At 33.1% G+C, this 54,745-nt stretch overlaps 4 protein-coding genes across 5 annotated transcripts; 3 read left to right on the top strand and 1 right to left on the bottom strand.

Moving 5' to 3' along the window:
- Positions 1 to 2,442: 2,442 nt before the first annotated feature.
- On the top strand, positions 2,443 to 2,814 carry LOC144565527 (zinc finger protein 4-like). The gene has a single exon (XM_078315319.1). It carries the CDS (start codon positions 2,443 to 2,445, stop codon positions 2,812 to 2,814), a length of 372 nt encoding a protein of 123 aa, XP_078171445.1.
- An 18,917-nt stretch (positions 2,815 to 21,731) lies between these two features.
- Positions 21,732 to 28,400, top strand: LOC144565340 (putative histidine kinase 4). Of its 2 annotated transcripts, XM_078315069.1 has the most exons (12): positions 21,732 to 21,746; positions 21,938 to 22,271; positions 23,109 to 23,342; positions 23,903 to 24,072; positions 24,446 to 24,664; positions 24,806 to 24,992; positions 25,119 to 25,170; positions 25,309 to 25,538; positions 25,621 to 25,719; positions 25,940 to 26,661; positions 27,265 to 27,759; positions 27,875 to 28,400. In XM_078315069.1, the coding sequence occupies exons 2-12, from the start codon at positions 21,984 to 21,986 to the stop codon at positions 28,134 to 28,136; spliced, it is 2,958 nt and encodes a 985-aa protein (XP_078171195.1). In that variant the 5' UTR covers positions 21,732 to 21,746; positions 21,938 to 21,983; the 3' UTR covers positions 28,137 to 28,400. The 2 variants fall into 2 exon arrangements, with proteins under 2 accessions (XP_078171195.1, XP_078171194.1); XM_078315068.1 differs by lacking the exon at positions 21,732 to 21,746 and having other exon boundaries at positions 21,876 to 22,271.
- Positions 28,401 to 33,574: 5,174 nt separating this feature from the next.
- On the top strand, positions 33,575 to 36,723 carry LOC144565091 (alanine-tRNA ligase, putative (DUF760)). Its single transcript, XM_078314725.1, has 5 exons — positions 33,575 to 33,715; positions 33,812 to 33,965; positions 34,235 to 34,521; positions 35,217 to 35,508; positions 35,992 to 36,723. The coding sequence occupies exons 2-5, from the start codon at positions 33,822 to 33,824 to the stop codon at positions 36,514 to 36,516; spliced, it is 1,248 nt and encodes a 415-aa protein (XP_078170851.1). The 5' UTR covers positions 33,575 to 33,715; positions 33,812 to 33,821; the 3' UTR covers positions 36,517 to 36,723.
- A 3,363-nt stretch (positions 36,724 to 40,086) lies between these two features.
- Positions 40,087 to 47,590, bottom strand: LOC144565642 (transcription repressor KAN1-like). The gene is made up of 6 exons (XM_078315457.1): positions 46,837 to 47,590; positions 46,204 to 46,280; positions 45,647 to 45,692; positions 44,802 to 44,946; positions 40,669 to 40,744; positions 40,087 to 40,515 (listed from the first exon to the last, which is right to left on the bottom strand). The coding sequence occupies exons 1-6, from the start codon at positions 47,336 to 47,338 to the stop codon at positions 40,417 to 40,419; spliced, it is 945 nt and encodes a 314-aa protein (XP_078171583.1). The 5' UTR covers positions 47,339 to 47,590; the 3' UTR covers positions 40,087 to 40,416.
- Positions 47,591 to 54,745: the final 7,155 nt, after the last annotated feature.

The following is a 54,745-nucleotide window of genomic DNA, read 5'->3' as shown; positions in this document are numbered from 1 at the left end:
TTCAATTAATCGTTTGATTGTACCATGTTTGTCCGATAACCGCATACCGTTATTTACAACACTCAAAACATGTATCAATAATTTTATTATATTAATATAAGAAAATATTCTAGATGTATGCCAAGAAGTTAATTGGATGATTGATAAAATTTCATGGCAGAAAATAGAAGAAGACAAAAAAAATAATGAAATTTCAGGGACTTGATTGAAACAGAAAAAGTTGGGTGTCTTTTATGAGCAAAAACTTACATGGTACTTTCCTATTAAAAATGGCAAAAGAAAGCAAGATGTATTAAAAAAGGAGTCAACATTGAAAGGGGCAACAGAAAGTGCAGTGGATGTGTTTCTTTAAAATTTCTATGTTGGAGTAGGGATTGGGTTGGGTGCTCAAAGAAAATGGGCATCTTTGTTAAATAAAGGAGCAACCCAACTTTTCCCCACCAATAATTCCCAAGGGAGCTCATTGGTGTGATATCTTCCTTCCATTCTCTCCCACTACGGGTACTTCAAATTGTACACCTCAATTAAAATTACTAATTCATAAAAAAATGTCTTACTCAAAGTCAACCAAATTCAAAATTTATGAAGGAATTATAAATATATTAGAACGGATTTAAGCAATGTTGAGGAGGAACTTCTTTTTTAGAAGCTCAATTTATTTTTTAACTAATAACAAGGACAGTGTTCTAAAGTTTATTGAGAATAATAACTTTTAAAATAAAAATGGTTAGTTTTACTAGTCACAAGTAAATTTTGCATTTAAGAAAAATAAAAGAGTACATTCAATTATTAGTGCAAATAGTAAAGTGAAAAAGTTTTTTAAAATATGCACTTTCTTCTTGAAAAGACAAAATATCAAAAATTTTATTAATACGATTTAAAAAAAAAACAAAAATAACACTGAAATTAGATAATTCGAAAAATATCTTTTTTTTTAAAACTTGGTAGTAGCTACCAAGGTTCGTGAGGGGGAATCGAACTCTCGACCTTTGGGTATAACAACTCTAGGACATTTTCCTAGCCAATTGTGCTACCTCCCCTTTCTCATAATTCGAAAAATATCAGAGCATTCAATTAATCTGCAACTCTATTTTTGGAGGGGCGGATATTGAATTAAAGGCCCCCCAAAAACCCAAAAAAGCGCTATAATATACTGATATTTAGATTTTTTGGGGCCTCCAATTCAATCTGCGCCCTCAGAAAATAGAGTCGCAGATTGAATTGGAAGGCCCGGTATTTTTCAAATTCCTTATAATTTGTATTTTTTTTTAGACAGTGGTATTAATAAAAAATTCGGAACAAAATACATATACATGAAGTCATGAAGCAAATTAAGGGGTAGCACAAAGAGGTACCCCTAGCATTGCATAACTTATCTCAACTTACAACACTCTGTTCTGTTCTGTTCTGTTCTGTTATGTTATGTTTTGTTCGGTGCCGACTCTGACCTGACTTCTCTCTCCACCAGCAGTACATGCCACTGCTACACACACTCAAATACCATAACATCTCATTCATACACTCACATCACCTCTCCAAACAAAACTTTCATTCTTTCTTTCTACTTCCTTTCTTACGTCAGCCATGGATCCATAGGAAGACCTTTTCAATTGGGTAAGGCGTTTCTTCAACTCTATCGTTTCAATTTTGCTCAATTTTGTATTATAATTATACATCTTCTCTTTTGCTTAATTCTTCAACCGGATGTTGGTTTGCTTTAACTTTTAAAAGAATTCAGTTTATTTTGGAGACTTTATTTGTTAATTCAATTATTCGGTGGTAAGGTTTTCAACTAGTGATGATTGAATCCTCTCTTTCAAAAATTGAATCGGAGCTCAATTGTGCATGAGAAATTTGGAAGGTTATGCATACAGAATCAATCAATCTGCTAACTTGGAATTCTAGACTATGAACAAATTAAAGTAACAGACTCCTTTTGCCTTTTGACCTTTTTCTTTTGTCTGTTTGTTTCTGCAAATTAGTCAGGGATTAGAATACTTTTTCTGACACCACAGTACACATATACTGACACTATAATACCAGATCGGTACTGTTAAGATTTATTTAACGATACAATCGGTAGTACTGGTACTGCACCAGACAGTCAGACACCAGTCAAGTCTTACAGTACTGGTATGCATTCACCACACTGTATATATATATATTATATATTATATATATATTTCTTTTTTCTCATGCAGCAAACGATTAAGCACTTGGGCATATCAATTTTCAGACATGAACAAATCAAATCCAGACCCATCAACAGATAACATTTCAGATGGCAAAAGTCATGTTGCCTCCAACATATTATCACCACCCATGCAAATGTCCCAAACCCTAGATCTCTCCCTCACTCTGTACAAAACCAGCAAGGAACCACCGAGCACAAGTGGTGAAAGCAGTACTGACACAAATGCTCAGAATATGAGCGACGTCGACATGCATCCCGGCCACAAACAATCGAAGGTGTTCTCATGCAACTTCTGCCAGAGAAAGTTCTTCAGCTCGCAAGCGTTAGGGGGACACCAAAATGCACACAAGAGAGAGCGATCGATAGCTAGAAGGAGAATCAGCACATTTCCTTACGCGTACCCAACCAACATAGCATCACTGCCTTTGCATGGATCTATCTTATACTCGCCACTCGGTATTGAGGCGCATTCCTTGGTTACTCAGCCGGTACCAGTACCAGTACCGTTTTATATGGAAGAAGAAGGTTTTAGTTTGCATTGGCCAGGAAGTTATAGAGAGAATTCAAACAACGAAACATCGAAACGGCCGGAGGAGCCTGATCTTACATTGAGGCTTTGAGCCATTGAAATAAACCATTAGTGATTAGTCACCTTAATTTTTTGTGCTTGGTTACTATATTGGATCCACAGCATGACTTTTAATTGGTGAATAATGTTTTCAATTCTAGCAATTGTACAGCAAGGTATGTACAATGAACTTATGGTGATGTACAATTTTATGTGAAAATTAGGTCCCAATTAAATATGGCAATATATATATTGCAAATTTGAATAGATATTAATAGTTGGATATATTTTGGAAAAATATCCAAACTGAAACAAACAAAAAAAAAAAAATCCTAGATTTTCTACTGCCACAAGCATATTTTTTTTTTTTTCATGAATGGAAATAATATAGGAATAATTTTAATTGTCAATGCTCTTGCATTATAGTTTACACTTAACAACAAATATATTAAGTTTATGAAAATTATAATTATATTATATTAATTGTTGAATCTATCCAATATTCCAATTCCACCTTTTCTGTTTCATCCCCTGTTTGTTGTGAAAGGAATGAATCCAGTTTTGGTAAAGTGAATACCGTTTGAGGTTTTAGTTTTTTTTTTACCATTTGAATGTTGGTGTCATGATTAAAGGGAACCAACTTGGTGCTCTGCTAGGCATTATTGTATTTATATTCCCTGACAATATGTCTCATATTAAATGCTTTTATGAGAAATGATTTGCTGCTCCCAAAGTCCAATTTCATCATTAATTCTGGCACTTGAAAGTTGAAAGTTCGTATCCAATTTCCTCAAAAAAAAATCCATGTCATTAATTAACCATTGTTTTTGTAGGATAGGGATAGGGATAGGGATAGGGATATGTATATGTTGTTGATTTAATTTATTAGACATTAACAACCGAATGGATTTGAAAACTAAAATTACAAACTTTAGATTTAATTTTAAAAATATCTGGTCATCAATTAATTGTCTATAAAATGAACTCCTTAGTTTTCAAATCCATTCGATTAAATTTTATAGACATCCTATCGAAATCATAGAAAAATTAAACAAATTAACATGTATACCCTTCGGATTGTCAAATAACTTTTATGATGAGAATAGCATATTTTAGTATAAATTGAATATTAAACGATTTTAAAACAAAATTAATAAATAGTAAAAAAAAAAATCAAAAAATATAAAATTTGATCTCCAAGTATATTTTAATATAAATTAAGTATTAAACTGTTTGGATTTATTGTTTGAACTTTGAAAATATAAAGGCCAAAAAGTTTATTCCATAATCTAGAAACAAACGTTTTGATAACACACCCCCTCTCTCTCTATTGTATATTAAACTTTTCGTTTTTTTTTTTTTTAAAAATAATTGTGGAGCAGGCTGAAAGTTTATTTTCGCCTTTAGGCTTTAATAAACTTTGAATTAGTTCAGTACTTCAGTGCAAAGGTATATTTAACAAGAGGAGGGTTCAAATGCCTCCATGTTTTTGTGCCTCCATCATGCCTCCGTCTTTCTATTATTTTCAAAGTTCAAACAGTCGATCCGAACCGCTCAACCTAACCTCCATACTAAAATATGTTTGGAGACCAAATTTTATATTTTTAGGAATTTTTTTACTATTTTTTTAGATAGGTACAAAAATATTGTTTTTAGATGGTTCAGATTTACTGATTTTGTACCTATCTAAAAAAATAGTAAAAAAAATTTCTAAAAATATAAAATTTGGTCTCCAAACATATTTTAGTATGGAGGTTAGGTTGAGCGGTTCGGATCGATTGTTTGAACTTTGAAAATAATAGAGAGAAATGGAGACATGATGGAGTCACATATTCATTTGAACCGTCCTCATTTAACAAACACAGAGCAGTCAACAGAATCAAGCTATTTATGTTTGAAGTATGAACAAAACAAAGAACCAAATAAATGCGTGCAGTCACATTCATTTAATTTTTGTCGAATACGCGCTGAGTCTAGCTGGCACGGGTTTCTTTACTGCTGATTTTTATGCTTAGTGGTAATTTTTTTCTGTCTCTATAAGGCCCTTGTAACTTTGATATTTTTGTTTATCCTTTTTATTTAATATTTTATTTAGTTATTTTTAAAATTAAATTGATAAATATTTGTCCTTTATTCCTAGTCTCTATCCATCACTTCAATTAAAAGTGACAAAAAATGGCCATAGCTCAAGACTTGATCGTGACTCGCACTTGATTTATTTGTTACTAGATTGAGCTGTTAATGAGCCAGCTTGCTACTAATTCAGTTCAGAATTAACGAGTTTAATCTGAAGTCTAACCTTCTCTCCAGCTCGGTTAGACATCAATTTGTGAATTTGTATAAACTTATGTGCATCTTATACTGTTCGATTCAGCTCGGTCCAAAAAATTTGTAAAATTTATTTTCTTCTTAAAACAAGATCCAATCAAATCCAGCGAGCCAACTTGTCAAATCGCAAGTTAGCTCGGTCCAATTCGCGACGATTTCAAGCTGAAATTTCAATTCGGACTCCTAAAGTCAGTTGGCTCTTAATTCGGATAAGCCAGCTCGTAACGAGTTCAAACTAGACCCAACTCGTGACGAGCCAGCTCGTTACCACCCCCAACTCCAATCAACGCTTTTAATTACAGATCTACCACGCTCATGTTTCTCCTTCAAAAAAATTACAGATCTACCACAAAAGACTAATAACTTGTTTCATAGAACAACCACTACTAAAAAAGTAGTTAAAATTTTTTTTTTTCTAAAAAAGATAATACATTGAAGTTGACGTAATAAACTCTTACCAGCTTTCTTTTTCTTTGATTGATTCAGAGTGCAACCTCTAATGTTGCCATCAATATTTTTCTTCCGAGTTTGGTAGAATTGTGCCAAGTTAGTTCTACTGGATAGTATATATTATAAGTTTTTGCTGTTAAGCGGTCAAGCCCATTTATTCCCAATTTTTTATCTCACGTGGTCATTTTCCTTTTGAGATAAATTGTACACTTTTATTAACTATACTCGAAATTTAAGTTTGTATTAATAAAAATGTTATACAATGATTAGTTCAATAAAAAAAATGCTAATATAATTGATTAAGGTATTGTTTTCCAATGTAATTGATTAAGGCATTTTTTATACATTCTGACAATTGGGCCGAAATGGCCCAAATTGCAAAGAGATGTCACGGTTGACAACTGTTTTAATAAACGGGCTTTATTGGGCCATCCTATATGCCTGTCTCGCTAAAGATTTAAAGGACTATATAATTTATATAATATTCCGTTTGAGCTATTCCTCGGAATACTTTAAAATAGACCAATCAACCTCTTAATATTATTTAGGAATAATGATTTCATTGATACTAACTAACACATAAAAAAACAAAAAAAATAAAAAAAAATCATAAAAAGGCTGTCTGTGGGCTGTCTGTGGATGAAGCAACACTTGACAATTAATTCTACGAACAACAATTACCAAAATTGAGAAACAAACACCTAAGCAGTGAATTGGACACGTGTCAACATGATGTGTACTTGCCAAGTTGCCCCTACACCTTTTGTTAAATTTCTTAAAGTGTTGAGATCTAGATAGAGACGGGGGTATAAATGGCGCTCTTTTTTTTTTTCTCAAGCTTATCTGATACGAATAATTATTTTTTTATATTATTTTATTTATTTTTGGATAAGATAATTTTTAAAAATAAAGTTATACATAGATATATATTTGTATGAATATGATACATAATATAATAAAATTTTATATTTTATTAATTTTTTTTAATACGAATTAATTATATTTATTATTTTATTTTTTTTGAAAAATATTTTATCAAAAATACAAATCGAAATATCAATTACACTTTTCTTATTCATTTATCCAATCCGTATTGTATTTTAAAAGACAAATAAAAATAATGATTTTTTTTTCTTATCATAACGGATACGGATATCTTCAACCAACTCGTATTTTACCCATTGACATCCCTAGAGAGAGAGAGAGAGAGAGAGAGAGAGAGAGAGAAAAGTGGCTCCTGGCACCTCCCTGTTTGATTCTGAGTGGAAGAACAATTATTGATTTTGGTTCTGTTGATAAGTCAACACTTCCCTCCAGTAATAATAAGCAATGGAGATCCCAGTTCTCTTTGCTAATTTCATCAAAACAAAAAAAGCTGCTTGATATTCTCTTTACTTTTTGTAAAATCTAACTCACAAAATTTTTGTAGAAATGTGATTTTACACTAACGTGTTGTAATCCTAACACAAATACTATAACTAAACTTCTGATTTGAAAAGAAAATTATGAGGATCTTCCTTTAGTGAAATTTAAAAAATAAAATCAAAATAAAAAAATTACGAAATAAGTATAGTACGAGAAATTACTTGAAAAATAGTTAAGCTCACTGATGTTATGGTTCATATTTTTATAACTATCAAATCTTAAAAATTATTGCGAGAATGGGTCTTTAATCTAATAATTAAGATAATATATATTGTTTGAAAGTTCGTATATATGTCCAAAATTCGCATAATTTTTTTTGTAAATATTTAAAATCCGAACACTTGAGCTCCACTTTTATTTAAAAGAAAATTAATACCATTATATTAGGTATGCATTCAACAGCTATCAATATCAAATCGAGAGAGTTTGTATCTATTCCTACTTTTTTTTTTTTTTAAAAAGAGAGAAATCAGCAACTAAAACTAGTACGGAAGCCTCCAGTGTTTAGGAAAATGGAGAGGAGACGTGGAACAGAAAAAGGTAAGCAGGGGAATTGGTGTGAGCTTATTTGTTTTGTTTGCTGTATCCTGTATGAACAAACTGTTGGTCTTTTGTATAGAGTATTTCTGTGGCAATATCTTCCCTCAACCGTCAATACCATGCACAAATCTTTCTCACTTTTTTATTTTCCATGTAAATATTTATCTCAATTGTTCCTTTCTTCAAGAGGTATAACTTGCATGCTATAATATAGCACTGATTTTTGTTTAGTACTGTTACTCTGGATTTGTAATTTGAAACAGCGTCTGCATTTCAAACTTTTGGAGAATTTAATATGGAGATCATTTTGAACGCTTTGGATCGGTTATTTGAACTTTAAAATTATAAAATATGAGCGTGAAATAAAATATGTCATTTACTTCATAAAGTACAATAGCCCAACTCTATATATATGTTTTTGGTTTCCAAAATCCATTAAACGGCTTCAAACGACAAATTCAAACCGTTCAAACCAATCTCCTTCCGTTTCCATATAAAATTGCTTAATACACTATTTTATTAAAAACCTTGACCGCTTAACTTGATAATAAAAAAATTAAAAAATATATATATGGAAATGAACCTTTCATTAAGAAGATTAGTTTGAACGGTTTGAATTTGTCATTTGAAGCTATTTCAATAGATTTTGGATATCAGAAGTATATTGTTGAAATATTAGATACAACGCGTTAGCCTTACATTTCAACAATTTTTAAAGTAAATGTTATTTTAATTAATACAAAATATAAAATATCTTAAAAAAAATAGAATTTGATTCTCATTGAATAATTTACACTGGATATTTAAATTTCAACAATCGAAACTTGACATTCGAACTTAATCTAGTACCAACCAACTAGTATTATATATGATTCTGTAGTCTAACTCTTGTAATATATACCGTTGGACATTTGGTTGGACCATGATTTATTACAATTATTAGAAGGTAGCTTTACAATTATTACAATTTAACACACACTAACACTATTTAAGTTTCAATCTCCTTTTTTAAAATTGTTTGGTGATGTTCCTCTTTATTACTCTTTTCTTCTCTCTGACGGTGGTAGGTCGGTGTTTTCCTCATCTTCATTTCCTCTCATGTGGATGTGGAAATATAATGAGCTATAAATATTGACTACCACCATTAGACAGAGAAGAGGAGAAATCCATATTATTCAATAACTAGCAATTGTGTTTTCAATTATCATAATGTGAAGGTTATTTTGTTAATTTTATGATGTGAAAAATAAATTTAAAAATAATAATAATAAATATCATACATGGTTCAATGGAATTAACCGTGTATAAATCCCTATGAATTAGGGTTTTCATTTTTTCGCGCCTATTTTTTCAAAGTCTACACGAGTTTTGTTTTGAATCTGTGTATGGTTAGTACTTAGGGTTTTCATTTTTTTGACGCCGCTTCAAAAAGTGTTTTGTCTTTAATTCTCAGCACGCCCGCGTCTTTAATCAAGTAAATATAACTCCTCGCCTACTCAGTCTCTTCTCTCTTTAAGTTTGAATAAATTTGCAAAAATAAACAAATTAAAGGTCTATAATGTAAAAATGACAGAAAGAATCAGGGTTGGTCTTTGGGCCTAGTTTGAACTGAGTAGCCATTATACTAACCAATATTTTTATAATGTTTAATTTAGTAATGTTATTTTTTTATGTAGGCGAAATGAGTAACTAAAATAGTCATTACTCATCAAATATTTTATACAAGAGATGTCGTGAGCCATGTATTGTTTTTCTTTCAAGAACCAAAAAGAATCCAGTGAGAGCATTTTATAAATGACGAGAATGTAATCAATGAATGGATTGGCAATTTGGTACGACAACACCACCAATTTCAATAACGCAAGTGTCAGTTCTCAGACGCAACATCACCAACAAGTTGCAAGATATAAAAATGAAGAAGTTACTTTGATCCTCAAGCAATAATTACTAGTATTAATTGTACTTTGTGTGATGATGCTTGTGATTTGATTATTAATTATTGTGTTGTTGTTTCATATGAAGTAGCGGATGTGACTTTGTAATGTATAATTTGATTTATTGCTTTCTGTATACTGTGATGTTGAATGATGGATGTGTAATGTTAATTGTTGGTTTAATGACTAGTAAATATAGATGCTAGTTAATTTTTCATACGGCGTTTAGTGACACCATCGTGTAATTGTATATCATTAGCTTTTCACCTATTCATACGCAACGTTTACTGACATGATCGTGTAATCGTATATCATTAGCTTTTCATATTATATATGGTCGCGTTTTGTGTACTAGTGGATGGTGCGGTAATTCTAAAAGATAATATGATATTAGTGATGATGGGAAAGCTTGCAACACTAATGCGGCACATAATTACAAGTGATGTCATTTTATTGACTCTAGTTAATTAGACTAGATTAGCTAGGTCTAGAGACGGTCAAGCTGGAAAACTTGAAACACATGCATGTAGCAGAGCATTCTCCTCTATTTTTATACCTCTATCATTTTTCTATTTTCAAAACTTAAAATATCAAAATAATTTAAAATTTAAAATTTTAATTTAAAAAAAAATCTTTAGATAGGATTTATATATATCATTTCTTTTATACACACATAAAAATTATTATATTTTTGTGTTATTAACATAAAAAGATTGCAAAATATACAGATGTATATAAAATCAAAGTAAAAAGGTAATAATTTATCATGTGTATATAGAAAAAGGTAATATAGATCGCATTTGACTGTTTTATTTTGACATATAAATTTAGTATTTTTTATTAAAAAATTTAAAAATAAAAGTTACAAATAGAGACAGAGAAAATAAAAACATTTGAATCCTACTATTCCTGTAAAACCCTTTACGTTGCTAATCTCCAATATTTATCAATAGGTGTTACCACGAATTCACATCCCCTGAGATATTTCAAAATTCAAACTTTGAGTGTTTTTAAAAAAAAATCTCAAACATTCAAATACATTCTGTATGAATCTCAAAGCACAAATAATACTGGTCCCTTGCGCTATCCCCGGTAGACATCGGTCACACAAAAATTGGAACTCTGTTACGACCCGCTTCACACTTTACATGGTTTGTATCATAGAAAATCCCACAAATAATCAGAGAATAAGTGGCGAGCATTGTAGATTAAAGTTAAATATAACTTATATTTATATTTATATATCTAATTATTTTATCAACTTAATGGTGGATTCAATTATTGATCTCGGTGTAACATCAACTTTTTTTTTTTCTTTTTTCTTTTTATCTCAACTTTGGATGCATAATTGTTAACTTAAAACTGTAAGGTTGACCTATATATATATATAGAGAGAGAGAGAGCAAAATTAGGGTGTGATGTGCTCACCAAGAGAGATTGGTGAGCACACCTCCAAAAGACTATCGGATTGACTTCGAACTACGAATCTAAACCGTTGAAATTCAAGTACTTCATGAGTGATGTATGTGCATGTAAATTTTTTAAAGTTTCGAATTCATTTAGTACATGGTCAAGCGGTCAAACAAATGATGAAAAATTAATACATAAAACAATTAAAAAGTTAACTTATAAAAATTTTATTGTTTTGACCGCTTGACTATGTATTAAATGAATTCGAAACTTTAAAAAATTTACATGCACATACATATATATATATATTGTTTTGCTCACCAATCTCTCTTGGTGAGCACATCACACTCTAGTTTTGCTCATATATATATATATATATATATTGCAAGTAGATCGTCTAAAGTTTTTTGGACCATTCTAAATTATGTAAAATACAAATTTTATGAAATGCCTCTTTGTCTATAATTTTTTATCAACCAATCGCAAAAAATCGATTCAAATGTATAAGCCGATTTGTTTAAGCTTGAAATAGGTTCTGATGTTCCCGCAGAACAGGAGTTTAGATCCTCTTCGGTTGTACGAAAACCATACGATCCAAAACGAACTGTCAGATGCTGCTGGAACCATCAATGAATTTTGTACGATTGGGGAACAGCGTAAGCCGAAAAATCCAGAAAAAATGCGGTCCATGGAGGAGGCAGGGACCTCTGTGCACTCACATGTGATTTACGGATTTATCTGTAGCCAATAGCCACTTGTACAAATGACATGGTGCTGTGGTACGGCTGTACGAAGTGTATGTGAAAAGCTGGTTGTTTCTTTTCGACACAGATGCCTGAGCGTGGTGCACTCCGTCTTTTATGATCCAATTACAGTATCGGATTTATTTATATATTACGATGGAATAAGGTTTTAATGCCTTCAATTGTAAAAAGTGAATAATTTAAATTTAAAGTTATAATAGTAAATATCAATATCAAAACCTATAATATTTTTTATACATGTAAAGCAACTAATATATCATTTAGTGATTAAAAAATGAAGGCACAATACAAAGATGAAACACCATCTGTACTGTCCTTGTACAATAAATTGGTAATATATATTTTACAAGTTAATTACCTTAATATTTTAGCGTGTAGATAAAAAAAACAAATTGATGTCTGAAATCTGAAAAGAGTAATTCAATAAACTTAGATAACCTTTCTAAAGAAGAGGAAAAAAAGTTAAACTTAGATAAGGATATATATAATATAAGAGGAGGGATTAATTAAGTTATTTTATGGCAATACATCTTGATTTTATATGATTTGTAAGTTATTTTTGTGTTTTCAAAATTCAAACAATCCATCCGAACCGTTCAACATGATCTCCATATTAAAATTTGTCTGGAGACCAAATTTTACAGTTTTTGGGAAGCTTTTAGTATTTATTAAGATATGTACAAAACAGTTGTTTTCAGACATTTATAAACCATTGAACAACAATGATTTTTAAAAATTCTAAAATAATAGTAAACAATTTTAAGAAAGTGTAAAATTTGGTCTCCATGCACAGTTTAATATTAAGATCATATTGAACAGTTTAGATTGATTGTTTGAATTTTTAAATTATAAAAATAACTTATAATTATATATAGTGTTAAAATGTATCATTATAAAATAAAGTAATTGAATCCTTGAATGTTATTCTTCTTTTTTTGTTTCCGTTTGATTTGGAATTTTTTTTATAAATCATAATTAGAAAAAAAAAATTTATGAAACCAACATTTCGGTACCTTTTTTTTTCTTTTACAAAAATCATAAGAATCGAAGTGCCATTTCGGTCCCTTTTTTTGACCAGAATGACATTTCGATCCCAGTTGTTTTCACATATTTCGAGAAAAAATACGTTGAAAAATTATAAAAGTACTTGGGACCAAATTGTTATTTCGGTCCCAAAAAATAAAACTCCCGGACCGAAATGGCATTTCGGTTTTGATAGTTTTCGTAAAAAAATAAAGTAATCATATTGGTTTCATAAAAATCTTTTTTTTTTTTTTAATTATGGTTTATAAAAAAAAATCTTTGATTTGACCTCCAGGCTACTGTTAGGTGTGTGTGTGATAGCATCATTATTTTTAATTGCATAAATGTTAGTTTGTGCGTATCATCATGTGTTGGAACAGTTTAGAAGCGACGATAAGCCAAGTTGGTTTAAATTGGAGAATGAAATTTGCAGATTTGTTAGATAAGACGAATAATTAAATTGAAATTAATTGTATATTTAGCCATTTAGGTAAGGATTTTAACAAAGCACTTTTGACTTTATGCAGCACACAATTTTAATTTTATAATATGCTGTGCTGCATGAAATTAAAATCGATATGTTAAAAACTTTACTCTACATTTCATCGATAATAAAATGTATCATATATTTATTCTCACAAGCGCTAAGGCCCTGTTCAGCCGTGTTACTGTTCCCGTGGGAAAAAAAAATTCAGTTCACTTTTTTCTCACGGGAACAATACTTTTCAGTTCAATTCGTCCATTTCCAATTGGAGGCCGAACAGGCCCTAAATATGTAGAGGGGATAGGAACTTGAATCACTCCTTGAACTACACGTCAATATACTAAATTCAGACCGTTCTTTAATTGTGGCACGCATCTCAAAAAATAACTCGTATATTTTAAGTAGGCACCAAATTTGTATCGTTCGATTGAGAGTTAATCTCAACTCATTGAATCCCTTACGATACCGTAGAGGATACAGACTCGGGGGGATAGTCAGGGGCGGACCCACATGGTCCCAGGGAGGGCAGTTGTCCCCCTTGGATTTTGAGTTTTAGTGGAGATAGTGACGTTTCGATCGACTTTGTCCCTCCTGAAATTTTTTTTGCCTCCCACTGGATGTTTAATTTTTAATTCAAGTTAAATTTAAAATTAAAATTAAAATAAATTTATTGAACTATAATTGGTGATTAAAATTATAGATTAGAGAATCATAAATTTACAAGTTAGAGTATTGAAAAGTATAAGTTAAAACATTGTTTTCTATCGATTTGAATCAAATTAGTTAATGGATTTGAATCAAATTAGCTATTTAAACCCAATTTGATATTTTTTGGCCTCTCACGACGAAAATCATGAGTCCGCTCCTGGAGATAGCCCAATCAATGATGAGATTCAAATTGGTTGAAATCTGAGATCCATGAACGTTACCCCTGAAATTTCTGAAATTCTAGATCCAGCCGTCCAACTTTTCCAGAAATTTCAGAGGTGCTGTTGATGATCTTGGATTTCAACCGATTTGAATCCTCAATGATGACACATCATTGTTTGGAGCCATAATAGAATTGTATTAAAGCTTATACCTTCAGCAAGGCTCCTTTAACCTTCTTTTCTCTTTAATCCTCACTAATTCATCCGAACAGGTTCGCTTTAGGAAAGATTTAGACACTTCCTTAGCATCAAAATTTAATCCCTCTTCCCCTTCCTTAAGGTCAGAGCCTCCTCAGACGTCTCCTTAGGACCTTTTTCAGTTACTTTTAGACTATTTTACCCCCAAGTCCGTACTACTCCTTAGAGAGCTTTCATTTATTTATTATTATTTACTCTCTCTCTCTCCCATGAACACATAACTCTAGGCATTAGAAAAAAAACTTCCCTCGTCTCTCCAACTTAGTTCGACGGTACTCCGACAACAACTGCGACAATCGAAGGCCACGAAGAGCTTCGCACAAGAACGCTCTATCTATTGATATCCCTTTTGATAGGTGTTCTTCCTTGTCAATTTTTTTGGTAGATTCTTCTATAAAGTTCGATACTGAGGTTCTACCAGTCGTCAATTGTTGGAACTATATATCTCAATTCTTTTACGGAAATGTACTAATATGCTTGTAACCTCTAAACTCTAGTAGAATCAAAGCGTAAATTGAATATTGAACCCATCTCATTTGGGGTAGAAAAAGACTGGACATTTAGCATGTGTGATTGTGTAATTTCAATTTGATCCTTAATATACGGAGTATAATTAAAGAAACTTCAATTTTGTAATTGTGATTGTGATTCTTCATTCTCAAAATTTACTATCTTATATCTCGTTTTTTGTTTTATTCTAGTCTGAAAGCTATTCAATTACTACTGGTACAGATCAGTTGGTACGGATAAATACCAGTCTGGATGGGTGCTAAGTGCTAACCAATTGGTACGACCAATTGGTACTGGTATTGGTACGACCAATTGGTTCTTGTTGGAACCGATTACCAACTGGTGCAATTGGTACATGTTAAGTTTGTACCATTCAATTTGAAGATATAATTACTTGTTGTGTATTACTAATAAGTCGGTACCAACCTTGCATAAAATATTAAATAGTCACAATTATTAATTTTTGTATAAATATTTATTATCATATATGTTTATTATTATTATTGTATTTTTAAATTATGAATTAACTTTATCATTATCTTTGTTAGTTTGTTGTATTAATTATTAATTATGAGCTCGGTTTTTCATTATTAATTATTAAGTTCAGGCACTTCTAATTAGTTGTAGTAAAATGTGTGTATTATGTTGAAGATGATAATTGTACTAGGAGGAGGGTTCAAATGCCTCCATCATACCTCCATCTCTCTCCATCATTTTCAAAGTTCAAACAGTCGATCCGAACCGCTCAACTCAACCTCCATACTAAAATATGTTTGGAGACCAAATTTTATATTTTTAGGAATTTTTTACTATTTTTTTAGATAGGTACAAAATCAGTAAATCTGAACTATCTAAAAACAGTATTTTTGTACCTATCTAAAAAAATAGTAAAAAAATTCCTAAAAATATAAAATTTGGTCTCCAAACATATTTTAGTATGGAGGTTGGGTTGAGCGGTTCGGATCGACTGTTTGATCTTTGAAAATAATGGAGAAAGATGGAGGCACAAAAACATGGAAGCATTTGAACCCTCCTCTTGTACTAGATAGCAATGAAAATGTGAATGAGGGTATTTAAATCTTTGCATACTATAATATATATTTTATTTGTTTAAGTCTTCATTCTTAATTCTATTACTTTGCCGAACAAGTACTCCTTAGACGGGATTAAATTTTTAATCCTCACCCTCTTAAGGACAGTGCATTAGACTCTGGTACAGACGGTCCTTTTTTAAATGATGTGTGCTTTGGAAATAATATATATGAATTGAAGGAGACAAGAATATCTGAGGGAATAAGAACCGCAACCATTTCCAACCATTGAAAATTAGAAATAGAAACCTTTGTCAAAGCTCCAGAACCATATCATGCGTCTTTTGACAGCTTTAAAAAAGAAGTTATGTGGTCCCCCACCATTTCATTTGTTGTTTTCTTTCTTTCTTCACCAATTTGTACTTGTTCAGATAAAAAGCAAAAAGAAAAATGTACTTGTTTCTTCCTTTATCTAAATCAATTACCTTAGGATTCATAAAATAAATACATATTTTTTCTAATAAAAATAGAGAGGTTTTTTTAAAATATAAAAATTGAAATAATTTTTATTTAAAAAATAAAGAGTCTTTTGTTATACAATGGATAAAGTGTTACAACAGAATAATGGCTAAAAGAAGATAAGCTCAAAAGCTTTTTGCAATGTTCATCCATTGATGAAGTGTATATATCACCTGTGTGATATGGATATGTGTATACCACATGAGGACAATTGCATGAATGCAAAGCCTAAAAATGTTTCACCGTGGGAAGAGTCAAAAGAGAGACAAGACGTCGTTTTAGTGGATGTATGTTGGCTCTATATTTTGGTTTTATGAAAAAAGGTAGACAATAATATAACCTTGATGGCAATACATGGGGGTTTTGTCTCCAGAAAGTAGAAAGTCAGAATATATATATATATATATATAGAGTAAAGCTAGGGTGTGACATGCTCACCAAGAAAGTTTGGTGAGCATAACTCCAAAAGTATATCGGATCGACATCAAATGTCGAATCCAAACCGTTGAAATTCATGCACTTCATGAGTGATGCATATACATGCAAAAATTTGAAAGTTTCGAGTTTATTTGCTACACGGTCAAGTGATCAAAGAAATAATAAAAATTGAATATATAAAATAACTTATAAATTAACTTATAAAATGTTTATTTCTTTGACCACTTGACCGTGCAGCAAATAAACTCGAAACTTTCAAAGTTTTGAATGTATATGCATCACTCATGAAGTGCATGGATTTCAACGGTTTAGATTCGACATTTAACGTCAATCTGATATACTTTTGGAGTTATGCTCACCAAACTTTCTTGGTGAGCATGTCACACCCTAGCTTTACTCTATATATATATATATATTCTGACTTTCTCCCAGCAGCACCTTTGGCAGAAATGCTGCCGGTCTATATATATATATAGACCGGCAGCATTTCTGCCAAAGGTGCTGCCGGGCTTTTTTTATTTTGTGATGTCCAAACAACAAATCCAAACCGTTAGATGTTTAATCTATATTAAAATATACTTGGAGACCAAATTTTACATTTTTTGGAATTTTTTTACTATTTATTAAGCTGGTTTGAAAACCGCTGTTTTCAGTAAATTTCTGCAGCATTGAAAACAGCGGTTTTCAAACCAACTTAATAAATAGTAAAAAAATTCCAACAAATTTAAAATTTGGTCTTCAAGTAGATTTTAATATAGATTAAACATCTAACGGTTTGGATTTGTTATTTGGACATCACGAATAAAAAAAAGCCCGGCAGCAAATTAGCTGGTCTCTCTCTCTCTATATATATATAGAGAGAGAGAGAGGCTAATATACAATCGATTGTTTCTAGCCTCCTGTGCAACCAAGTCGTTTTTCGATTTTTAAAGTCCAAATGATCGATCCAAACCGTTAGATGTGATCTCCATATTAAAATGTGATAGGAGACCAAATTTTACATTTTTTGGAATTTTTTTACTATTTATTAAGCCACTTGAAAAATCGCTGATTCAACGGTAGCTTCTGATTTTACTGTATATATATAGAGAGAGGAGGAATCCACTTACATTTTTTTTTGTGACACTGGATTGCACCTTATATTTTTAAAATCCAAATAGTCAATCCAAACCATTTAACATGATGGATATATTAAAATGTGATTACAGATCAAATTTTACATTTTTCTGAATTTTTTACTATTTATTAAGATGGGTACAAAAATTCAATGGTTTGAGAATAACGATTTTGTAAAATGCTTAATAAATAGTAAAAAAAAAATTAAAAATGTAAAATTTGATCTGCAAGCACATTTTAATATATCCATCACGTTGAACGGTTTGAATCAACCGTTTGAACTTTGGAAAATTTGAAAATGTAAGGTATAATCTGGTGTCATCAAAAAAGGATGTAAATGGATCCCTCATGATATATATATATAGAGGTAGGCTAATATACAATCGATTGTTCCTGAGGTCTCGTACAACCAAGTCATTTTCCAATTTTTAAAGTCCAAATGATCGATCCAAACCATTCATCTTGTTCTCCATATTAATATGTGCTTGGAGACCAAATTTTATATTTTTCTGAATTTTTTTACTATTTATTAAGCCACTTTAAAAATCGATGATCCAACGGTGGCTTCTGGTTTTACTGTTTTGTTAAGCCACCGTTGGATCAGCGGTTTTCAAAGTGGCTTAATAAATAGTAAAAAAATTCAGAAAAACGTAAAATTTGGTCTCCAAGCACATATTAATATGGAGAACAGGATGAACGGTTTGGATCGATCACTTGGACTTTAAAAATCAAAAAATGACTTGGTTGTATGAACCTCAGGAACAATCGATTGTATATTAGCCTACCTCTCTCTCTCTCTCTCTATATATATATATATATATATATATTAGCTTGTATGTATAATATATGGTCTTGCTGTGAAATTCAGATCAAGGGCAATAGCTGACTGTGTAGAATGAGAATGAGATCAAGTCTATACTGTTCGAATTTAAATTCAAGCTTTAATTGTTTTTTTAAGATTGTTTAAAAATTATCAAAATAAATAATTGTCGAGTAATTCTTTTTCTTTGCAAATATATTAATGTTTGCATTTTGATAGACGTAATCTAAATTTTATATACTGAACTGAATTGTATATTATGATCTATACATTAAAATTTAGCAGATTAATAAGTTTTGTATTTTTCTTAAATTTTTTGCCCATCCACGGATTCAGTTAAAAGTTGCTATAATTATTTTTATTAAAAAAATTAAGAGTTAAAATAATCGTATTAAAAAAATATTACATACTGAATTAATCTCGATCTTTGGATAATCTTCTTTTCAAAATTCGAGTTACTTTAGAGGATTCAGACATCTAGATTTCATTTCCGAAATTTTTATTATAACATTAAAATAGTACAAATTAAAAAAACATAACATCGCATATAAAATATTTTAAAATATGTCATTTTCGCTAGATTATCTAACATGATGAATAGCTAATTCCGTTGGATTATCCAACAAAACAATCAATTCAATTCATTTTTATATTAAAATATTATAAATATTGCTGCAACAATCAATTCATTATTATTTTATATTAAAATATTATAATCAATCTAGCAGAATAAGAGAGGCACTGTAATTCTGTTGAATAATCCAACGAAACTAACCATTAATTAACAACTTTTTAAATTTATATTATCTTAATGTCATGAATAAAAATTTCGGTTCTGATTCGTCTGGTGGAACTGCTCCAATTTCATGATTTCATCCCATGAAATACATAATTAAATTAAGCATCCCTCCACTTTTCCATTAATTCCACTGTTATGATTTATGAACTATTAATTAAGATCCAGTGGAATTGAGATTTGACCTTAATTGAAGGCAACATCTCCATTTCATTTTGATTAAAGTCAAAATAATTTGACCCTCAAAAGCAGACTTCCCCCTTTTGAATTTTGGCGCACCAAACGGAATTGGGATGTCATGTGAACAAATTAACAAATAAATTATGTTACATGCGTCAAATTTCTCGAAACGACATGTTGGATTAGGTACACTGAGAGTGACATATTGAAAAAAAATAAATCCACTATGATATAGATAATTTATTAATTAAAGCGCTAACGACAGGTGCCAAATCAACCTTTTCTCATTTTTTTTTTCAAATTTTGTGTCTCAAACTTTTCTTAAAAGTGCCTAATTAATAATGTTTAATTGCATTTTCTGGAAAGTGTCCGATTCTTTGTTTCTGTTTTTTTTTTCCCCTTGATTACTTGTGTCACGGGGTCTGCTTAATATATTTGTACCGGTAAGGGCCATAGTCACAAGATTCGTAAATTAAATTCGAATAATTCATTTTTTTGACGATGCTGAATCGAATGCCAAATTATTCGGTTGATCGAATTAAACCCAAATAATTCGCAAATTACACATTTTTTTTCCGAATTTTGCGAATTATTCGTGAATTTTTGCCATAACATTTATTTTTTCTCTTGCAGGACTGAGATCTTTGATCTGAATAATTTTCGAATTATACCCGAATTATTCTCGAATCACAAATTTTTGTCCTTGCCTAAATGAACTTGAATAATTCATTTGTTACTATGGTAAAGCTGATAGGAGAATAGATATGCAATCTGAGCACCTAATTTCTCTATTTGTCTGTATATGTATGTTGCTATCAATACAATAATTTTATCATGTAATTTTTTTTTTTTGAAATTGATTATCATGTAATTATAACTTTGAGCTTAGTGATAGTCCACAGGCCTTTTCATTATAAAAAAAAAAAAACTAATAACAACGAAGAGAAAAAACAGAGAAAATGAAAAGATGAAATAAAAGAGTATTGAATTATGAAAATATATTATAGTTTTTTCGACCCTTAAAAGTTACAGCGCTACAATCACTATTTACAACCTTCATAAAAGTTATAGCGCTGTAATCACTATTTACAACATTGATATATATCTAACAGACAGAAAGATTAAGTTGCTTGTATTGTTGTTATTTTCTGTGTTCAATATGTCACATGAGGTGTACCGAATTAAATCTGGGTATTCGGTACTTGTTAAATTTGAAAAAGAAAAAGAAATCCGTGTGCAGAGCATTTTCTTGGTTGACTGTTCGAGGAAACTTGGCAAGAGAACAAATATAATAAAATAATTTCTGATTCGGATGCTGTGTGCTTTCCCAATTTCTCCCGCAGCGTCCTTCCTCAAAACCATTTAAAAGCAAAAGCATTAAATAGCTTGTTCTTCTGTTCAGTTCTCTAAACAGAACATATTTGTTGCATATTTTGTTATAACTTATCTGAAAATTGAAGTTAAATTTAAGTGGGTCCCTTATTACTAAGCTTAGATAGAATAAAAGGCCTGAAAAGTATGGTAAAAATAGATAGGGATTAAGAAATAAGAAAAGGAAGAATAATTAAGGAATAAACAAATCCTACCGTATCTTGTGATATCCAGCAAATTCGATACAGGTGCCATCATGCGCCAAAATTAAAACAAAAACAAATAACAACTAACAAAAGAAAAAGAAAGCACTGTCTTTTATGCCTCCATGGCTCCATTACTCTCTCTCTCTCTCTCTCCATCACTGTCCCTCGTTCTTTCGCAGCTCTACTTTCCTTTTTCTCTGTTTCTCGTTGGCTTAAAACATTTTGCTCTCTCCCCAACTTTTTCTATACAAGTTGGAGCTGCAGCTTGTGAGGTTGCTCTGAGTTGCAGTAGAGAGAGAACAAAAGAATCCACCAAACCTTCTCTTTCTCTTTCTCTTTCTCTTTCTCTTTTTCTTTCTTTCTGTGTGTGAAGAATTCAGTTCAGCCAGAAGACAATGATTTATTTGAGGAGTCGAGGTCCCTTTCTCTTTCTACAGTAAGGAAAGAAACAGAAACCATAAAAAAAAAGTTGGTATTATTTGCTTCCTTCTTAAGAGCTCACCTCTGATTTGGTACTTCTCCTTCATCTCTCTCTCTCTCTTTCTCTTTCTCTCTCCCTCTCTGCGAGGATATTCCAAGCTAAAAGAATATTCTAGTAGAGTATTTCCATTGCGGAATCGATAAACCCCAATTTTTAACCCCATTTGCAGCTTTTTCGGGTTCTTTTTTTTGCTAATAACACACTTCCTCTCTGAAAATGGAGCTCTGGGTTGAACTCCTCTGAGGCTTAACTAGTGCATGAAGGAAGAATGGGGTCGGTTGAACTCGACTCAAAACCCACCGGGAGGCGGTGGCGGTTGCACCAGTCTGCAATGGTGGTGTTGTGGGTGGTTGTGTCGCTGACGATATGGGCCGGGCTGCACTGGCACATTAGACGGCTCAGCATGAGAAAAGCTGAGGAAGGATTGGTTAGCATGTGCGATGAGCGGGCTCGTATGCTCCAGGACCGGTTCGCTGTCAGTGTGAACCATGTCCATGCACTTGCCATTCTGGTCTCCACCTTTCACTACCAGAAAGAACCCCCAGCTCTAGACCAGGTTTACTTAATTAGTTTAAACAAGCCTTTCTATTCTGAGATCCAACTACTTAGCATTTATGTCTATTTTGGTAATTCATGTTTGTGTTACCTTTTTACAAATATCCAAGCTTGTACCAAGTCTATTTGCATAAGGTAAGACCAATTTTGGAAATTTTCTTGAGTGCACAAAAATAATACGAATATGTAAGTTCTGAGGTTGTAAGGGACAAATTTCGGGGTCGACTATTTGTTTCTGCAAAATAAGATCTTACACGATTTTTCATCAATTTTGAGTTATTTGCAAAGCTTTGCATATTTGTTTTGTGGTTTAAAATACGCTTGTTATTGGCTTTCCTAGGATGCCTCTGGTGTTTTTTGACCAACTTTCACGGATTATAAAACATACAAGGGCAAATATAGTATTAAGTACTTCTTTTAAGTGGGCAACAAAAAGTTATTTATGTTGGAACAATATAAATATAAACACTTGTTAAATTTGGGACAAAATGTAGTTTTAATAATTGTTTTTTTCTGAAATTTTTCACTTGTTAGCTGCCTAGTGTGCCCCTACTATCTCTTGACCAATGAACATGGCTAGGGACATGACTCGGCAGGGGTAAATTTGGAAATTTAGAAGTACCTTTCTAAACATGCAACAAAATTAAAAACAACATATACAATAATACAAAAGGTATCTGTGGCAACTTGAGGATTAATTCTTTAAAATGTATATAAGGCTCTACCAATATTGTTCTGAAGAAAAATTGGTTTAAACAATAACCCATTATTTGAGATGATTTGTGTCTCTTAAACCTAACTGTTTGTTTTTGGGTGATTGATCTTTGCTACTAAATAGGAAACGTTCGCTGATTACACAGCCAGAACAGCATTCGAACGACCTCTCCTTAGTGGGGTTGCTTATGCGCAACGGGTGGTGCATGCACAGAGAGAACTCTTCGAGACACAACAGGGGTGGGTCATACAAACAATGAAGAGGGACCCATCTCCCGTGCAGGATGAATATGCCCCTGTTATTTATTCCCAAGAGACGGTATCATACATAGAAGCTCTAGATATGATGTCTGGCGAGGTACGAGTTGCAGCATTTTTAAATATTTTACTGGCATTTTTTAATATTTGCAGATAACACCAGAGCTTCCCATTTCCAACTAAGACAAATGCAGTTAAATTTTACTTTATCAAGAAAGAAAATGTTCGGTTAAACATTGAAAAATTTATCGTACTTATGATAAGCCCTTTTAAAATATTTTTGAAGCTAAAATCAAATAACGGGCATTTCATTTGCTGTTAGAAAGTTACATGACAAGATCAAGAAATTAGAGCAGCATTTTTATTCTGTAATAACTTTTGGTTTAGCAGCTGCTATCTGCGAATTGCTAATAACTCAAGAAATGATAGGTGTTAGTAGCAACCTGAGAAAGCTTTAGGATGTATTTTACAACTAGAATGCTTGGTTTGATATTTGCAGAAACCCATCTTTATATGTATCCCTTTTGAGATTCTTAACTTTCCTCGGCTATCACACAATAATCGATTAGCCATTATATATCTAAATAAGGAAATTGGAGGAACAAGCAGCATGTGTATAGCGAATGAACTTGTTGAGCAATTTTCTCTGCATTTTTCCAGGAGGATAGGGAGAACATAATAAGGGCACGGGCCACTGGCAAAGCTGTATTGACGAGCCCTTTTCGGCTGCTTGGATCAAACCACTTGGGTGTAGTTTTGACCTTTCCTGTGTACCGTGTAGATCTGTCTCCGGATGTGGCCGAAGAAGAACGTGTTGAAGCGACTGCTGGGTGAGCCTCTTCTTCTCTAATTAACTTTTGTGGCTTCCATTGGGGGATAAAATTAAATTCAGAATTTGAAAGGGATTTTATTGTTACCGGTACCAACTACCAAGTGTTCGTCTCACACCATCACTTTGACTTACTACCAAGAATTTAAACAGACTGGTACCAAGTGTTGGTCCCACACCGTCATGACTAGTACCAATTTATCAACATTTGGGCCTCCCACCTGTAAGGCAATGTAGATACTGATACAAAAGTTTTAATAATAATTTATCTTTCTTTATGTCATTTTTCATGGATAATCCTGTGCCTACCCCAACTTGTTTGGGACTAGGCTTGGTTGTTGTTCATGGATAATCTTGTTTGGCATGTCAAATAGGTATCTTGGTGGGGCGTTTGATGTGGAGTCGCTTGTAGAGAATCTGCTGAGCCAACTAGCTGGTAACCCAGAAATTATAGTGAAAGTGTATGATGTCACGAATGCATCTGAACCGTTGATTATGTATGGTCCTGATTTGCCAGATGGTTTTCCTTCACCTTCTCATATAAGCATGCTAGATTTTGGCGATCCATTTAGAAGGCATAACATGGTTTGTAGGTACAAAATTAGTTATATTTGATCTTCTATGCATCTCTATCCATCTTAATTTGTCTAAACTATAAGAAATTTTCAGGAATAACTCAAAAAAGATATTTGGTTTCTTTATATATTTTCTTTTATTATGTTGTCCCTGACCAGGTATAGCAAGAAGCCATCTGTACCACTATCAGCCATTACCACTCCATCTGGTGTATTCGTGATATGCATGCTAGTTGGCTACATAGTCTATGCTGCATGGAATCGGTATGACATTGTAAAAGAGGATTGCCGCAAGATGGGGGTGTTGAAAAAGCAAGCTGAGGCCGCTGATGTTGCAAAATCTCAGGTTTCCGATCATTATTCTAAAATTAATGCTAATTGTTTAATAAATGGCATCTTTATTGCATTATTTCTATCAATTTATTTTTGAGATTCTGGTTGTAATGAATCGCTTTTGTTTCAATTTGGACAGTTCCTTGCAACAGTTTCACATGAGATAAGAACACCCATGAATGGCGTGCTTGGTAATTTTCATATTCTTTTATATGTACTTTTACTCTTACCATATTTTTCTTTGAGGAAATACAAGGGTCAAGCCCCTATTGCTTGTACCATAATAAGCCATGAAATCTAAAATCATGTATATTATAAACTTTTTTTAGGAATGCTAGATATGCTTTTGGATACAAGACTAAATGAAACTCAACAGGAGTATGCGCAAACTGCTCAGGTATGTGGCAAGGCGCTAATCTCACTTATAAATGAAGTGCTCGATCGTGCAAAAATTGAGGCAGGGAAGTTAGAGCTTGAGACAGTGCCATTTGACCTTCGTTCAATCTTGGATGACGTCATCTCTTTGTTCTCAGCGAAATCACCAGAGAAGTGTATTGAGGTACGATCTTTGTTCATTGCTTATTAACTACGTTTATCAGCTTTTTCGTTATTCATTTATGTTTTAAGTTTATCAAATGTAGCTTGCGGTGTATGTTTCCGATGATGTTCCAGAGGTATTATTGGGCGATCCAGGAAGGTTTCGCCAAATAATTACCAACTTGGTTGGTAATTCAATCAAGGTATCATTAACATGCATTATGCCTTTTCAAATTAGTTGTTCTCAATGTTTCTTTTATTTTTCTTGGAAACGTGCTCATCCTTGGTGTCTAACTTATAATTCTTTTTCTATTTTTTATTCCTTAAATAAATATTTTTTGTTTGTTTATTTCCCCATTTTTTTAGTACACACTTTTTCTGTTCTGAATGTGATTGCTAATTTTAATTCTCGATTTGTTGCAGTTTACAGAACAGGGGCACATATTTGTACAGGTCCATATGACTGACCATTCAAAACTCATAGCTGAACAGAAACCGGACCCCAATATAAATGGGTACAATGATGATTCTATCTCTACTCCCTCTTCAGTATCTGCGAATGCAGATTTTGACACACTTAGTGGGTATGAAGCAGCTGACACCCGAAACACCTGGGAGAATTTCAAGCAATTTCTCTTGCTCTCTTCTCACTCTACTGAAAATGGGTTAGCCCACAACTCAAACTCAGAACCAGTAACCCTAGTTGTCAGTGTTGAAGACACTGGCATTGGGATTCCTTTACATGCACAAAGTCGAGTTTTCACCCCTTTCATGCAAGCTGATAGCTCGACATCGAGAAATTATGGAGGTACCGGTATTGGTTTAAGCATCAGCAAATGCTTGGTTGAACTTATGGGGGGTCAAATTTGGTTTGTGAGTCGGCCGCAGATTGGCAGCACATTCACATTTAATGCCATGTTGCAGCGGTGCGAGAGAAATGGTGCTGAGGAGATAAAGAAAGATGCTTTTGACATATTACCGAGTTGTTTTAGGGGCTTCCATGCTATTTTGGTTGACAAGAGGCCAGTGCGAGCTGTAGTTACCAAATATCACTTGCAAAGACTCGGAATTTCGGTTGAGATTGTTGGAACTGTCGACCTTGGGATTTCTGCTTGGACTGCAGAAAAAAGAAAAATGTTATCAGGGTAAGAATTCTGGTTTTATATTAACTTATAATAGTACTAACTACTAACAATAGTAATGATAGCAGAGGCACTAAGAATAGTCACAATTACAAAAATGATTACCCTAGTAATAATAGTTATTATAGTGATGAACCATTTGGGAAGAGTATATAACAATTGGCAATGAGTACTAAACAGATAGAAGTAGCAACAATAACTGATAACAACTGCAACTCTTAAATACTTGTATGAAGTAAGGAATACTTGAAAGGCTTGGCTAATATGAAGATCTCAAACAAATACTAAGAATTGGGCAAGGGAAATGAAAGCTTTGCTTTAAAAAAACTATGCAAGGAGGAGGACAAAAAGAAAAAATGATAAAGAGAAGAACAATTGAAATGCAATATCCTAAGTTTCTAGAAGACGACATATGTTTTGGTCGTTGTGTTTCTATATATATATATAAGTAGCCCTTTTTTGCCTTCTTATCTAAATTTGTTGATGTTATGACATGACATCATCCAGACAATGCATATTCTTAGTTATGGTAGTGATTGCATGTCCTTTCCTGGAATATATATTCTATATACTTTAATACTAAACAGTATACTATATATATTTCAGGTCTAAAAGACGATGCATATTCTTAGTTGAGAGCGACTCGTTTGGTGGTAAAAATGGATCCTTCTCACTAGACCAAATCCTAGAAAGGAGCTGTAATGGGTCCACCCTCGACCTATCAAAGTTGTTCATTTTAGCAACCTCTGAACCTGAAAAGAAAAAATTTCCAGGTTTATCTGAAAATGCATTTATAACGAAACCCTTGAAAGCAAGTACCGTTGCCTCTCGCCTCCAACTACGTCTCGGGGTTGATTTACAGCATTCCAATAAAAATGGAAATAATAGCGAGGGACCTTCTTTACATGGTTTATTGGTTGGAAAGAAAATTTTGGTTGTGGATGACAATAGAGTAAATTTGAGGGTGGCAGCTGGAACTTTGAAGAAATATGGGGCGGAAGTTAAATGCGTAGAGAGTGGAAAAGATGCTCTTGCTCTTCTACAAGTGCCCCACAAGTTTGACGCTTGCTTTATGGATGTTCAGATGCCAGAAATGGACGGGTACGTCAAATCTAGTGTTTTTTTGTTTTTTTGTTTTTTTTTTTGCTCTCCTTCATGTTTGTTTCTTTTGGTAGTAAAAGTATGAATTTATCCAAATTTTATTGTGCAAAACCAGATTTGAAGCCACTCGGCAAATACGACTTATAGAGAAGAAGGCGAATGAAAAGGTTAAAAGAACAGGAGATAGTGAGACAAAAGATGATGAAATGGCTGGTATGGACTGGCACTTACCAGTTCTAGCCATGACAGCTGATGTGATACAAGCAACATACGAAGAGTGCATTAAATGTGGTATGGATGGTTATGTGTCAAAACCATTCGAAGAGAAACAACTGTACCAAGCTGTCGCTAAGTTGTTGGCACCGGCCGATTCTTAGAGCCAGCTAATTATGAACTAACCGAGAAAGCATGGAATGGTTGTTGTTGTTGTATAAATTTAACAGAAGTTTGTATATGACCATGGATGAGGTAATTGACTTGCCATTTAGTATATGTTAGCATGTAGCATTATGTTAAGGATGTCTTAAAGAGGCTTTTTGTGTACTTGTAGTTGTAGATGGTATGGCTGTTGTATGAAAAGAGCTCTTATGAGCAACATTTTTGGTGTAAGATGTCTTTAATAAAAGATCTCTCTTGCAAAATCTTATTGTAACTTGGACCTTATGTTTGTTTGTAATTGCCCCAGTTTGTATATCTATCTTTATTTCCATCTCTCCCCATACATGCATTTTAGATTTTGAAGTAATAATCTTCCTCGGAGTTTTGTGTGCTTAGCATCTATTTTAGTGTCAGGTCTCATTCTACACGACCAGGTACTGCACTGGATCTGGTGATCAAGGTGAGTTGGGAGAGATGTATATACACTGTTTGCACGAAAACGAGACATGCTGCTCCTCTTTCTCTCTCAAAACCAAAACCCTCTTCGGTATTTGCTTCGTGTTTCTATTTTCTTTGTTGCGGTTTGTTCTGGTAAGCGCTACTCTTGCTGTATAACTTTTCTAATTATTAGTCCACAATAGATGAAGAGGGGGAAGGAAACTATATATATATATATATAGGGTAAATTTCGCTGGAGGTCACTAAACTTTGTTATTTGTCACAAATTGGTCACTCAACTTTGATTTGTCCCTTTTGAGTCACTCAACTTTGTTATTTGTCCCAATCAAGTCACTCAACGTTTTCCATCCAAATTTTTAACGGAATATTCCTATTCCGTCCAAAAAATTAACGGAATATACCCATTCCTTCCAAAATTTTAACGGAATTAGCATATTCCATCCAAAAAACTAACGGAATTAGCATATTCCGTTAAAAATTTGGATGGAAAACGTTGAGTGACTTGATTGGGACAAATAACAAAGTTGAGTGACTCAAAATGGACAAATCAAAGTTGAGTGACCAATTCGTGACAAATAACAAAGTTTAGTGACCTCCAGCGAAATTTACCCATATATATATATATATATTGCGCTCCGCTTAGCAATTTTGCAAATAGCTATTTGGCAAGTGACTAGTGATTACGGATCCGTTATGATTTGTTCCGGATTCGTTTATACCCCCTAATTCCGGATCTATTCCCTTATTCACAATATATATCCGCTTAATTCCGGATCTATTTCCTTATTCAATATATATATATCCATTTCTAGAAATTTTCCGGAATTCATTTACAACATGCGGTCAATATATAAACATTAATGTCAAGCATCTCAAATTTAAATATTTATCTCAAGATTAATGACAAACACCTCAAATTTAAATATTTATCTCAAGATTAATGTCAAGCATCACAAATTTAAACATTAAAAAAAAACACATAACTAGATTTCAAACTTGTGACCTCGTGTTATATACATCAATTAGGAGTTGGGCTACGGTGAGTTGCGAAGTAAAGCGACTATTTTACTTCACGCTCATATTTTGCAATTTTAAAGTTCAAAATGTCGATCTGAACCGCTCAACATGAATTCCATATTGAAATGTGCCTGGAGACCAAATTTTACATTTTTTGGAATTTTTTTACTATTTATTAAGTCACTTTGAAAATCGCCGATTCAGCGGTCCAGAAATTTTTACTGTTTTTACTGTTCACCCGGATTTTCAGATTTTCAAAGTGGCTTAATAAATAGTAAACAAATTCCAAAAAATGTAAAATTTAGTGTTCAAGCATATTATAATATAGATTAAACATCTAACGGTTTGGATCGACTATTTAAACTTTGAAAATGAAGATATTGCGTGAAGTAAAAATGTATTTTACTTCGCAACTCACCGTAGCCTTACTCCATCAATTAGTTACTATACTAAAATTTGGATCTCAAATTAGCACTAATAAATTTTCCAACGATCATTACATAATATTTAAATAGTGAGGTATGGTGCTTTACATAGCGCAAATTGATCTGTACTATAGATTAATATTTTTATTTTCAAAATCTTAACAGTTAATCTGAAGCAATCAATATTATCTCCATATAAATATGTATTTGTAAACTAAAATTTTCATTTCTTAGAATTTCTTTACTATGTATTTTTAGGTAGATAGAAAATCACTGTTTTCAGATTGTTAACAGTGATTTTCTACCCATCTAACAAAATAGTAAAGAAATTCTAAAAAATGTAAAAGTTAGTTTACAAGTACATATTCATATGAAGATCACGCTAAATGGTTCAAATCGATTGTCATAATTTTTAAACTAAAAATTTGATATAGGCGGGCCAATATGAATTCACATTATATAGAAATCTTTTACAATTAGTAGATCTGGACCGTTCTTTTTGACTTGACACAAATCTCAAAGTCCAATAATACTGCCTCCTATATTAGCTCAAATTTCAAACCGACTAAAATTTAATCTCAAACCATAAAATAAGGATAATCCTCTACAGGAACCTCAGAACCTCGAAGGATACAAATCCGGCCAAAATGCGCTATGGATATACCATAGTCTCACTCATATTTAAAATAAAATGGGAGGTGCTATTCTAAGATCAATAATTTCAATAATAAAAGCTGAGAAAAAATTTAATATACTAATATCCAATTTATCCTTCTCTTTTAATACTGTATATGAATATGTAATCAATGGATTGCTAATAAGGAAATTATTCAAATCTCAAATTTTTTTTTTAATCTCTTTTTATACGTATAGAAATGGAATCAATCATTCCTTTCTAGCATGTATATTTGCCATATCATTTATAATATTCACATACCCAATTCTATTGTTTGACTTATGATACTATGCTTTTATTTACTGATAGAGTAGAAAGAGTGGATGTATTAGTACAGACAGGGGGCGGAACCAGAATTTGAATTTGGAGGGGAGGGGGGCCGGAATTTTTTGGGGTGGGGGGGGGGGGGAAATCCCCTCCCCTGCCCCTGAGTACAGATCAATTGTAATCAGACGTCAATATCATGTATCAGAATGTTCAATTGTAAAAAATATTTTCAAATTATACAATACAAAATGTTATTTACAAGTGTAGAAAAGGCCAAAACATATGGATATGATAATTGTTTCGTTTTAGATATATGCACTCTAAAGTGAAGTTATATTTAAATTTATTTAACATGAAGTATAGGCTGACATTTTATCTGTAGAAGATTGCATTGTCATCTTTTGACAAAAAAAATTATAACGAGGCTCTTAATTAAATTGAAAGGATTACATACTATACGTACAAAAAGAAAGAATTGATACCTGCTAGGAAGCAAGAATTGGTTTCCATTCTATATGTACAAAAAGCGATAAAATAGATATTTGAGATTTAAATAATATCCTTATTAGTTATTCATTGATTACATCAATGCTATCAGAACCGGATCGGACATCGACCCGGTAAACCTCCGGGTCAATGATTCACTGGTCGGACCAGTGGTTCAACCGGTTCAACTGCTGGTTTTTTGAAACGAAAGCTACTTGTAACATGAATGCCGAGAATAATATGTACTTGTAGAAAGTTAACAAAACTAAGTCAGTTGTTTAAATATTTTCTATTATGTTAGTTTCATGCTGATGCTATTATGCTATTTTGCTGACTACAATTGCTAAATTTCTTTAAGTTCAGTTTGTTCTGGTACATTGAATCATACCTTAACATACTAGCTCTCTCAGATTAAATAAAAAAACCAGGAAGCATGGTCCAATCCCCACGAGCCTCCCTGTACTTGAGTTTAGAGTCTCCTGTCCTAGATTTGGCCTCTTGACGAAGTCAACTCCGAGGAATGCATTCCTTTCTTTCTCAACTCTGATGATCAAATTCGGGATTGACGGCTCGAACATGTTTTCCTCATCTTTATTTAGGTGGATGCAAGACATTATTGTAAGAAGACTAGTTTTCCCATTTCCACCTTTGCTGTTTGTTCTTTCCTCGTTGTCGAATCTGATCGATCTTATTTTATTTTTGCGTTTTTAGATGGGAAGAAGACCCCTTGACCCATCTAAGCTTGGTGCACATGACCTGTTGAAGGGGTTTGTTAGTGGTTTATGTGAACCACGTTTAAACATTAAAATATCAAATAGAATAGTGGAAATAAAAAACTAGCGACTCTGTTTTGAACCGGATATTTGCGTCGGTTTGATTTAGCGAATTTTTAATTAAACCGGCCGGTTAAACCTCTTTTGACTGGTTCATTAACTGAACGATATTTCTGAAGAACCAAACCGGAGAGTTAACCGGTTCCGGTTTTTTCCAGTTAAACCACCGGTCCAGTCTAGTTCTGATAACACTGGATTACATACACATGTATGGTATCAAAAAGAGGACAAATTAGATATTAGTGTAGTAAATTTTCTCTCAGCCATCATTATTAAAATTATTATCCTTATAAAAATAACACCTCCCTTTAAAAATACAAGCTTAACTTGGTCATAATATTTGAACTTTCTAGTCGTAGGCAATACCGGGAATGACGGTGTAACACGTGAGAGCTGTTCTCTCTTCAATGTTATTATTATTTTTTTCTCTCTCTCCAATAATTGAAAAATAATACTCATCGGATCGAAATTGCAGGAGCATTCTCAAGTTATACGTCTCGTATGAACTCGTGTATTATATCTGTTCAAAATTATTACAATAATTGATTCCACAAAAAAGAAATATCGGGAAAATTAATGCCATGGTCGACTCACGCGTTACGCGTGATTGTGGCGCTCACAAGAAGAGAGTATTCGGAACCACGAGTTGAAATAGCGAACTGGGAAAGAAAAGAAAAATCCGTTTTTTTATTCGAGCTTTGTACTTTATTCTGTGGTCAGGGCTAATTTGATGTTTCCGTTTTCTACCTTCTTCCATTTACTTATTTTTGGACCAATGAGAAATCAATGAAATTGTAGTTGCGGTGGTGCCAAGTAACAACATTCAAATAGTGCATGGCACGTCCAGAGATGGCCCCAGATGTGACGTGGAACTGTGGAAGCCTCTCGAATCCCAAACTATTACATTTACAATGTTTATAGACTATTTATACAGAAAATATAATTGACAAATTGTCCTCTGTTGTTTTGTCCTTATTCGAAGAAAAAATGGTTAAAACTTGTTAAAGCAAAAGATAAAAACTTAAAATGGAGCCTCACAGTCAAACCCAACTCCACAGTATCCAATTGTTATTTGCCACGTCATCCGGGGTAGGCCCGTAAATTCTCAATGCGAGTCAAAGAATTTTGGATCAGTATCCTCTCAGGTACCTGACTGAACCTGACTGAAACGCACGGTCCAGATTTACTCTCATCCAGTGCTAATTTAAATATCTGGTATGAGATTAAATCTGGATTGTCTGTTTCAGTCAGGTTCAGTCAGGTACCTTGGAGGATCGGATTCAATAATGGCCAACAAACGATATATAGAACTGACATATCGATGCAAACTAGTCCAACAAACTTGTCTGACATCAACTGCGACCTTCTCCTTCCCAAAACCCTACCAAAACCGATTTCTCCAAATCCTCAATTCGGTAAGAGAGAATCATGAAATTGAAAAGAGTTCGTGTTCTCATCTTAATTCAATTCCTATTCTGATAATTTATTCACATCTTTTTTTTTTTGTCCAGATCTTAATTCATGGAAGTTGGTGCGGTGCTTCGATCTCCTGTGTTACTCTTCCAATCGTCGGAACACGGGTCTAGATCGCGTTCTCTACCGCCCCGTTGTGCGAATTCGCTCCAGCTCGGTCAAAGAAGCCATGTTTCCTATGGATCTGTCAAGGTATTGTTGATTCTAGCTCCCAACGTTATCTGCTTGAATGGATCGTTATCTATGATGAATTTGGGTTGCAGTTTCTTCCTTAGAAACCCTTTAGCATTGTTGAGAGTAAACCAAAAAATATTGAGTTAGCAATACCTGTTATTGGTGTACAAAATGGTTCGTTCCTACTTTAGAGAGTTATGGAATCTGTCAAGGTATTGCACAATAGCCTTCAAGGAAATATCCCATTTCTTTCAATGATTTAACATTTGGTGCATGACTTGCTACAGGGTCTTGGCTTGGCACTGCAGAGGCCTCAGAAACCATCAATTATAAAGAGAAGCAGTGTAATAAGAGCATCTATGTCTTCATCCTCTCCAGAGCCAACATCATCTCAGATAGCCCCTTTGCAGTTTGAATCTCCAGTGGGACAGTTCCTGTCTCAGATCTTGGCTAGCCATCCTCACCTCCTTCCAGCTGCAGTTGAGCAGCAACTGGAGCAGCTCCAGACTGATCGGGAGGCTGAGAAGGGCAAGGAGGAGCCTACTCCTTCTGGCAAGGAACTTGTTTTGTACAGGTAAATATTATTCTTGTGTACAAATTGTTAAAATATATTTTCCTGTTAAAACCAAAAGTATATAGATTTTTATGTGCAAGTGTCAGAATTATTTTTCGAGTGAGTCTATGGTACTATGCATATTACAATTTGGCACCATGCTACGGCTCTATATTCGAGTTTTCAAATCCTAACGGTCAATCCGAACCGTTCATCTTGTTCTCCATATTAATATGTGTTTGGAGACCAAATTTTACATTTTTTTAAATTTTTTTACTATTTTTTTAGATATTTAGAAAATCACTTGATCTGAAAATTCTGGACCATCCAAAAACAGTGATTTTCAATAAATTTCAAAAAATGTAAAATTTGGTCTCCAAACACATATTAATATGGAGAACAAGATGAACGGTTCGGATCGACCGTTAGGATTTGAAAACTCGAATATAGAGCTTTAGCACGGTGCCAAATCGTAATATGCATAGTACCATAGACTCACTCTTATTTTTCTGAAAAAGGAAGTATCGTCATACTGTTTATAATGAATTATTTGAAACACCAGTACATTTTTTTTTTCTTTCTCCATGTTGCACAAATGAAGTTTACAGGAAATAAAATTTCATTGGAATATAAACTCGCCTTTCCTTTATTTATTTTCCTGTCAGCAAGCCTGTGCTATACAAATATTTATATATTTTCAATTTTGGGATGTATAGGAGGATAGCTGAGGTTAAAGAAAAGGAGAGGAGAAGAGCACTGGAGGAAATACTCTACACTCTGGTTGTACAAAAGTTTGTGGAGTCTGGCGTCTCATTGGTTCCGGCACTGGCACAATCTACTGATGCTTCCGGAAGGATCGACAACTTCCCAACTGAAGAAGGCAAGCTCGAGCGGTTGCACTCACCAGAAGCCTATGAAATGATAGAAAACCACCTTACTCTCATTTTAGGCAACCGATTTTCAGACTCTGCGACTCTCCCTCCCATTAGCAAACTTCGTGTGGGCCAGGTAATGCTGTTCAAATTTTAACAAATGTAGAAGAGTTGATTGCAGAAACAGTCACTGTTGTACAATTGTTTTCCTATTTTGGTTCCTGGAGTTTTAGAGTTCCATTTTGGGTCTTTAGCTCTTGTTGACTTGTAATCCAATTAGTGAAACTCTTTATCAATGCTGCTGTCGTAGGTCAGATCTCTCAATTAGAACATTATCTGGTCTAAAAGGGGCCTTGATAGGGTTTTCCATCAATTATTTTGTAGCTGAAATATTATGAAAACAAAGGGGTACAAATTGGAATATTCTGGTAACAGAATTGAAATTTTGAGACTATTAGGGGAGATGAAATTATATAACAGTGTCTAATATCGAAAAAAGGTTGGTATTTCTTATGCTTTCCTAATACATCATAAGCAATTTGACTCGTAGATTGAGCCTATGGCTTACATGACAGCAACATTTATTATTTTCTTTAAAATATTTCTGATTTATTGTTAGGTTTATGCTGCTTCTGTGATGTATGGCTACTTCTTGAAACGTGTTGACCAGCGGTTCCAGCTTGAGAAATCCATGAAGTCCCTCCCTGGTTCAGAAATGGAAGAAGTTGATTCTCTTAAGCAACCCTTCATGCATGAAACTCAACCTTCAGCTGATGTTTCATCCTCGCATCCTGAGGTTTCCTCCTGGCCTTCTGGTTTTGCCAGCAGTGGCCCCAGCCAGGCAATTAAGCCCTGCCGGCTTAGATCTTATGTGCTGTCTTTTGATCATGACACAATGCAGAGGTATGCGACAGTTAGGTCTAAGGAGGCATTTAGCATAATTGAGAAGCACACAGAAGCTTTGTTCGGGAGGCCAGAGATTCTTATCACCCCCAATGGGACAATTGATTCATCGAAAGATGACCTTGTTATGATAAGCTTTTCTGGGTTGAAACGGCTAGTTCTAGAGGCAGTCACTTTTGGCTCATTTTTATGGGATGTGGAGAGTTTTGTTGATTTGCGGTATCATTTTGTGACAAACTAGACAAATTGCTAGCAAGGCTGTCTCAAGTTGATATGTTATAGGACTTGGGTACTAGAATTTGCATTAATGTAACAGGCAGGATTGTTGCAGTACTTAGGCAGTGGGACTCAATGTTGATGTACATAGTATATCCTATAACTAGTGATTAAGTTAAAATTGCTTGTTAGTTGAACATGAAAATAAAAACTTAGTTTTTGTTTTTTTCCCCTTTTTGTTTCCCCCCCTTCTGTTTTTAATTAATCTTCTGTCCTTTTTTTCTTATGCTCCGTGTTGCTTTCTATTGTTTGAGTGGTTTTTCATTTCTTATGGAAGATAGCAATGCTTGTAACTTGAACATTTTGGTTCCGTTGTAGCAACATATTTTTAAGTATAATTTGCTAAGTCATACATTTTGGTTTCGCTGCAATGCTACTCGTGCTTAATTATTGTTAATTGGTTTGTTAACATTCTTTGTGGTGTAGAGTAGCCCCTGGTTTTCGGTTGTAATGAAATGAAGTCTTTAAAATTTTCACTATACAGAAACAAGTCCTTTCTACAAGTATCCTACAAGGGATGGCAAGGGCTGCTAACGAGCCGAGTTAGCTCGAGTTATGGATAACTTGAATTCAACTCGGAAGATAGTGAGTGAGTCGAGTTGACCCGAGTTGAGAATTCTGAGTCGAGCTGGCTCGTTGACTCGAACTCAACTCGCGAGTAACTCGAGTTGGCTCGTGACTCGTGAGTCAACTGTTTAAGGTGTTGAAATGTTGAACACTTGAATTGATGATAATGATTGTTATGTAATAATATGAGAAGTAAATATTGAATTAACAAATAAACTACAATGATTTAACAAACTAACAAATTTAACAAAAAAATCCACAACAATTTAACAAAAAATCAAACAAAACGAGTCCATGGAGTTGCAATTAATCAAACGAAATGAGAATGTGAGTTGTAATGAGCGAGTTGAGCCCATCTCGAACTCAACTCATGAGTTAAACGAGGTACTCAACTCGAGTCAGACTAACTCAAATTTAAATGAACCAGTTATTAGCGAGTTTGTTACCGAGTTGAGTTCGAGCATCTCACGAGTCGCGAGCTTTTTGTACAGAGATGACATCAGAAGGTCCTTGATATTCACTTCTGATAGAGCTTTCTTTCAATTCCTTTGCCAATGTTTGGTTGAGGTTTAAACCGTGAAATATACCCCGGTTTAGGCCTTAGTTAAGCTATCAAACACGGAATAGTTAATTAAATCGGCTTAAGGGTATGTCTAAAGTTGTCCGGACTGGCTGTGGGATCTTAGTTTTCTGTCAATATATATTTCCACTTCACCCTCTTTTGTGCAAGCAAAGTAATTTCAGTCATTATGAATTAATTTTAGTTATATAAACTATTTTTTTGATAGTTAATGGCGGGTGTCGATAATTAAACTATTTTTTTTTGTTCAGTAATATAAACTAAATTAGTTTTCTTAAGCCTAAAGTAAGGAATATAAACTATATTTTTCGTTTAGTTATTATGCATAGTACTCACCATTGGTTTAAACTTTAAAGTATGGCACGTTTTTGCTGACAGGTATTGCAGCAGACTGTAACTCCACACTCCGTAGAAAGCAGGTATTGGTTTAAAATATTCCATAGCTAGAACAATTAACAAGAATCTATCGGTATATGTTTATAATTGAACTATGTAGAAGAGTATAATCATCATTCATTCAACAATTCTATACAATATGATAACTTTTTAATTATTCAAGAAACGGGATACTGGTAAATTATCTAAGGAAAAAATTGTTCATGGAGTCAAAATTTTGCTTGATACAGGGAATATGATTGATTCGGGCGATGGAGTTAGGCACACGATGCCGGTTTATGATGGTTTTGTTCTGCTGCATACCATACATCGTTTGTACATGTCCGGGGGGGGGGGGGGGGGGGCGAGGGGGGAACTGACTGATTATCTCATGAAAGGGAGAGGGGGGCCTCCGACGCCCATCGGACCACTTTTGTGTTCGATGGGTTCGCTCACCGTCAGATTTGCTTTAGGATTCGCGCCCGCAATTTCGCGTCTGCTTTAAAATACACGAATCCTAAAGTAGATCTGACGGTGAGCGAATCTCCCCTCATGAAAATATAAACTGGTATGGACTGCTCTGTACCAGTCTATGTATAAACTCATTACTATACTGATTATCACCTCATCTATGTATCATCTGTTCTTTACCAGTCTCAATATACTGGTATGAACTGAACACAGAGGATGTATTCAGTATAGTAAACTGGTAACTTGAACTTTATGTCAAAGAGTTACCAATTAGGGATGCCTGTGAAATTTAAAATATGTTGCGATTTTGCCTCCATCAGACTGGGACATCTCTAATTTGCTCCATCAAACCTCAAAAGTGATTGTTCTGTAAGAAAATTTGAAATTACCCTTATGCCAATTCTCTTCTGTTACATAGATGAGGTGATCTTCTTATTCAGACAAATATGTATATCAGAACTTGGTTATGAGATAAACAAATAAGCTTAAAAACAAATTCAACTAACTATGACTTTTCGGACTTGAATTCTGTAAACAAGGAAATTTTTCGAGTAAATATCTGAGGTCAAGCAAAATCTTCACATTTCATCTTCCGCATGGTAATTGACTTTCAACTAATGCACACTTTTTAGAACATACTAAACCATACTGGCACTGGCGGATCCACATAGGCCCAGGGGTAGGCACTTGTCCATCCTTGGATTTGAAAATTTTTTTAGGCTCAGTACGTTTTTACTCTTGTGCCTAACCCTGGCTCAGATACAGTGCCTAACCCTGACCCAGATAAAATTATAACAAGGCCCGCTCCGCTTGATTGAATTAAAAGATAAATAACAGGCTTCGATCTAACTACTTCGCTGCCTAATCCCGATTAAATAAAATACCACTTTGAATCTTTGATTGATTTGCTGGCCCAATAAATAAAATACTGCTCCGCTGCTTTGAGGCTTTGATTGACTCACTTGCAACAAAATAAAAAAAAGTCACTTAATCCTCATTGGCTGCTAGGAGAGGTGAGCAAAAAAAAAAAAAAAAAAGAAAGAAAAAGAAATGCGTCTCTGGAGCCAGAGAGCAAACGAAAAAAAAAGATCATTGAGAAAAAAAAAAGGTAATTGGGCAACAGTATACCAGTTTCCTGTTTGCCATTATTTTACTGCAACAGAAAAGAGATTAAACTGGCAAAATAAAAATTGCTTAGAAATTAACCCCTATTTTGTTTAGCCTAAGGTGATTTAAAATTGGATTGGATTGATTTAAGCATCTACTCAGTTCTGAAGAAGCGCTCATCCAGCGATCTTCCATTTCTATCTCTTGCGAGAAGAAATCAGTTAGCATACCCGATTAGTTAATGAGTTTGAACCCGATTAAATAATTTGAATCCGATTAGTGCCCTACCCTGACAGAAATCCTGAATCTGCCCCTGCATACTGGTGCACAAGCATAAACACACGCGCGAGCGCGGGAGCGCACATACAAAATGCATCACAAAACCGAAAATTCCATGTCTGGAAAACATTATAGGCATGACATTAAACTCCTGGTATCTTAGAATAGTCCAGTTCAAATAACATACAATTCCCATGCATAGAAAGGAGAAAAAAAAAAGCAAAAGCTCATATAGATTTAAATATAAAAAAAAAATACTAGAAAGTGAAAGCAGACCACAAAGAAAAGATATATATATGAATCACATTAAAATACTGCAGCACACTCTCATCAAATTCATAATTCATTCACTATTTGAGGACCTAATTAAGACCTACTCTTATTAAAACCCTTCATTTCTCTGACAGCATTGATCGAATTGTTAACTGTACTGGTAAGTCGAGTCGCATTTGCTTTACCAGCAAACATATTTATTGATGCAACTACTTAAGAGTTCCAGTCTGGTCTTCCTAAGGTGAACTCGAGAGCCGGCATCTTGATTTGCTCGGGATCGTTTTCTCCTACTGATTCATTGACATTTTTTGTCTGCATCAAGTTCAGGCATAAATGATTAATTTCAGCAAACCAAAAACCAGGTTTGGCAAATTAATTTTTGAATTTTCAAGCAGTAACAGAAAATATATAGCTGAGGTTATGAATCTCATCTTTTTCTCAAGAAATAAATGTCAGAAATGTTACCTCTTCTTGAGATGCCAAATTTATTTCAAGTGTCTCATCAACATCACATGTGTTAATTGGCAACTCCAAATGTTTTCTACAACAAGGAAACCATTTCAATAAAATTTTGTATCCTCACAAGATGGTATATTTAAACTTGAACTATTTGTAGATTCTAATTCCTAACTATTTCAAACTTTATATATACACGCCTGTCATCCAAACCACCACAGATTTATTCATCATGAAAATATGAACAAAAAAATATAGAGAGTCAAATTGTGATAAATCATCTTTTGATTCAGAAACATATCACCAAATTAAGAAGCCTAATTTTTCCAAAATTAAATTCAAAATACCAGTTGTGTTTTAGCATTTGAATGGTATGACTATGAACTATGAAGAGTACTGACAAAGACTGAAATAGTTGTCATCTCCTGGTGTTTAAAATTTAAAATTCAAAAGTAGTGCAGGGAAACAATATTTAAAGCGCAAGGTGTTTCACGAGGTAGCAGAAAAGTCAAATTTCTGAATACATGTACAGGTAACAGGTGTGGTGAGGTGACCGTATTTAATTCTCCATCTCTTTTATGGCCTGTCTCTCATTCTCTGATCTACCTTTCTTGTCAACTACTAATTATTATTCTTCTCTTTATTTTATTTGAATCGGTTTGATTAATTATGAACCCTTCAAACTTCAAACAATAATCAATTTGAAGGATAATATTGACATTTTACTTAAAATACTTAACCAATCTATCTTATAATAATATAGATCGTATAGTAATTTTTTGACGAATCTGTTTTGTCATATAATATATATATAAAGATGATACATTAAGGAATATCCAAAATGTCTAAAATATATTAACAACGAGGTGCAACCAAGCCTTCTGAACATTATAAATAAGCGACTTAGATCAAGTGGGAGTAGGGTGTTCATCGGTTTGGTTCGGTTGAAACTGAACTGAATTAGGCAAATTAAAGTTATAATTCGGTTTTAAAAATAGAATCAAACTGAATCAAAGTTTTATTTTTGTTTGTTCGGTTCAAACTGAAATATATTAAGATATAAACTGGGGTATTAAGAAATAAACCGAAGTATTTAAAGCAATTGATTAAGAAATACACCGGGTATTAAGAAATAAACGGGGGCAATCCGAACCAAATTTTTAATATATAAAAGTTCAGTCGGTCTGGTTATTTAGGTATTAAAAATTTTCAAACCGAACTGAACCAAAGTTATAATTCGATTTTAAAAAGCAAACTGAACTGAACCGAACTATTAAACCGAAAAAATCAAACCATTTGGTCCAAACTAATTTAGTTCGGTTCAAAACCAATTAAACCGGACCCAATGAACGCCGACTCTCTATTTGTCTTAATAGAATTGCAGAGGAACCAAACCCCATTTCTTAAATTTTATTTCATATCTTGTTGACCAATGAATTTCTGTACAGTAACATAGGCTTGTCTTCTCTCTTTTCTAGTCTCTAGACACTGTCCTTACCTAATAAATTTGACTTACATCACCACATGCATGCATGTTTCCTCTACCTATTTTAACTTTTAACACCGGTACGGTGACCCAATTTGTCATATTGAATCGTCATGTTTCCTCTACCTCTTTTAACTTTGAACACCGGTACGGTGACCCAATTTGTCATATCAATCGTATCAAAATAAGTGAGAAATGAAATTTTAAGTTCAAAACCCCTAACTTTACAAAAATATTATATTATATAAAAGACAATATTTGAAGGATAATTTTCCCTAAATGAAACCACGATTATTAACAAGATAAATATTCCCCTAAAAGAGTTTAAGATGCACACACACACACACACATATATATAGTTATATACTACTACTGGAGTCACAATCATTGCTAGCTAGCAACTAGAGATAAATCCAATTCATACAATAAACATATCTATATTAAGGGATCGAATCTCCTGTCCCCAGAGTCACTGTTAGTGGGCCCCACCCACCCTAAATCCTAAATCCGACCCCACCCATCCTAAACCCGACCCCACCACACAGTGACTGAGGGGGCAGGAAAATCCTGCACCCCGGGGGGCAGGTGATCTGCTCCCCTATATTAAATCTAGAGTAAGTCTACTATGAGTATAACGGATTGGTCCATAATACATAACAATATTTTCGTTTTCAAAATCTTACCGGTCAATCCGAATCGTTCAGCATGATCATCAGATGAATATGTACTTGCATACTGAATTTTATATTTTTTTTAGAATTTTTTTACTATTTTTTAAAATTGTTAGAAAATCACTTGATATGGAAATTCTGGACCATCCAAAAACAATGATTTTCTATCTATCTTTAAAAATAATAAGAAAATTCTAAAAAAATATAAAATTTGGTCAGCAAATACATATTCATATAAATATCATGTTGAACGATTCGAATCGACCGGTAGAATTTTGAAAACGAAAATATTGATCCGTATTACGAACCAAATTGTGCTATGCATAGTGCCATAGACTCACTCTTAAATCTATATATCATGTGAAAAAATCTCAACAAGGTTTCGGGATATATAAACAGGCATATGACAAAAGGTACTTTAAATCAAGAATTAATTTAAATCATCTCCAATATACAGCTACAAAAACAAATCTATATGGGAAAATTGAAAATAGATAAAACAAGGAAAGTACTTAATTTAAAGAACGCTTACTTTTTTTTTTGATTGAAGCTTACTTTTGTTACTAAATATAAATGTCATTGCAAGAGAGATAATTCTACATCAAATAAGCATATATATAGTAGGGTTAAAATATGCCTCTATCATGCTTTAATCGTGTCTCACATTCTTATCATTGTTTTTAAAATTCAAATACTCAATCCGAATAGATAAAAATGATCCATATTAAAATATGCTTGTAGACCAAATTATATATATATTTTTTAAAATTTGGTCTTCAAACACATTCTAATATATATGAAGATCATGTTGAGCGGTTCAGATCTATTGTTTGGAATTTGAAAATAGAGATAAGGATGTGAATGCACGGTTTAAGCATGAAAGACATATATGCATGATGCATTTGAACTCCTCAGATATATATTTTTAAAGTAGAATAATTAGCTACGTATAAATCATAAATTTAATTAAAAGTGACATGCAGTTCTAACACATGAAGGAAACTGTGCATACATTTTCAAATATTTTGAATTTTTTTTCCATCTAGTTTTGCAAATAATATATCCATCTCTTATTATAGTAGGCTTGCAAGACAAAATAGATTTAAATTAAACATTCACTGGATTCACTTATTACTTGGCTATAGCTGCTATGTGCATTCACTGGATTGTCCAATATGGATACAAATTAAACAGAATATTGTTCAATTATATATACTTCTATCAGCTGGCGTATACTATACTAATTCTGTGTTATATATATCCGTCATTTATAATTAATCTTAATTAATGTATATTAGTTTAATTGGTCGAAAACTACCATGTTGTATAGGCAACAGAGATATATAATTATAAATTACAAGAATAATGATTAATTTAGCTCTATTAAGTTTATATTAAATTGCTTGATAATGGGCGATATATAAAATATATATATGCGCGCACCTGTGTGCATGGAAAAATAATTTGTAGAATTTTTTCAAGTTCGCATGGACCATATATATATGTACCCGTATATTGAAAACTGCATGAACTAAACTGCATGAGATTTTGTATATATATATATATACGAAAAATCACTGCATAAGCATATGCGGTCGCATTTCACAACACTATATATATCCGAAGATAAGTTCAAAGGATATTTCTTTTTAATAAATGTTCGGCATTAATTAATAATGTTACGAGTATTCGCACGCAATGGTTAAAGCTGCTATACGCCTATACCTCACCTGCTTCGCTTTATCAACTGAACTTCATGAGCAACATTTATTTAAAAATGGTACAATTTGCTATCAGAGAACAATAGCAAAATTTATTTGTCTTCAAAAATCAGCTGAGGCTTTTACTTTAATTTCTATAGATATAATACCCACGTGCTGATATATATTTCCGTACTCAAAATGGATTGATAACATATATATAAACTGATGATATATATAATTTTAATTGACCTATGTATGTATATTTTTCATAAGTTTAATTACCTTAGACTAGGATTACTCCATGCATGTGGCATAGGGGTGAGGTTCTTTTCATGTATTGGAGCTGCTTGGTTTGAGCTTACATTATCTACTACATGCAGAAATCCAAATTCCATAGACCGGGAAATGATCTCTTCTTCTCCTGAACCTGAACAGGTTATCAAATGTTAGTTGTTTTAATGCATATATTAATTCAAATGAATACACTTAATAAGGTTAGTCGAAAAATATATATCGACAATTAATATTTTGTATGCTTCGCATGATTAACTTCTTCTTTGAGCATTAATATGTGGACATAGAAAGTTTTGGTTGGTTGTGCATATATATACATAAAATTCATAGCGTACGTTGTTCTATTACAGTTCATTTGAAGGTTAAAAAAAACAAGCACATTTTAATTATATGAAGATCATGTCGAATGGCAGTTCGATTCGATTGTTTGGATTTTGAAATCGCAAAAACTGACTCGTTATAACTTAGGTTGAAATTATAATGTTACATTAGCTGGACTCTTAGAATGGTATGTGTATATAACCATAAGTTTTTGTTGCTTTTGTAGAATTTTTTTTTACATAATTTGAGAGCTCTATCAATCATTTTAAAACACAATGTATATATGGGATATGGCTCAAATAATCCATTCGGATCTCAAAATATGTGAATTGGTGCTGATAAAAACACACACACTGTGAACCATAGATATATACAGAGCACAAACAAAACCGTTTAAAGATAGTTATAACTATGTCGTTTACGATTTTTTATCAAGCATGGAAATATTATAAATTTGAAGGACTTGTCAGTAAATATAGAAATAGAATTGATAGTAGCTAGCCAACATATACCTGAGGAAACTTCTGGTCTCTCAGTAGATTTAACAGTTCTGTACATCTGCATTTGGAATCATGCAAGGCGCGCCAAAGAAAGAAAGAAGATAGTCAATTAATGAAAGTAACAAACAAAAAAAAAATGCATGCAGATTATTGCTTTCTACATTAAAAAAGAAAGAAAAAGAATTAATGAAAAAAGTATCAAAAGTTGACTCGTGTCTTTATTGGGGTATCTACATCCTACATTTACATACTCACGAGGCTATCTAGCTGATGCATCTATGGAGCTCTCTCTCTCTCTCTTTTATCTTCTTTTATTAAACTCTGTGCATTATTGGGAAATGATGGTTCCTTTCTCACCAATCACCCCCACCAAAAACACACACACAGACATAAGCATACTGTATTACTGTGCATGCAGTCTCCTGTCTGCAATAGGAAGACTGATCATGATCTTCCCCTCTACCCCATTTTAATTAATTTGATCCTTAACTATGCAGTGTTTTTCTGTTTGAGAGAGGAAGAGGAAAGAATAGATGCAAGTAAAGAATAAATAATGAAAAGGGAAGCACCTGTAGGTGGCTCTTGACATGGGCAAGAGTGAGATCTTTGACATCCATTAGCTCCAGAACTGATTTCGGTGTTGCTCCTGTTACCATAAACAATTCAGCTCTTTAAGTACTTTCTATTTGTTGAAAAATAAGACAAAAAAAATTATACTTTATAAACAACAGGAACCTAAATAACCTAATGAATATATAATACTGGATACTTTATACTTAGAATCAAATCAAAAGTGTATAACATTGAATCATAATGTTTGGAGGTAAGATGCAATGGTATAGTGATCAATGAGAGAGAGATATAACAAAGTCTAAAAAGAAAAAAATCTCTTTTTGGCTGCATGATGTATAATTAACAACTGAAGAGTAACTTGACAAGTTATTATGAATCAATATATGATCATCTGCATACTTTTATTCAATAGAAAAGCTAATGGTTAAAACCTGATCAGCAACCGAACAAAAAACAGCACAATCGGAAAACTAGATTTTGTTTCCGATTTATTATTTATTATTTCTTTTTTGCTTCAAAGGCTGAAATAACTACTTGAAAAACCAAAAGAACGAACTGAAAAAAGATTAGTTTGTGTGTGTGTGGAGAGGGCTGGGTGTGTGTGTGAGAGAGAGAGAGAGAGATCATACTCTCATGGCCTCCAAGGAGCTCAACTGCCCGAACAAACCGTGCATGGAGGCTACTAGTCCACCTCATCCTCGGTGCACGAGTGCATCTCTTTCCCGGTATCTTCGGTACCATAAACGTCCTGGGGTTCATCAGGTAACCATGGCTTGGATCCAATGTATCTATTCGACCGCATGGATAATCCAATACCGGAAACCCGTTAAGCCTGGTTACCATTGCCCCAACACGACTATAACACGGTCCGATTGAAGGGACGCCATTCATTGGAGGTGATATATTCGTAAATGGATATTCTAAGTTTGTAGGATTATTTCCATGAAATATAGGGTAAAGCATGGTTTTTTGTTCATGTAAGGAATTCTGATATCTTTGTTGTGCAATGATTGGTTGGGTTGAAAGTGAGAGGTCTGTGTTTGTAGGAAATAAACTGTTGCTATTGTTTCTGTTATTTGGGGGGCTAATTTGTAAAGATAGATCCGGTGATGGCGCGGTGTTTGTTTCCATGGATGTGTTCTCCTCGGGTGGTTTTGTAGTCGACACCAGTCGATGAAGAAGAGAAGCCGTAGATCGATGAACTTCAAATCTAAGAACTCATGGATAATTAGATAAGAACAGGATGTTTGTTTTGGTTGAGGAAATATATATATAATTTTCTTTCGGTTGCTTTCTTTGGGGAATTATTTGGTCCCTCTTGAAAAGTGAGAAGGGAATTAGGAGATATAGTGGTTTGATGGAAATGTTCGTATTGTCCCTTATATTGGTCTAGGGTTTATTTTTGGAGACAACAGGATGCAAACATGAGAAGCATATATATATATGATGAGTCAGCGTTTCATCCTCTTTTGATATACTTGAGACTTGAGAGAGAGAGAGAGAACGAGAGAGTCAAAAGTTTAAAAGTGAGGGACATCTATAGGACTATACCTGAAGAAGATGGCTTAACTAAGAAGGCAAGTGAAAAATATAAGCTGATATTACAAAACAGTAAATGCAATTGGCTATAACACAAGCTACACTGAAAAGGTATGTAAATGTAATTAACTACAAGGTGTACACAGAATAAATTTGAAACTTTTAAAATTTTGCATGCACATGTATCACTCACAAAGTACATGGATTTCAACGGTTTGAATTCTTCGTTTGAAACCGATCCGATATATTTTTGAAGTTGTGCTCAGTAAATCCTCTTGGTGAGCAAATCATATCCGAGCTTTGCTCATAAATATATATATATATATATATAGAGAGAGAGAGAGAGAGAGAGAGATGGGCTATGGTTAGGCATTTGCTAAACCCGGAACGGGTAGAACCCGTTTTGCCCGGCCCGTTACCCGTGGTACCCGTACCCGTTGCCCAGGTACAAACGGGTAGACGGGTAGACAGGTACGGGTAATAAACGGACCGGATAACATGATTTAAAAAATAACCCGTTGTACCCGTACCCGTCTACCCGTACCCATCTACCCGCATACCCGTACCCGTTACCCGTACCCATCTACCCGCATACCCGTACCCGTTACCCGTACCCAACCCGTTTCACTTCAAAAAAATTTGAATTTTTTTGACAAAAACAGAAAAAAAAAAAAAAAAAAAAAACGGGCGGACCGGACCCGTACCCGGATACCCGTACCCGTCAACCCGCAACGGGTACGGGTAATAAACGGACCGGATATAGGTTTTGGCCCAATTACCCGTCTACCCGTTACGGGTTTTACCCGTACCCGACCTACCCGTTACGGGTTTTACCCGTACCCGACCTACCCGTTACCCGTTAGCAAATGTCTAGCTATGGTACATTGCAATGCATAGGCATTTTTGTGCATTGGACTAATAATCATCGGATTCAATGACCGATCCAAACCGTTCATCTTGTTCTCCATATTAGTATGTGCTTGGAGACCAAATTTTACATTTTTTGAAAATTTTTTACTATTTTTTTAGATTTATTGAAAATCGTTGTTTTCAGACAAATCTAGACCATAAAAAAACAGCGATTTTCAATAAATCTAAAAAAATAGTAAAAAATTTCCAAAAAATATAAAATTTGCTCTCCAAGCACATATTAATATGGAGAACAAGATGAACGGTTTGGATCGGTCATTTGAACTTTGAATCCAGTGATTATTAGTCCAATGCACAAAAAATCCTATGCATTGCAATGCACCATAGCCCAACTCTATATATATATATATATAGGACTTGGCTACGGTGCTATGGGTAGCTAAGAGGCCTCCCGTGCTACGGCTCAATATTCGACTTTTCAAAATTCTAACGGTCGATCCGAACCGTTCATCTTGTTCTCCATATTAATATGTGCTTGGAGACCAAATTTTACATTTTTTGGAAATTTTTTACTATTTTTTTAGATTTATTGAAAATCGCTGTTTTTCAGACAAATCTGGACCATAAAAAACAGCGATATTCAATAAATCTAAAATAATAGTAAAAAATTTGGTCTCCAAACACATATTAATATGTAGAACAAGATGAACGGTTCGGATCGACCGTTAGGATTTTAAAAAGTCGAATATTAAGCCGTAGCACGGGAGGCCTCTTAGTTACCCATAGCATATTAGCCAAATCCTATATATATATATATATATGAGTATGGCTAACGCGCTTCCTCTAGCATATGGGCCGAAATGCTTCCGGTGGAAATTTGAAATTTCAAAATCCAAAAAGTCGATCTGAACCGTTCATCTTCTTCTCCATATTAATATCTGCTTGGAGACCAAATTTTACATTTTTCTGAAATTTTTTACTATTTATTAAGCCATTTTGAAAATCGCTGATCCAACGGTAGCTTCTGATTTTTACTGTTTGGTAAGCCACCGTTGGATCAGCTATTTTCAAAGTGGCTTAATAAATAGTAAAAAATTTCAGAAAAATGTAAAATTTGGTCTCCAAGTAGATATTAATATGGAGAAGGAGATGAACGGTTCAGATCGACTTTTTGGATTTTGAAATTTCAAATTTCCACCGGAAGCATTTCGGTTTATATGCTAGAGGAAGCGCGTTAGCCGTACTCTATATATATATATATATATATATAGAGAGAGAGAGAGAGAGAGAGAGACTAATATGCATTCGTATGCATACGGTCCAAATTTGAAATTTTAAAATTCAAAATGTCGATCCGAACTGTTCATCTTGTTCTCCATATTAATATGTGCTTGGAGACCAAATTTTACATTTTTCTGAATTTGTTTACTATTTATTAAGCCATTTTGAAAATTGCTGATCCAACGATAGCTGCTGATTTTACTGTTTTGTTAAGCCACCGTTGGATCAACAATTTTCAAAGTGGCTTAATAAATAGTAAAAAAATTCAGAAAAATATAAAATTTGGTCTCCAAGCACATATTAATATGGAGAACAAGATGAACAGTTGGGATCGACGTTTTGAATTTTGGAATTTTAAATTTGTACCGTATGCATATCGGGCCATATGCATACGAATGCACCTTAGTCTTTGTCTATATATCTATCTATATATATATATATAGTACAAAGTGATAATTTTATTGTGGGAGGTGTAAGATGATTTATGAGAGATGGATGAAAGCTTGACTTTATAAAGGGGTGTAAGGATATATTTTCTAACTAATTAAATTACAAGATATTGGTCAAAATTTTTTATTGAAACTTTTGTGATATTGGTAAATTACAAGATGGGCTACGGTACATTGTAATGTATAGGCATTTTTGTACATTGGACTATAAATTACTGGATTCAAAATCCAAATAATCGATCCAAATCGTTCATCTTGTTCTCCATATTAATATGTGCTTTGATACCAAATTTTATATTTTTTTTGAAATTTTTTTACTATTTTTTAAAATTTATTGAAAATTGCTGTTACACACACATATAGTAAAAAATGCACTATTGAAAAACAGCAATTTTTAAACCATCTAAATAAATAGTAAAAAAATTCCAAAAATATAAAATTTGGTCTCCAAGCACATTTTAATATAGATTGAACATTTAACAGTTTGGATCAACTTTTTGGACTTTGAAAATCAGAAAACCGAGTCGTTTGTTCCGGAGATTAGAAAAAAATGTTTTGAGCTTAGCCAATCTTATCTCTCTATATATATAGTAATGATATATGATACTGATATAATACACACACATACACATCTCCTTATAGAAGTTTCTCTAAAATTGAAACTTTTTTAAGACTTAAATGAAACTAAAATTCCAATTTTTTTTAAAAAAAAGTGCATATATATTGATTGAAAGTGGAACAAAGAGAACCGGATCAGCACCTCAAAAAGATTCAATGTCTTAATTATTGCAAAAACAAATAAAGAGATAAATTAATTAAAAAGTAGTTGGTAAACAAACAGAGAAATAAGAAAAAATAATGGGTACTTTGTAAGGTAGGTCTATGATAAATTGATAATGATTCCATCTTTAGTCATCAACTTTTGCAGAGTAGTCCCTTCTCTCTCTGACTATGTCTCGCGCGCAGGAAAGCTTCAACATGAGCCTTCCTTCTATAATTCTATTGCTCCAGCTCCTTCTACCAGACTACCACATCTGCTGGTAAAAGGGTACAAAAGGAATTCTATTCTACTCTCAAATTTAGTGCAGTGAACGCATGCAGATGTACAGAATATGTCTAAAAAAATGTCATTATCGAATGACGTACGTGTAATGATTTTTTTAACAAAGTTTGTGATTTTAGCATGCATAAAGAAAATAAAGATTATATACATATGTTGATATTTGAATATATATATATATATAGAGAGTTGGGCTATGCCGCTATGGGGCATTCCAATGTATATGTGTTATTATACATTGAACCATAAACTGTTGGATTGAAGTTCAAATAGTCGATTTAAAAGGCTTAATGTGTTTTCCATATCAAAATGTGCTTGCAGACCAAATTTATATATTTTTGAAAATTGTTTAGTATTTTTTTAAAATTTTTGAAAGTCGATCGCTCTTTTTAAAAAATTCTAAAAACTTAGCAAACAATATCCAAAAATTAAAAATTTTGATCTCCGAATACATTTTAATATGGATATTAAATTGAACGGTTTAAATCAATTGTTTTGAAATCAAAATCAACAATTTATAGTCCAATACATGTACAAAAAGACCTATACATTGCAACGCACTATAGCCAACAATATATATATACCGATTTTATCAAAACTAACAACTGTCTAGCTTAGTTTCATGAATATACAAATCGATCGAGTCCTTATTTATTGGTAGTCGAGATAAAAATGTTTCAGACTTTACACAAAATAAAATAAAATTTATAAAAAGAACAAAAATAAAATAAAATTTGGCAAGATAGAGGAAACGTTTCAATTATTGAAATTAGTGAAGCCAGTGTAGGTAGGTCCATTGCGACAAAACTCTTCCATCAGTACATTCTGCTATTGATTTGGTCTATAAAGATTTTATTTTTTTTTCTTTTTGTAATTATGAAGGCTCTGTTCGGCGACCTGCTAAGGAATAGTAATGGGAATAGGAATAAAAAATTTTGAACTCAATTTTACTGTTTATCGTGAGAAAAAAAACTTAGCTCTGAGTGAATTTTTTTTTCCCACGGTGAACTGTAATCTGCCGAACAGGGCCGAAATGTGTGATTAGTACATATCAAATAAAGTTGTCATGAACACTTGTAAAAATGGTGCAATAAAATGTTTGAATGAGATGAAATATTATACAAGTTGAGAAGGGTTCCAATGTCTCATGTCTTTCATACTTCATCATACATCATATTTTATATCTTTGTTTTCAAAGTCTAAATTGTCGATCCGAACCGTTCAACATGATATCCATACTAAAATATAGTTAGGGATGAAATTTTATAATTTTTGGAATTTTTTTACTATTTTTTAAGATGAGTAGAAAATCACTGTTTTTTGAACGGTCCAATAACAGTGATTTTGTACCTATCTTAAAAAATAGTATAAAATTCCAAAAAATATAAAATTTAATCCCCATGCATATTTTAGTGTAAATATTATGTTGAGCGGCACGGATCAACAGTTTGGACTTTGAAAACAAAGATATAAAATATGAGGTATGAAAAGTACGAGGCCTATTGGATCCCTCCTCATATAAGATATTGATTTCAATATATGATAACAATTAAGTATAAAATTATAAAGAGGGAGGCAATATATGGTAATATGCATATTACATATCAGCCCGTATTATGGATCCATATCTATATTTTCAAAATTCAAACAAACAATTCGAATTATTCAACATGATATTCATATGAAGTTGTACTTGCACAACAAATTTTACATTTTTTATAATTCTTTTTACTATTTTTTTAGATAAATATAAATTCGTTGTTTTTGGATGCATGGTCTAAAATTTTCAAATCAAGTAATCTTTTACCTTTCTAAAAAATATAGCAAAAAAAAAATCTAAAGAATGTAAAATTGTCTGCAAGTACATATAAAATTTTCATGTGAAGGTCATGTTTAACAGTTCAGATTGACTATTTAAATTCTAAAATTAGAGATATAAGTCTATAGCATGGGCCGTTATGCATATTACCATAGCCTCACTCAATTATAACTGTAAAAGATCAATGATGAATAATATTAATTATATATTTCCGAAGTCAAATATGAACTTAATAAAATTACTGTATAATGTGATACATACTGCATATACATGTGTAATTTAAAAAGAAATAGTATTCATGTTTGTTCACTTCTCTGTTAATTTATCTATGAAAAAGTGGACATCATAATTATTTTTTGTGCTTACCGCATTAAAACATGTGAAGGAAAAGGAGGATTTTTTTAAAAAATTGAATCAAATTTAATATTTTCAACTGAATAAATACCATTGAACTGTTTTTTTTTATAAAAAATAACAGACAAAAATGCATTTGCTCCACTGATCCACCCATGGAGCCATTATATGACCTCTCTATACAACTTAATCACATAAAACAGTAACAAATGGCACTTTTTTCTTTCTTTTTTTTATAAAAATCAAATCAATGTGTAATGTGTTTGTTTCATTAAAATATTTAAAATTAATTTTATTTTAAAAAAAATCGAAATGGAGAGGAGCATCATGCTGGGATAAAAAGGGTGTAGACCCAGTAACCGAAGATAAAAGCATGGAATCTTACAAACGCACAGGCATTTACCCTTTAAAATGACACAAAGATGTACAAAGAGAGAACCTTTAATTGTTACCTTCAGGCTTCAACTGATGCCTTCTTATTAGCTTCCACCGACCTCAGGCTCAGACGCTCTCTGCTCCTATTTCTGTGGCAGTCAGAATCTGTCATACAGTATAGCGAGTCACATTAATTTTTTAGATCAATTATTAATATTAGTTGTATGGTTTGTCTTAGGGCTGCACAAAAAATTCGTTGTTCGTGATTCGATTCGAGTTTGACTCGAAAAAGTTTGTAAGAAATTCGATTCGAAATAGTTCGAAATTAATTCAAACCAAATTCAAACTGGACCTGGTTCGTTCGAAATAGGTTCACGAACTATTCTAGTTCGAATCTCAAAGTAACGTGAACCGTTAATTTCCGCTGATGACTTAAAGGTTAAAACACAAGACTGCCCAGTCATAAATCATAACTCGTAAGTCGTAATCCTCACTTTCAGTTCTAAAACCCTAGACGACTTTCACCTCTCGCTTTCAGAGACTATGATCACTCTTCCTTATCGTAAAAAAGTTCCTAAAAAATTCAATTCGAAATTAATTCAAACCAAACTTAGTTTGAAATTAATTCAAATCAAATTCAAACTGAGATAAGTTTGATTCGGTTCGATTCGTTTGTAGTTCTAGTTTGTCTTGTTCATTTGTCACCAACTCGCCGTTATAATATATATATATATATATATATATATGTGGTGTCTCCCGATTTAACAAATAGCATCTGCCACATAGAATTC

This window comes from Carex rostrata, chromosome 14 (genome assembly GCF_964058835.1).
Source record: "Carex rostrata chromosome 14, lpCarRost1.2, whole genome shotgun sequence".
Lineage (NCBI taxonomy): Eukaryota > Viridiplantae > Streptophyta > Magnoliopsida > Poales > Cyperaceae > Carex > Carex rostrata.
Note: the sequence above shows the minus strand (reverse complement) of the source record. Positions and strands in the feature narration are given on the sequence as shown.

What these genes read in the sequence shown, in the direction of transcription:
- LOC144565527 (XM_078315319.1), top strand. Translation starts at nt 2,443, where the DNA reads ATGCATCCCGGCCACAAACAATCGAAGGTGTTCTCATGCAACTTCTGC.
- LOC144565340 (XM_078315069.1), top strand. Translation starts at nt 21,984, where the DNA reads ATGGGGTCGGTTGAACTCGACTCAAAACCCACCGGGAGGCGGTGGCGG. An exon ending in CACCAGAGAAGTGTATTGAG is followed by an intron (nt 25,539 to 25,620) that starts GTACGATCTTTG and finishes TATCAAATGTAG; the next exon opens with CTTGCGGTGTATGTTTCCGA. An exon ending in CAGATGCCAGAAATGGACGG is followed by an intron (nt 27,760 to 27,874) that starts GTACGTCAAATC and finishes GTGCAAAACCAG; the next exon opens with ATTTGAAGCCACTCGGCAAA.
- LOC144565091 (XM_078314725.1), top strand. Translation starts at nt 33,822, where the DNA reads ATGGAAGTTGGTGCGGTGCTTCGATCTCCTGTGTTACTCTTCCAATCG. An exon ending in TTTCCTATGGATCTGTCAAG is followed by an intron (nt 33,966 to 34,234) that starts GTATTGTTGATT and finishes GACTTGCTACAG; the next exon opens with GGTCTTGGCTTGGCACTGCA. An exon ending in AAGGAACTTGTTTTGTACAG is followed by an intron (nt 34,522 to 35,216) that starts GTAAATATTATT and finishes TGGGATGTATAG; the next exon opens with GAGGATAGCTGAGGTTAAAG.
- LOC144565642 (XM_078315457.1), bottom strand. Translation starts at nt 47,338, where the DNA reads ATGGAAACAAACACCGCGCCATCACCGGATCTATCTTTACAAATTAGC. An exon ending in GCTCCTTGGAGGCCATGAGA is followed by an intron (nt 46,281 to 46,836) that starts GTATGATCTCTC and finishes TTATGGTAACAG; the next exon opens with GAGCAACACCGAAATCAGTT. An exon ending in ATTTGGCATCTCAAGAAGAG is followed by an intron (nt 40,516 to 40,668) that starts GTAACATTTCTG and finishes AACTTGATGCAG; the next exon opens with ACAAAAAATGTCAATGAATC.